The following is a 72,089-nucleotide window of genomic DNA, read 5'->3' as shown; positions in this document are numbered from 1 at the left end:
GGAATGGAACATCTTTTATGTTTCATCGTCTTTCTTTCTTTCCTTCTTCCGTTCTCTGCAGATTTAAGGAGCACATAAAGGAGGAAATAGAGGAGATGAAGCAAAATGGGGCAATAAAAGGTGACAAAGATAAAGAGATTTAGCAGAGAAGAATGTCACTTCCAAGTAGCTCGTCTCTCTCTTCTGAGTTTTCTCTCTTGTGTGAAGAAATGGAAAAATTAAATACATACATAATACATAAAGAACAAGACGGCCACGTTTGACTATGAGAAAAGGAAGACGGTGGTTAACAGAATGTCACTTATAAAAAGATATCAAATCGCTCAGGTTGAAGCCCTGACAAAAGCAACAAGTGTTCACTTGTGTGTACTTACTCTGTTAGTGGGCTATTTCCTGCTTCATAGGGGAATGCACTATTTTCATTTTATTTTTATTTTTGTTTCATCGTGATTGAAGCATTTCCATAGAGAAAGTGAAAACAATGTGGAGAGCCTTATTTGTGTGTCTGTTACTTAGCCTTATTTGGCTTACTTGTGCGCCATTAAACCTTACTAGTAAACTACAGCGCCGCACTAGTAACACTACTGGTTATAAAATAACGTTGATGGCTTGTAATGATGATGTTCTGCTCAGATTCATAGCTGTCCAGTTTCTTTGTGTTTTATTTTTTATTTTTGATAGTTTTATTTGGATCCATTTTCTATTTAGTGCATTTGTAACAGTAGTTAAGATCTAAACATAGGCCAAAAATAGTGTGTCATTCTTTAAAAGGGACATAGAGCGGAACCTCGATGGAACGAACTAATTTGGGGGTCGTCACATCCAACATGGCCGCCACTTAGGCAGGTCAGTTTGCCAGACCTAGTTTTCATACTGTATATCTGTGACAGCAGCTGCACAGCTGAACAAATTTCTGAAAATGTGTCTGTGAGTGAGCAGTTTTGCACTTCTGCCTCACTGTAAAGAAATAGTAATTCCAATGTATAAAATAACCGCCTGACATGATCAGCTAGGCTGGTCTAAGACCCAGAGCCACTTTCAAGTGACGGTCAAAGTGTCCATGCCCCACATACGCACAGTATAGTGTATGAAGTGCTGCCTCCACATGTGAAAATGCTTTTATTGTCTTGCTCATAAATTGTGCTAAAATTCTTATTGCTTGGGTTATTTTGACAAGAGAATGACGACGACACATGAGAGCTGTTACAAATTGCCCAAAAATCTGTTAGCATGTCACATTTAATTTTGATGACATTTTTATTCTCGCAGATTATAAACAATTGGAGGATGCCGAGTTAGAAATACAGTATCGTGACCCTTGGCCATGCATTTCTACTACCTATTTAAGGTGTCAAATGTTTATTTTAGATTTCAAAACCATTGAAGTCTGCCTACTTTCTGGGTGTGGTGTAGACTGTGGTGGCTTTGCTGAGGTTGCCTCCATCGCTTTGCTGCATCACACGCGTATCAAGTTACTTGCACAGACTTTACAGTTAGCACGAAGAGACAAGTCCAATAGAACAGGAAACAACCATAAACACACACACCCAAACACACACTGTATAGAGTACGCTTACACGTCTATACACGTTGACATTTGCTGACACACGACAGGCACACACGTCAAAGATGTCATTAAAAATACATAAAGACGCCCGCGCTTCTAATGTTCCTGTTAAAAAAAAAAAAAATGTAAAAAAAAAAGAGACATACCACCAAATGGAAATTCAACAGGACTTCCCACAGTTTCCCTCTGTGTCATGTTTTAGATGCTTGGCAGTTATGGCTTGGCCACAAACATCTAAACTCAGGCTCTTTAGTGGCAGACATACAGGAAATGCAACCTGTGGTGATCAAGAAAGCAAGAAAATGCTTGTGGAAGCAAGTCACTAAGTTATTCAGCGAGCAAAGAATACAAGTGAACATTTTAATATTTAAACAGGTTGTCTCATAAAGAGCAAAAAATACATCTCCTGCCGCTTATGTGCAAAACCTTCCTCAAAAAATACCCCCAACCAGCTCGTACGCAGCGAAACAAAGCAGTATAATAAAGTGAAAGAAACAAAGACAGGCTTTTCTTTGTATCCCCTGTTGGGAGCCTCGAGCTGGAGCTATTGCCATTCATTTGGCCTAAACCTGTCAGAATCAGCAGTGTCAACAATCTCCATGAAAAGCTTCTAACCCTCACCTCCCTGTTTCAACTCATCCAACTGCTTTTCCGATAGATCCAGTCATCTTTTATTTTCTATTCCGCCTGTCCTTATTAGGGTGGCGGGTGAGCTGGAGCCAATCCTTGCTGACTTTAGGGCAAGAGGCAAGGTTGAACCTGGACTGGTCACCATTCAATATTTGCATGTTTTGGGGAATTCGGGGGAACCCAGATTCAAACCCAGAACCTCTTCACTGTGAGGCACGTGTTAACCACTAGTTCAGCCACTCATAAAAGTGTAAAAATAGGTTAACCACAGTTAATATTATAATAATAAAACTATTCTCGTGGGTGGGCCCTCACGTGTCATTTTTAAAAAGGGTAAAAAAAAAATAAGAAAATGTTAACCTTTGGAAAACAACAAAAAAAAAAAAAACGCTGCCCAAGTGTTTATAAAAAGCAAACCATACACCCAAGTTAACCTTTTGATGTTTTCTAAACAGCGGTTTGGCAAGATTTGCGCGTTTTGTAATAATTTAAAGAAAAGCTCATTTTTTTTCAGTCATATTCTAAATGGTTTAAGCTCAGCCTTCCACTTGAGAGCTTTCACCCCCAAAAAATAGCCTGCAAATTTGTTTGTTTTCTTCATGTTGACACACGCACACACACTTTGCCCCTGCTGCTCCATGTGCAAGATGCCACATTACGTACATGCATCACGCAGGCCCGGTATTAGCCGCGTGTTTGTGCCAATTCCAAGATGTGCGACGCAAAACACACTAAAACACATGAATTAAAGCCCACGCATTAATCTTGCGCAGATTTGGCTCTCGGTTTTATGAGCTCGTCAAAGCGTTCCGTCCACTGAGTCACCGTCTCCTGGCCCCCTTTGATAAAGAGCACGCTTCCCTCCAATCTGTTCTCAAAGAATGACCTTTGAGGAGGCAGTGGAAAGGTGCCCGTAGCAAAAGTGTGTTTACGTCCCACTATAGCCTCCCGTCGGTGTGTCAGCTCTGACAAACAAGCAGTAGATTCACAACAATACATTCCAACCTCTCGTTCTGATGCTAATATGTATCGACGCTGGTCCACCTCCCATCGGAAATTGTAGCAATTTGTCAGCATCACGAAACCTTTAGTAACAGTGCAGGCAATGTTTGATGAACAGACGGTTTATAACATTTTAAACATTTTATACAGTTGTAAAAGGAAGTTAAAAAGAAACAGTTGTGTATTCACCCTTGGATGACGCTTTATGGACGTGTAGCCGCATATTGTAGGGAAGTGAAGGGTGAGGATTGTTTAAGGCGAGTAGCGTTAAGACTACACGGCTCACAGTTGAATAGTTTTAAGGGTCGTACAAGAGTAACATTAGATTTTACTAGTAAAACATCTGAGAGCACATGAAGGACGTGCAGAGGCAGATTACAGCTTGCCCGTAAGAGGTGACCCACTTAATGTAGAGACTAAATGCAGACCTCTTTGGGGTGTACATTTCTTTTTTGAGTTGAATTGATGTTGGCTTCGTTTTGTTTTAGTCATATTGGTACTGAGCAGCCTGAACAAAAATGTGTGTACACTAACCCAAACCGGAATCCTAAGCCCCTTAAGTAACCTTAACTCCAAACCTTCAACCTAGCCTAATTGCTGTAACATGTGCTCTGACCAACCAATTAGAGGGCAGAAAAATTCTGACGTCATGGAGGGCCCACTGTGGCCCTGTGAGGACTAATTTCAAAAATGATCTGTTAAAAACAGTCACATTGCTAATACAGTTCAAGGGTAAGTATAGCCACATTTTTATTTGTTATTATTCTTATTATATTTTTGTTTTTGCAAGAATACGTTGTATGTAGTAGCACGAATCAAAACACAGTATTCTGGTTCATATTGCTTTTGTGGAGTAAGACTTAAACAGAGCAATTGATCAATGTCCATTAATCTCAAGGTGCCGCCATTTTGGGGTACATCGCCCTCTGCGGGCGACCGAAATGAACATCACAACTACCTCTGCGTTGTTTGTGTACGTCACGTGACCAAACCCAGAAAACAGGTGAGCACAGTCCCTGTGTATGCTGCAGGTTGCTGACATAACATTTTGAAAAACACATGTAGGTCAGTGCTTCTGATAGTGTTTAGGGCAGCGGAGAAGGCTTTGCCAGCCCTGACCGTCAAGCAGTGCCGTAACCATCATCCCATGCTCAATTCCCAGCCCTATGGTCATCATATTTCTTCTCTTTGAAACCACTGCAACACACAAACAAATCCAAAGACGTAGCACTTGCGAAGGTAATCCCTTAATCAGGGGTGTCAAACTTAAATTCACGGTGGGCCAAAATTAAAAATTGGGACGCCGGGGGCCAAACTAAATAGTTAATGAAAAATCACTGCGATGTGCATGTTTCCCTTCTCTGCAGAAATGTAGGGTTAAAGTTTATCATATGACAAAAAAAAACAAAAAAACTTTCATATTATAAACACGAGAAATCCAATTTGCGATAGAAGACATCAGTGGTATTTGTTGTTTTGTATTTAAATAGATGACATGAATTCTTCTGTCTCTCCGTCTTCTGTTTATCTATCTCCAACTACCTTTCTTTGTTATGTCATGTATTTTTTTCAAAGGCCAACAACAAAACAACCCAAAGAAAAAATAAGAATGTTCTTCAATAAAAAGCCACATTCCAAACTATTAACAGTCCCTGCCTCGGAGTTGAAAAAACATTAATTCAATTATGTTATATTCTGGCGGCACGGTGGGCGACTGGTTAGAGCGTCAGCCTCACAGTTCTGAAGGACCCGGGTTCAATCCCCGGCCCCGCCTGTGTGGAGTTGGCATGTTCTCCCCGAGCCTGCGTGGGTTTTCTCCGGGCACTCCGGTTTCCTCCCACATCCCAAAAACATGCATTCATTGGAGACTCTAAATTGCCCTGTGTGCCCTGCGATTGGCTGGCAACCAGTTCAGGGTGGACCCCGCCTCCTGCCCGATGACAGCTGGGATTGGCTCCAGCACGCCCGCGACCCTCGTGAGGAGAAGCGGCTCAGAAAATGGATGGATGGATGGATGGATGTTATATTCTTTGTTACAACCACGTTGCTCCGCACACGACAAACAGGTCTGTCTTTTAGTTTAGTGAACAGATAATCTGCCTCCCACCTGTCTTGGAAGTTAACTGTTTTCCAGCTTTCGTTTGGCCATTTCTGGAAGGGGGAAGTGTATATTTGCTCGAGGAGACTGGTAGCATAGTTGCTGACGACTGCAACAGAAAGGGAAGGGGCGCTCGCCGGTCTTGACTGATGGGCCAACACACTAGCAAAGCATTCTGGGATTTGTAATATCAGTGACGTATGTGGTATATACTGGCGGGCCAGCGCTAATACACATTTGATATGGTCTTGCGGCCAAATATAATTGCATCGTGGGCCAAATTTGGCCCCCGGGCCCGAGTTTGACATATGCGCCTTAGGTGATTAAACGGAACACAAATGCACACATGGACATTCGTGAAGCAATAGAAAGTGTTGATTTCCAGCTGCAGAAGAGATTGCAGCTGCTCTCCAGCTGTACATCGTCAAGTCCACACACAAACGTACACTCAGCTCTCCGAATGGCAAAATCATATGAGACGTAAGGGCCTTGCCATCGTTAATACCATGTTGCTGGGGCGACCGCCAAGGAGCTGATGTGTCACACTCTGGATTTTGGGTATAGTTATGTCATCACTCACTCAGCCTGTCTCAGTCAGACCAGCTCACATCTGCCAGGCTGGACAGATCAGCTGATGGAGTCTCCACTTCCATTCAGACCGAATCAGTTCTGGCACACATCTGAAGATCACTTAATTGGATTTTCAGAGGGAAAAGACTGAAGGACAGTCATCCCCCGCAATTGGCGAGGGATAAGGACCAAAAACCCACGAGTAATTGACGCCGCATCTAAAACGTAAAAATGTTTATGGTTGTTTCTATGAGTAACTGTAAATTAAATTAAATTAAACTAGTAAATTACCACAATTAATATCTTTTCAAACTCATCTGACATTATTATGGTTAAAAATATTTGTCTTACAGATTATTTGATGTTCAAAAATGCACCTGAAGTGCATGTGTCCATGCGCATATAGGCGGAGAATCTCTGTAACTTCTACTAACAACCCAGGCTAAACTTAGCTCCTCCCCAACATAGAAAGCGTGTCTCTCAGTCGAGGTGTATAGTATTACTTCAAAATGCTTCAACATTACCAATTACTGTACTACTTTCCTATTTCGACAGGGCTTTGCCAACATCATTTGAAAGTGTTTCTGAAAGAGCACAAGAAACACAAATAGGTGACTTTGCGAATGGTGAACCAGCAAATATGCTGGGGGATGACTGTACATTGACTAGAGGAAAAGGTAGTTAAACTGTAACCATCTTACTCCCAAAAGTCATCCTTGTCTGTATTAATATATCAGCATATGAAGGAATGTATGTTACATATGAAGGAATGTATGGTCCATGTGTCAGTCGGTGAAGTGAAGACCAGTTGTGCATGAAGGAGCTCAGTGTTTGTCCACGGCTTCCTGTAGCAATAATACCGATCCCCAGGTAACTTTAGCCAATGGGAAACGTGCATATTGTACGAGACTCATAACACACTGCATAAAAACGCACACAGGGGGCACGTGCCTCACTGATAAAGCAAAAGCACAGCGGAATGACCCATAATGTTAAAATTAAGAAACAACCATCCATCCATTTGCTGAACCGCTGACTGGGCGAGAGGCGGGGTACACCCTGAGCTGGTCGCCAGCCAATCGCAGGGCACATATAAACAAACAACCATTCACACTTACGGGCAATTTAGTTTTCAATGAACCTACCATGCATGTTTTTGGGATGTGGGAGGTAACCGGAGTGCCCGGGGAAAACCCACGCAGCCGCGGGGAGAACATGCAAACTCCACACAGGCGAGACCGGATTCGAACCCGGGTCCTCAGAACTGTGAGGCAGACATTTTAACCGGTCGGTCTCCGTGCCGCCAAGAAACAACCAATGAAATAAATAACCATTTTGTATCTAGGTTAACTTAAATTTGAGAGGAAAGTCTGCTTCTTTAATGACGTTGATTATTTTATTTCAAATCCATGGTGCTGCTGTACTGAGAATCTTCGGTTTACGATGAAACGAAAGTTCCTACGGTGACGACATAAGCCGAATAAGTCTAACGCGGTTGTAAAATCATAAGTACAGTCAATATCATCAAGTAAAAACAGTACGGCGGTAGCTGAGCCTGCCTTCTTAAGCAGTTCGTCACCTCAAAATCTCGTCTGGTGGGACGGCCCACCTTAAACAGAGCAACCACTGTCCCGAAGTAAAATCATGAAAAATGTCGATCAGATGCAGCAACATAGTGTAGATCGACCTTTTTCCCCCTCCTTTTACCTGGTCACGGCGTTTTTCTCCCAGGCTCCTGTTCCTAGGCAGAGTTCATAGGGCTGAGTCCTGACGTCACTGAAAAAGGTCAGACAAAGTGACTTTCATTGTCCAAACGTACTCCACCTACAGCACCAAAATGATTGAGTCAGAAAAGGTTATCCACATATTTCGTTCATATTTATTTCAGTGTAATCACAGCTTTATAGAAATTAAAAAACACATCCCTTGATTTTCTTTGGCACTTGTAAAAAAAAAAAATCAATCATTAAGGTGTGTCTCAATACTTCTGTCCAAATAAGGCGTGAGCGTAATGTGTTTGCCATTCCACTAATAATCTGTTTTGGTGTCCAACTAATGTTATACTGTACATAAGTGCAGCAGTGTCCAAATGCTAATTTATGTATGTCTGACTGCTTGGCTTGGCTGATTCTCTGAGTTAAATCCAATGTGCGAACTCTCAATCTTGCTGTCAGCAGTGTTTGATGCTTCCTGTGTTCCTCAAGGGCTGCTCGGCAGAGAAGGCCACCTGGAAGGAAATTGGCAGAGAGCAGTCTGAGCGGGCCAAGGTAGCAGTCAGTTGTTCCATAAATCCTCACTCAAAGAGGTGACATCGGAACAAAAATGGGATGCGGCTCAGTGGTGCCAGAGGCGTGAAAGTCACCAAAGCCATATGAGCAGATTCACTTCAGCATATCTGCGTTGTAAACCTCCAGAGCATCCTGTAAATTGATGCTACTTTCTATTCGAAGTTATTCTGCGATGATTAGTACATTTCATCGACAGTCAAATGAGATTGGGAGGAGCTTGTGGATGGAGTTGTAGATGTACGTCTCAAAAGTCAAAAAGCATGCCAGGCTTCAATAAGTCTCACGACTTTAGAAATATCGCAAGACTTACGCAAAGACTCAGTGAGCGTCTTAACAATGAACTCTACAAGGGCCTTTTTTCCGCGTGATGCCATCACAAAGGGGTACCTAGAAAGGAAAAAATATAATGAACATAAAACAGGAAATGGAACTTTTACAAAAAGACCCTGTCCTAGCTTTTAAGTACACTATGGCCAAAGTGAGCAATCAAATGTACATCGCAAAGTAAACTACGCCTGTGTTAATGTGAAGAGACTCACCTCTCAGGCACATACAGTTATCTACATATGTCACTGTCACATGTACGTCATATTGTATATGTACACGCACGTATATGGATAATTTCGGCAAAGAAGAAGTGCAGATTTAGACACATGTTTGAGAGAAATAGTAGAAAAAGTCTCAGATTGTTTGAGTAAAGTCACGAAAAATGGGAGCAAAAACTGTTGCATTTATAGTTTTGTTCTGTATATTTTGGAGGTCCCTAACACAAAAAGCACTCAGTAGCGCCCCCTGGGAAGTTGGAAAATAGTTTTAACAATATATAAACCCCAATTGACGCATTATAGGGTAACACGTTTATCATAACGGGACGCACGAGAAATTCAAGAACCCGTGCATGACCTTGAAGTCGGCCATTTTGGTTTTGAATAAGCTATTTTGGGTGGATTTCAGCGATCATACTGACAAACTCTGCCAAAATGAGTCCCAGTCAGTAGCAGATATCCTAGACTAATGAAGAATGATGAAAAATTGCCAAGTTTTCTTTCGTTTGCTTTTAATTTGATTTTTTTTTTTTTGCCTATGTTGGCCAGTATGGGTGGCGTATGGCATCAAAGTTTGACACATTTGAAAAAAATGTGGGTGCAATGGCCTGTTCATCGCTGCTTGCACTTTTAATTTTAATAACATTTTCTCATTTATCCTAAAGGGGGCGAATTAGATTCGATAAAATTAGAACATTTCAAGATGCCCAAAGACAAGTCACGGAAAGGATTATGGTCGTTTTTTTGTATCTTCCACTGTATTCTATTTTTTTACATTGGTGCTCCTCCCCGAAAGCAATTTTCGATCAATTTGACCTAAAATATTGCAGCCACATTTTTCCTGACAGGGCGTAGTGCACGATTAAACTGCATCATTGAAGACGAATCTCGGACCCATGGATGATTCGGAAAAGTCTGGGAAGCAGCAAAAATTCCCTCGTCTGCTTTTCCAGCCAGTGGGCATAAAGCAAAACAAAAACAAAAAAAGCAAAAAGGAATGCAAAAATCACACACACACACAAAAACAAATGTCACAATTGCATGATGCTTTCTGGCTGAAATTAGATTCCCCAGACCCGTGGTTTGCTTGAATGTTTGCACGCACGCTCTTAAAGTAAAAATAGAGCTTGGTGAGGAAGGCTATTTGTTGTCAGTATATATAGAAAGTGTCACAAGCAATACATTAAAAACAGACATTCTGATTTAAACAGGGCTGTTTGAATGGACGCACGCCTGTTTGCACACATGGGAGATAGTTGGGGGTTTACTATCGATATCGCAACGTAAGGACGGTGTCAAGACAACGGCGTCAAATATCCATACTGTCGATGTCCGATGAAAGCCGAGGGTATTAGGTACAGGTGTTGTCAAAACCGCCACCCGATATGTACGTCCAAATGTTGTCAGCATTTGAATTATATCTGAAAAATAATAAAACGTTTGTCTATATGGAAGACTCCAACTGAGACAAATGCATTTCGTCGCTGTCAGGCGGAAACCCAATGTTGTCACTGATTCAGAAGCTCCAAAATTGCTTTACTCAATATAAGATATGTCACGATAAAGATTCTAGCATTTCAATAATGTTTGCACAAGTGGTAAAGTTCTACCTGTAACCTTTCTTTTTGCCTGCGCTACACTGACACTGCTTTAAAGTGCTGGTTTATTTGTCTATTTATGATAGATACTATGGTCAGTTTTGTGAAGGTATCTTTTAGCTGGTAATGACACACACAAAAAAGTGGAAAAAGACGTTAAAATGCTCTTTACATTACTTTTTTTTTTACTTTTCATCAAAACATTGCACGACCAAAATTATATATCGCTGGTGTTGGGCCGAAACCTCCTTTGTGCAAATTTGTTTAATGACATATTCCTCCACAAATCGGTTCCCGCGTGTGTCTGTTGTTATTGCAAATTATTGAGTAATCAAAAGTGCGGAAAACGGTTTGCTCTTTTTGACGATGGAATGTTAATGGGTCAACAAGACAAATGCCGAAAAGTGACGGTTTTGGAGATGCGAGGATTCTGCCCGATGCCAGCGATATGCACTTTCTGAGTACGTTGTACATGCGTATTTAATGTTGAATATATAGTTGATCACAACGCTCTAGATCAGAGGTTGCACCCTTTGATAGATGATAGATGATTCTTCACTTTTTATCAAACATCCAGTGTGACAATGAATGCTAAACGGTTGCATATATTTAAAGGAGAATCAGCATACAGCTTAGTTGGTTTTGTTACATTTCAACATTTTGTCCACTTTTTTTTTAATTTTCTCCCTACCTTTTTTTTTTTTCTTTGCTGTGGGACCCTATTCTCATTCAAAACTAAAACAAAAAATAAATAAAATACACATTCGACTCGTACATAATAAGCTCAATGTAATTTGAAATTTGGCCAGGCTATGAATCATTCGAGACTCAACTATATTTGGTCCGTTCTTTCCCGCCCCCGAAAATTTCATTTCAAGCGAGTCTCAACTTTGAGCTGAGCAGGATAGAGGGAATAAAGCAGGCGGGCGCAGAACTGTCGCAGTCATGAGGGGCCAGGAGGGCAGCACAGACGGGAGATGAGAAAATTAGGCATTCTCCTCGTGTGCTGCAGGAGGGGGAGGACACTTAAAGCATCCGAACATCAAAGAGGAGAGGGATATGGGTTTAACCTTTGCACAGGAGGGGTTTGACACCTGACCTCAATAAAGAGACTATTTCTCTGGCTACACACACACACACACGCAATGCCATGCAGAGTTTAACCTAAAACTACTGTACATATATGTTGCGCGTTTCATGTTTGGAGTGGGATTTCTGGATGTGAATTGAGCAACAAAACTCACCATGAGTCATTATTTTTACACGGGTTGAATACTTTCTTTGCCAGAGCTGCGTTACGACTTTCAGCAAACAATTGGGCAAACAATTCGGTTTTGTTTGTTTGTTTGTTTGTTTCGACAAACAATTCCCCTTTGGGGAATCGTCGAGACTTTAGAAAGAAAATGGAGTCGGTTACAATGACGAGTTACCCTTTGAAATAGTTACACCACTATAAAATGTTTTCAATTATTTTGTCAGAGGAAATATGTATAACTAATTACATTTGATTACATTTTGATTCCTTATCTTCATTTTGACTGAATACAACGACACAATGTGGAGAACATGATACCTTGTTGACCTAATGACAAATGTGCACAATTTAGATCATAGCGCTTCATATGATAACGCAGATACGTAATGGCATTAAAGCGCTATATATAAGAAAAAGTTATAAAATGATAAAGGTGACTGTTCAAAAGTCAATGTTCTTTTATGTGTTTAAAGGTTTCACTGTAAATTATGAGTCTAACATAGTCTAAGTCTGATGAGTATTTCTAGTCTTTGCCATGTGAAGAGAGGCGGTGTGAGGACCCATTCACCGTTGAATTATTATTATCCCATAGATGATGAACTCTCAAGCGCCAGGCTTAAATCAATCATTTCCACATCGCCATTGTAAACATGAAACGCGTTAGGATCTTTGTGTAAGATAAGATATCTCAAGGCTCGCTGTTTGTTCTTTTGCTTATACAGACCATGCAGGCAGCGGCAAATATATGCTGATACAAGCTTCCACAGTACTGCTGGTACGGGGTTATAAAGCTGCAGGGTGACTGACTTAATCTTGCATGATGTCAAAACATCTTTAATGCATTTTATTATTAGCATATACAGTATCAAAGGATGTCCCATATGGTTTGAGAGGCAATTACAAGATTCCACTCTCTTGAGGCGCTTGAGTTTTAGTTGAGATGTAAAGGAGTGCTGGAGTACCGTGCTGAGCAGAAATCAGAGCAATTCTTTTCTTTGCATAGTCTTCTTAAATCCCACGTTGCCCAAAACACGCGTGTTAGGGGAATCGAAGACTCTCAGTTGTCCAAAGGTGCGAATGTAAGTGTGGATGGTTGTTTGTCCGTATGTACAATTGGCTGGCAACCAGTCGAGGGCGTACGCCGCCTTCTCGCTCAAGTCAGCACATCAGTCACGCTAATGAGGACAAGAATGAAAGCTGATGGATGGATGTGGTCCATCTCTGTCCAACAATCCAGGTGAAAGCATCATCATCATCTTCATGTTGAAGTACACAGCAGCTTTTGGTAATTGTGCATATAAATGTGTTTGACGCGTTAGGTTTTTGTCAAGCAATGTTCGTATTGGACAGTTTTGATGGGGGGGGGGGGGGTGGAAAACAAAAAATGGAGGGCGAGAGGTTTTGACAGCTCAATTAGCAAGCAATGTTTTTCAAGGTCAAATTCATACAAATTTGAGTTTTTGACAACACGTACAGAACATTATCATTCCTCATTCCTGTTGTTGTGAAAGTTTTCAAATGTGAAAAAAATCGAACCTTATGACACGTGCTTTTTCTTTGACTATTTGACAGAAATTTCAACAGTACCATCTTACCGACCCACTCGATGGCAGAATGGCTCTGCAACCCTTTTTCGTGTTTCGTGGATGAGTCGCTTTACTTTATTTTAGTTGTATTTGCTTTCATTATAAAGCGGTTCACTTTTCTTTGCATTTCATTGGCATTTGCGAATGTTAAAATGTTACCCAAGTTGTATGGTGGAAAATGTTTGACACGTGGTTCTGACATTACCTTATTTTTTTAGAAGAAAATTGAGCGATTGACGTTTAAAAAAAAACCAAATAAATAAAAACACATTTTAACATTCTCGCTGTCAGCATGGGTTCAGTTCTCACTCAGCGACAGTGTGAATGCTTGTCTGTTTCTATATTCTCTTTGGCGACCAGTCCAAGGTGTAGCCTGCCTTTGGCCCGACGTCAGCTGGCATAGGCTCCAACTTTTTTTTAACCTGAGCAGGAAAAGGGCTGAAGAAAATGAACGGATTGAACAATCCGCACCGCAGAACGAACGAACTGTGTTCCACTGTATACCTACCATCTTATGTGTTTTTCTTAACCGCTGTAATTGATAGCAGCATCGGGTCAAGGGAGCACGAACGATATGACAGATGATATGACAGCGCACGTTTAACCCGTTAACATCTGTTTCCCTTTAAGCGCACCTCGAGGCGGCTTAGTGGTTGAGAGAATGTGCCAATTGTAACCTCCCCGATAGCATCATATTATATCTTATATTTATGTTTAATTCAGAACATTTGTGATCACGACAGCAATCTAAAATGAAGATTTGCGGGCTCGAATGTCGCTACTACTCCCGCTGAGAGTCCGATTTTTAGCTATTTCTTCGTTCGACTGCTTCTCAGTATGGGCTGTAGGATTTTGCTTCCAGGAAATAAGAGCTCGAACGTAACCACTTGTCTCGTGTCCAACGACAATGCTCCTCAATCGTCTTATTAGGCGCACAGCGAGAGGCGCTGGTTATCTAACTGCGGGTCCGCTAACCTGTGTTACATCACCGCTCGGCGAAGCACCTGGCCGCACTTTGTGTAACGCGACGGGTTTCGCAGACCCTCTTTGTACAAAGCGTGTACGCACACATACACCTCGTTTTCAAACACCAGACATGCTTGGACAGAGAAATGCAGATGTGCACAGGTCTGCGGCAGCCCAGATAAAACTAGGACGACCGGGGTCTCAGTGGAGCACAACCTTGTATCTGTCGAGCGTGGCCGGGCTGGCTGGTTAAGTGTTTCGGTTTGTCTCATCTTTACGCCTCAGCCATTTGTCCCAAAATAGAGAATCATGTCTTTGGATGCACACTTAAAGCTCTTTGCCACCTTGCACCACCAGCAAAAGGTATAGCTCCAGTGAAAAGTTGTGTTTTCTACTTTGCTATAAAAGGGAAATATAACCTTTTACACTGTATTTTGACTCAAATGTTGTATGAAAATATGCTTCAATGTTCGAAGGATTGGGCAGCACAGTGAACTAGTGGTGAGAACTTGTGCCTCACAGTTCTGAGAGTCTGGCTTTCGATCTCGGCTCGGGCTTTCCTGTGTGGAGTTTGCATGTTCTCTCTGTGCTTTTGCGTTTTTTTTTTGTTTGTTTGTTTTTCTCTCCAAGTTTTATCTGGCTTCCTCCAACATTGCAAAAACATTGAAGTCCCTGTAAGGTGACACGCTGTAAGGTAACGACCTGGCCAAATTTGAATGATGAAAAAAAAATTGTCCATTAAATAAAGTGAGGCATAAAAATCATGAAAAAGCTCTCCTGAATGTCCCTGCGCTCAAAAGCCGTGGGCGTGTCCGCTGAGTGTGTCAAACCACGCGCTTTTGCAAATGACCTTTCTTATGCCCACACATGGCTACGTGTATGAGACGTGACAATATATCCGCCTAGAGCCTCCGGTGGTTGCAATATAGCCCTTCTAGTCGTCCTGGGGCTTTTTCACACCGCGACAACGAAGCGCTCTAAAGCAGCTAAGCCAGCGCAAAGTCCCAGTCCATGTCAGACTTTTTTTCCCCATCCCTCTTTTGCCGCCTTTCTCTTCGTTTCATGCACGTACTGAATACGATAAAAATATTCAGAGGGTTCGATGCAAGCTGTTCTAATTTCTATAAATGAAATATGTCTGACATCCACCAGACACGTGCGTGGAGATCACCTACCTGTCTGCATGCACCTCGATTCAATTCACCAAAATCGCGTCTGTCTACCTTGCGCCAAAAGTTAGACGGGATCTGAGCAGGCGTGAGGTTAGACCAACTTTCAGCCACCAAATTGTTACATGCACCAGGCAGATAACAAAGGACCCACCCTCGTTGCGTCGGTACGCCTAATCTTGGTGTAGACCGGTCTGCCAAATTGGCAAACACGCCAGTGAGCCTTGTGCTTGCACGAAAAGCAGGCTACGCCACCTTTTAACCATTCTCTTAAGCCATGTTTAGCGCCATTCGTGGTTTTATTTTTGTAGTTTCTTCCTGTTTTTTTTTCGTCCAAGCCTTTGGCTTGGCAGGACATTTAGCTGGTATTGACCAACTTTTATGGACTGATACGGATCTTCTGTGACGAGTGTCTCGCATTTGAGTCCATCTAATTGACAAGCAGTATCAAGTGAAGACCGACAGTTGACCGCTTGGATTTGATTCTTGTCTCTTGTTTTATTTCATTATTAAACAACAATTTCTTTGAGTCATCCGCCATTTTGGTGCTGCACATACTGTATTTTTGGCAATAAACCTGATTCTGACAAAACACGTACATTAGAATGCTGTTTAACTTCAGGCACAACTGGTCTATAAAGTGTCACGTTTGTGTGAAACTAAACATTAAAAATTCATGTCACGTCTATTCGTGGGGTTTTGGTCTCCTGTTCTCGTCAGCCACGTTCCCTGTGTCGACCAATCAGCTCCTTCCAGCCACTCCTGTCTTGTCCAGGTGTGCTTCATAGTCTCGTCAGTTTACTTGCATTTAGTTCCCTGGTTTCTCAGTCTGTCATGTTTCCATAGTTTAGTCGTGTTTTCTGTTGTTGCAAGTATAGTGTTTCGTCGTTACTCGGAATCTTGATTTTTCTTTTTCTTTTTTGTGGGGGCGACTTTGTTAATTTCGTATTAAAAATTTTCCATGTGTTTTGTTTACCTATATATATATATATATATATATATATATATATATATATATATATTTAAAAAATATATATATATATATATATATATATTTTTTTTTTTTTTTTTTTTTTTGCATTCATCCTTCCTTGCCTCCCCCCAAAATAGTCAAATGGTGCAGTCTAGTTCTACCACCGAAATAATCATCATTTTGTTTGAATAAAACAGAGCATTATCATCTTAGAAGATATTTGCAGACATCCTGAAATATCACAAGTCAGCAAACCATGGCAGGATGCACTAAAATGAACAGCAAGGTTCAGATGTGCTCCGCATTAATTTGCTCCACCCAGTTGGTCGTCCTCATCGTAACATAGCGAGCGTGATGTAAAAATATCTAAATGAGGCCCAGCGGGGATACAGAGATGTGCTGCATTCAGAAATAAACACCAGAAGCCTGAATAAATGCAGTGTAGTGGTGCTACTAGGACACACTGGGTGACAACTCAGCACCTGCTAGACTGCTTCCAAGGCTATTTGGGGACACGGTGCTGTAAATGAGCAGAGTGAGAACCTGTGTGAGTAATTGGACTGACTTGGATGTAAATACAAACAGGCCGTGAGGCTGCAGGGTGTGACATTATTTGATTTTATCTTCACACAATCACAGCCTGTTCACACCCCTGTAATAGGCTCACTTTGCACTCGTGCGTGACTGTGTGTGCGTGTGTGTTTGTGTTGGGGACACGATCACATTGCGGGGAGTCCCCAAATGATCTCTTGTCGTGATTCGATTGTTTATATTAAGCCTGTGAAAGTAGGGCGGACGAGGGCGGACTTACCATGAGGCAAATACAGGCAAAGGTATTGAGGGCCCGGAGCTAATCAGAGTACCCAAATGTCTCACGAAACTGATTACTAAAGTTTTGTTCAATTTAAAGCAGGTTTAAATCGAACGGTTTAAAACGGTTTTAACAGTTTTCACGCTGACAACTAATGTGTGTAGGCGACAACAACAAGAGTAGCAGTAGCACTGCTGTCAGTGTCAGCTGAGGAGGATCCAGTAGCGATGAAGTGGAGAGTCACATGAGTGATGCTTTTCCTCATTTTATCCTTGAAGACCTTGTGTTGAGGCAAAAATAAACGTTTGTCAGAGCAGTACACTCATGCACCACGACTGGGTTTGCCCCCAAATGACAAAATACACCCCTTATGTGTAAGTCAGTCTTATGTTGCATGTGCATGCGTGCGTGAATTGTAGTCTTGATCATTTGGCAAAGATTGTTTCCACTTTCCGATAACATCATTTGAAAGGAGTGGCTTCTTAAAAAACGATTGTCTTGTGTCATTTTGAGCTAAAAGACAGCTATTTAACACACCCAAAAATCCCTTTAATTCAACATGTGGCCCACGTATGAATCGTTTTGGCCTCAAGTGTGCTGTATAGATTGTTTAGACACCACAAAGTAATGAAAGCAACAACACACAAGTGGCCAACCTATGAGTCTCCTGTTAGTGTGAGCACCACTACTACATCACAGTTCAGAAACAGGCGTACACTGGGGTCGTGGGTAAAGTGTAATTTTGCACGAGCTCTCACCCTGGAGGAATCCTTCCCCTTTAGGATTATTAGAAACAATGCTGACCTCAGCTGGACCAGCGGAGTTACTGCTGTTGTCTAATGATGACGGCTCAGAATCGACGCCCCTGAGGAGATGTTAGCCCATTTGTTAGTTGTCTAAATGAACAGGTGGACGGCCATAGAAACAATAGAAATAAGGCACCGAGGAGAACTAATGAGGCAGCTGCTTTGAAAGACATTGTGTCTGCTGCAGGCCCACGTCGCTGCAAGCGCAAACAAGCAGGCAAATAAAGACAACCTTGCATAACCTCTTGTGGAGGAAAAAGAATGAAGGGTGGAAAAACAGCAGGCAGGGAAAGTAAATGAGATTGTGGGGATGGTGGGAAAGGCAGCGCCGAGAGGAGGAGTGGGGGAGGGGGGATGGCGAAACGGAGTGTGTTTCAAAAATAAGAGAAGGTCACAGAGGGCAAGGGAGCGACGAGGACCGAATTTTGAGAGCAGCGGAGCGGAGAAGCCTGATGAAAACGGAGGGGAGATGTGACCTCGCGCGCGGCCACGGCGTGAAGATCATCTCAAGGTTGTCAGATAAGACGACGGAGGGGAAGAAGGGACGCGTGGCCACGATGGAATGAATGGAGGAGAGATAAGAGGGGAGCATAACAGCCAGGGAGGAAAGAGTGACACAGGCCACTGGAAATGATTCAAGCACCCTTGCCGCTCAGAGGCGTGTGTGTGTGTGTGTGTGTGCGTGTGCGTGTGTGCGTGCGTGCGTGCGTGCGTGTGAGAGAGACTTGGACGGCAGTGATTAAGTACAACGAGGCGGCCCACCAATAAGCAAGCAGGCTGTGTTCCATTCCTTAATGAGTTCCCTATCCATCCCCTCCTTTGCTCCTGCTCTCCTCCTCGCATGCATCCTTTATTTACTGTCCTTTACATTATCTCATTTTGCTCTCCCGCCCATGTCCCATTATCATTCATCTTGCATTTTCCACTTTTTCAATATTTTCTGCCTCAATGACTACTTTTCTTTTGTTTTTGTTTTTATTTGTCGCTTTACAATCCCACCTCTTTTGCTTCCATCTCCGTGCGGCGAGTGGGAAAGCAGGAGAGGACACGGTGTCACACTTTGTTATGTGGAACACGAGCATGGCTCATTTTCACACATTTAGAAGTCTCATCTTCACACACTTTGCTCTTCTCTATTGAGGCCAGGGGAGAAGCCTTCAAGGCACGGGTCTCCAACTCAAGGCTGGGGTGCCCCATCTGGCTCACCACACCATTTTATGTGGCCCACTCAAGTCAATAAAATGGTCATGTTTCTTGCTAAATGGATTTACACAAAATCTGTACAAAAATAGATTTTATTTTTTTTCACTTTAACTGGTTTTCCAAGCGTTTTCACCAAATACCTTAAAGAGCCTATGAAGTGAATTTAGAGCTGTCTGTGTTTGAGCTCGAATACGATCCATTCCAAGATGAGCTAAACCGCGAAAGTTGTCTTAGGACCAGAGAACAGACATTGACAGCCCTGACCTCAACCCAATCAAACACATTTGTGATGAACTACAACAGAAATTGTGAGCCAGGCCACTCAAATTCACACAAAAGATGTTGTAAAAAGTCTTCCCAGAAGAGTGGAAGCTGTTATAACAGCTAAGGAAATCCATATTTCCACACCTTCCGGTTTTGGTTCCTGGAGGTGAAATGCCCTTAGTTATATTATTTGGTGGATTTCTAAACCTGGTTACATAGCATATGGGGAGGAGTAGTCATTCAGATAAAAGTAGCATTATTGCGTCCACATGGCGACAGATTTCATATATACAGTGCTTAACAAATGTATTAAACCGGCACCAGCACAAGTTTGTATTTTGTATTAATGTATTAAACCAGCACCAGCACAAGTTTTTATCCCATAGCAGCCCTAAATGAACAGCATCGGTAGCTACAAAACCATCTGTGATTGCCAAAATCAATGGAAATGGTTTACAATTTAAAAAAAAAAAAACACACACACACACACAAAACAATAAACTATCATTTCTAGTCAAATTATTTGACCTTGACTGCCTCAGATTTGGGTAAAAATGGCCAATTGAGTTTGAAATTCCTCATTGTTGTTCAAAATTGTTGTCCAATTTTGAGCACTCGCTGAAATTGAGAGAGTCCGCATGAAAGCACATCATGATGGATGGTCACTTCTTGTTTTCTATGACAGGTGGTCATTTTTATTGTTGCAAACTTTACTTACAGTATAAATGTCACCCAGAATTGCATTTTTTAGGTTAGCAGCATTCTAGTATAATACAGTTTTCTAATTAATTTAGATTTGCATGTCGATGGCCGAAACGCTGAACTTCCTCTCTGAAATCTGATCTAATGCAGAAAGCAGTTGTTGCGCTTCAAATTTTTTCCAGTGAACCTGGAGGTTGGAGATTTTGGTCAGGTGACTTTTCTGGACAACATAGGGCGGGATTATCTTGCAGGCAGTCTGAAAATAAACATCTTTCCCTGTGCTCATCAATCAGAAAGTCCTGCAGATCGGAGGTTTTGTCTTTCGGCCGTCGGGTCGCTGAAAACCTTTTATCTCCACTTTCAGATAATCAGAACTTCTAACATAATGACATTCTGCGTATTCTCCAGCATGTACTGATAAAAGTATGAAAACAGTCAATAAAAACGTGCTTTTATAACACCACGTTTATAAGCAGTATCTCCATTTGCCAGGATAGAGCGATGAGCGACGACACAATTCTCATAACGTTGTTTTGTTTGGCTGTCCTTGGCTGCGTCTAGCCACTTGATGATATTGACGACGCAACTACCGCAGAGCTGATTTACTACAAACTTGGTGACGCTGACAGTGTGGCATTTGATGAGGGAAAAAAGCCCTTGCGTTTTGACAGTGTGACCTATCACCGCTTTCAAACGTTTTCCCGCTCGTACATTTTCCTACTGCGGCTTTGCTGGATGGTGATGTTCACCAACGTGGAAAACATTACAAGTTGCCTTCAGTACTGAATCTATCATTTCCAACACATAGGAAAAAGGTGAGAACTTTCTCGGGGTCTCATTTTTCAAGTGTCGCTGTGTAACAATATCACCTGCACTTGACTTGAACTGAACTGTCGCCTTCTGTAAATCAAATTAACGCTAGTTTGATGGCGTTAATGGGATTAGAGACGGGGAGAAGTTAGTCCGGTCTGGACGTGAGCCATGGATCTGGTTCTTGCAACGTCTCACAGGGTCCCCGAAGCCAGCTGGCAGGTGCTGTTGTACTTCCATTATTTACAGCAATCTCTCACTTATTTGGTGGATTTTATTTGTTTTTATATGAGTGGAGGTTATTTGAGAGCTACGAGGCCTTTTTATTTAATTAGTCGATTTATAGTTGATGATAGGCTGGATGATTCACCTTTTTTTGTCCAAGTCAGCATTTCTTTATCCAGTATTATGCCATCAATATTGTTGACATCTCTTACAATTCTTGCAGGATCAACAATGTAGTGTAAAACAGAGGTGTCAAACCGTGTTTTCATTGCAGACCACATCGAAGTTATGTTTCTTATTTCCAACATATTGATGGATAAGGAAAAATACTGGCAAGCAGACACTTCATTGACGAGCTTTGGCAGACCACATCAAATGGTGCTGCAGACCAGGTGTGGCCCGCAGGCCTCGGGTATGACACCTATCGTGTAAAAGCTTATTGGGGTAAATTAATACATTCAAACGTCAGACTACAGGTTCAACTCAATAAATTAGAATATCTTTGAAAACCTAATTTATTCCAGTAGTTCGATTCAAAAAAGTGAAACCTATACATTATATACATGAGCAACACAGGGTGATTGTTTTTAAAATATATATTCTGTATATAATTTTGATTTGGATTTTAACTTAAAGCCAACACCCAAAATTGACCATCTGAAGAATTTATTTTTGTATTATTATTATTTATTATTATTATTTGTAATATAAAAATTAGGTGGGAATTTGCCTTCTGAAAAGTATTTTCCGATGTGTTTAATGACATAATAATGTATAATATATTAGTTCCACTTTTTAAATTAAATTACTGAAATAAATAAACCATTCTACAATCTCTTTTTTAAAAATGTCGAACTAAAACGCTCCCCAAAACCAGAAAAGGCATTTATTACAAGCATATTCCAAATCAAGACATACAAGACATTTCAATTGCTCATAAATTGTAAAATATTGATAATTTTATTTTTCAAAAATGCAGCAGAAATGTTTTATGCTTAGACACAATCTACCCATCCACCTAGTCAATATGAAAAAGAATATACCTCAATCACCCGTTTCAATGGGATTTCTCTTCTTCTCTTTTTTATGCAAAAGCTCTTTTTCCGCCATCCACAATTTGACAGTGTTGTTTTTCAGGTGTTTGGCTGACAGTTAACAAAAATCTCTCATGGATTTAGGATTCAATACGATGGCAAAGTGGCACGGTTGGGAGTATGGAGGTTCGGGTAAGGCCATGGAAAACACAACACGGGAGTTGAGGCTTTTGTGAAAGAGTTACTGAAGTGAAAATACAAGTACGAGTGGTTGGCAAACAGGCGAGGCTTCGAGATTTACAACAGCAAACAAGATTGGCCCTTTGTCAATTTTAGTGGCGGCTATGAGCGCAGCATCACTTCTGCACATGACTAGTTAATATGAATGGACTGCTATTTATTCTCCAAATGCTTTGAAACGTAACGCGGTGACACAAACTGACAAAAGAGCCCTTAAGCATTCTGTGTGTAGTCAGCTGGATAACCTCCAAAATCTTTCCAAATTAGAGCACGTTATGATTTACACAAGAAGCTGAAGCCTGACTAATAAGATGACAGTTTGATTCAAAAACAAGGAGGAGGACGTTTTAAGTGTTAAAAATGGAGCATGAGATTAGTTTATCAAGTTTTGAACAACAAACGGTCGAATGATTCTGGAATTCTCTCGTTTTATTTAATTTTTTTTTTTTTTTTAGAATAAAAGTGTAAAGAACCTAACCCTTTATCGAGCACTTTTTAAACGATTTGGAAATTCAAAACTTGAATCCCGGGAAATTATTGCAGGACATTACAAAGCTTTTTTTCATTCCCATCATATTAAAAATAATTCTATACCGGTTTAATATACAATTTTGTCATTAGGTTTTATCTGTTGATTGGCCGGGAGAAATCATATAATTACGGTTCCTTGCCCTATCAGTTCACATAACAATTATCAGTGATCTTTTTTTTTTTTTTTTTTTTTTAAATTACAGGAAGTGACTCATTTGTCAAATGGATGGATGGCTTGACTTCAATTTCCTTTTTTTCTTCTTATCAGAATGCAATTATTATGTTAAGTTGAATGCAAAAATATGATAATTATGCTGGTTAAACAAAAAAATTAATCTCACAAACTACAATTGTGTGGAAGTGGTTGCTAAGAAAATACTAATTAAAGAAAAAAACTGGTTCATATACAACACACTTCTTATGTTTTTTTGTTTTTTTTTTGTAATTATTATTCTTATTTTAGGGGTTCTTTTTGGTATTGTTTAACGCTGTGAGCAATGGAGGTAAAATCTTAATTTGCTAGGATTTTTTTCCCCCCACCCCCACAACACCTCAGAATCATAATAGCCAGGCTTCAAAATAACTAAAATAAATAAATAAATAAATACTAAATAACATCTTTCAACATTTTTAGGAATTTACGGGCAGGTGAAGGGAAAGGTGGGCAAGGGTCGTTCATGGTTAAAGGCGGCTGGCTGGGGCGCAATCATCTTCACGATATTGCATTATCTACACAATTCTATCTCGTCACCTGGTGGTCAAACAATTCGACAGGACGGTGTTCAAAAATGCCCCATAATTTCGACGTCCAAACAAGCGTACCGAGACGATGACATGAGACTGATAGAAATGATGACGTATAGCAAATAAAGCCTAAAGTAGGTGACATACAGTTACAACCAGCTTTGCTTCAGGACAGCTATACAATAATAGAGTAATATCGGAAATGAAAGCAATAATGTGGTTAAATAAGTCAATGCAAGATCAAGTCAATGCTATAAATCATCATCTTTATCATTCTATTTACAATCGTTGAACACATAGCTGGTTAGATTGATGCTCTGTTGGAACATCTCGGAGGGCTGGTACAGTATATTCCTCTCGGTAAAGTCCTAATCGTTTGCTTTTCCTTCAGCTAAGGTTATTTTCTTTTAAATATGTATTCCCTCTTGTTCTTCTGCTTTATGACGTTCTCCTTAGCTCAACTTGATCCGGGGCACATCTTTCTTTTTTTTTTTTTTTGTTGAAAAACAGAAAAAGAACGCTACATTCACATTTCACAGGTTGTTCAGTCGGACAGCCCCAGCCTCGTTCTGTCTCACTCTCTCTCTCAATCTCGCTCTCTCGGTGTGGTCAGTTCCGCATCTTGACACTCCTTTAAGTCACGTCAGAGGTACAAGTTGGCCCGCAGCTAATCGCTGTCGCTCGAGCGCCGCCTTGAACAAGGAGGCGGTGTCCTATCCAAAGTTGCGCCAGATACAAGTCGGCCCACCGCTGACCGCTATAGCTCGTCGTCCTATCGGAAGATGCGCCAGATACAAGTTGGTCCCTCACTGACTGCTGTTGCTCGAGCGTTGTCTAGAACGAACGCACGGTGTCGTATTCAAAGCTGTCGTTCCGATTGCCGTTCATAGAAGTGCATCTCCACTTCGTCATCAGCTCCCACACAGCTGTTGTCTCTGGAACAATCCTGCAGGGTAATTAGTAGAGGTATTTGTGTCCTATCGTTGTTTTGTGTGTGTGTGTGTGTGTGTGTGTGTGTGTCTGTGTAGAAGCATGTGTGTTGTAATTATGTCCCGCTGGGGGCAAGATTCTCGCTGCGGTTATACACGCGTGGTAGAGTGTGTGTGCGTGGAGATGTGCGTGTGCGGCAAGTGCGTGTTACTATACGGGCTGTGGTGCGTGTATCCCTGGTGGGGATGGCCCATCCTCATCCCCACCACAGACCCGGGCGTCATGGGGGTCATGGGCGTGGCGGGGGTAACGGTGTGCGAGCCCGGCGTCACGGGTAGCGAGCCCGGGGTGAGCGAGGTCATGAGGGGGACGTCGTCGGGCGAGCGGCGCAGGGTGAGGGTGTAGTCGGGCGGGCAGGTGAGGCGCACCGTGTCCAGCGTGCTGTAGATGTCTTGCGTGTCCAAGCCGTCCAGAGCGTCCAGCGTGTCCAGAGTGTGATGGTGGTGCGTGTTGTTCCTCTCGTCCGCTGACGCCGCGTCGGACTCCAGCTGCTTCACCTGCAACGATCAATACAAGGATTCATCACTAAAGGCTTTCGCAGAAGAACCGTCAAACCTCGGGCCAACGCTAAAGCTTGCAGAGCTACAAGTCGATTTTCAAAACGAGACCATTTGGGATATCGTGACCTCAATCTGCATAAAGTGTCGCCTTTTCTCGAAACACAAATCATCATTTCCCATTGAAATGAATGGCAATGTCATTAATCTGTTCCAGCCTTCCCCCCCATAAAAAAACAGCAAAAACTGTTGTAATGTGTATTTTAATGAGGAAGATTTGCACGCCATAATAATATACTTCATAAAAACAGACGGTAATTATTGAATTAAATAGAATTTAAAAGAATTAAACACTTCACATTGCATCAATTGAATGGATATTGTGCTGCTCCTTTTGGTGTGCACTTTACAGTGTGGCGTCATAAGACAAGACCGATTTCTTTCGTTCTTTTACTGCCATTTTCTTCCTGCAGTCACAATTATGTATAATGCAAACATCACATCGATGATGTGATCATGGGAGGGGGGGAGGAGGGGGGGGGGAAAGACTGTGTTAGATTTTAGTTTGTCACATTAGATGTACCAACGGGGAACATAATAAATAAATGATAAGAGCGGATATTTTAAATAAAGAGAGCACAAAATCAGTTCAGTGGGAATCAGCAGAGCATGTCAGCGCTAGAGGAAATCTGGCATTTAGCGCTTGGTAACACCGCGTGAGAGCCAACAAACAGAACAAACAGCAGGCCAAATAGTCCCCAGAACACTTTCAATGGATACCAAGTGAGGCACCTGGACACAAATCACACGTGTGCATGTGCCCAAACAAACGCAGACGTGCACACACATGCGCACGCGCGTGCACACACATGAACTCACACACATATTATCACTCCAATGGCAAGCTATGTTTTGCAGATGTGCTCCAATGGCAGCTGATCCCACTGGCAGGCCAATGGCCATAAAGATACTCATTCACAGACCCGTCACGTGGCTTTGTGTTAGTTCTAATGGAATTGTCTGATTAATTACATACTGGAGGTGACAATGACCTTATTGCGTGACCACAAGCTCCAGACCCCACACACACCCAAAAAAAAAATCACTCGTTGTTATTGTTCTTATAGTGTGTGGTGTACTCGAGACGACCAACATAGCACTCCGCACGCTTAACAATTTAACCACCGACTGCCTCATCCTTCAAACCGGAAGTCTGGCATAGTACCTGAACTGACCTGTGAGGAGCAACATGGTAACCCAAGACCATTTCTTCTTCTTCACTGTACAAACACTCAGCTTTCGCAAGTCTGGCAATCACGCTCTCTCTGTATGGTTGTTTTGCATTTATTCAACTTAAGCCCAACACTCCTTTTCGTCAAGTTATAAAGAAACAAGTTGGTCCACGACTGAACGCTGTTGTTTGAGCGCTGCTTAGAACGAGCAAGTGGTCTCATATCCAAAGCTGTGCAAAATACCATTTGATCTACTTCTTTGTTTACCTCCTGATTGGCGATCGTTCTGTTTTACATGACAACCATGTAGAGTATTCACTGTCCTGGACCTCCTAGGTGTTGACCACACACAGGCAGCAAGAATATTTGATCATGACTGTTGAACTGGTTTACCATTTACGATTGTGGTCAGGATCATCTGTAGAGACATCAGATTTGCCGACTTTGAAAATCAGCCCAATTATTTATTTGTACTTCACTCTGCGATTATGACTGCAAGCTTCTTTTCTGAAGAATGAAAAATGGTACCCAAACCGATGTGCACTTTTTCCGGTACTCTTTTCAGTTGGAACCAACTACAGTAGTTAAAGGATGTAGCTGGACTCAGTGCAGTCTTATGATTGGTTGACAGAGATTTGTCACTCCAAAGGAAAAACAAACAAACCAAAATGTGACTCTTCTCCAACGCAGCTTGGCCGCAAGCCATGAAGGGTGATGATGGAAACGCAAGCCAAGATCAAGGTTAAACCATTCCAACGAACACAGACATGAACTTGCCACGTGGCGTTAAAAAAAACCGCTGACTCACCTGTAGTGACATCAGTCCTTCACCCTGAAGGTGAGCGGCAACATCCGCGGCCGTGATATCTCGCCGCGGGGGAGGGAGCGGACGTGGCCGGCGATGCTCCAGCCGCCTCTTGTCTTTCTTGTAGAGTAGAGCGGCGAACGCCAAGATGTTAAGAAACAACAGCGACGCTCCCACCGCGATGGTCACCGAAAGTTCCGTCGAATAGTCCTCGTTGGGGACGTGGACTCCGTTTTCGCCGCCGCCCTGTCCTAGAGCAGACTCCGGAGGCTGTTGCGTACCTGCTTGAGACCCCGGATGGCGGGTGCTACTCGGAGGCCATCCCTTGGAGAGGCGCTTGGTGTAAGAATAAGGAGTGTCGTCCTGCGGGGAGGGGCTATGCGTAAAGGAGGACACCGACTGCAGGAGCTCGTTGACGTGATGCAGGTGAGGAACCAGCTGGAGCCAGAAGGAGATCTTCGTGGCCCGATAGTGGTCTCTGACGCGGGGTTTCAGGCCAATGTGGAGGTAGAGCTGCTCTTTGGGGGTGTACTTGGGCCAGGCGACCTCCTCGAACCGGTTCGGTTTCGTGTGGATGAACTTGGTGTCTTGGGGGACGGGCTGGTTGGGGTCCCTGGAAAGGGAGACATTCAAATTTAAGCAACAATAGAGTAAATATTTTCAGCGTCTGCATTGTGTTGCTCCAAAGTCAAAAGGTGATATTTGACTCACACTGCAAAAGAGTTCAAATACAGTATTACCTGTACATGCAACAAGTTAATCGCCATTGCAGAGTTATTTATTCCTAGCAAAACCTTGTTCTTATTTTTGTTTTTCTATAGGGGGCAAGGGAAAGTACAGACTGAAGCAATGAAAGGTCAATGACCAGAAGCTTATTGCAGCACATTGAAAAAGAGACACAATGTTGCAGAAAGAAGGTTATTATCTTTTTCAAGTAATGTCTTGACCAATCATGCTAGGATGCTTGAAAGACGTCATTGATGAGTCACTCAATGTGATGCAGGCAGGCTCTTTAGACAAGAATAACTGCTATCCTTGTGTTTAATTACTGAGCAAATTATTAGATTGACAAACGTCCGCAGCGGATCTGCTTGTTAGACTTTGAAAAAGCCTCAAAGGGTGTCATTCTGGTACTGTCGTTTCATATCACAGCCTTTTAGAAACGACAGACGACATTATCAAACAGAGCTACGCTGTTTGACACGCAAGCTTGTGCGCAATTGGAACACTTCCAAAGTAGAAGAGTTTGACACACACAAAAATAAATGAATCAAAGAATATGCCACTTCTGTGTAAGGTCTTCAGCCGACATTGACAAAGAGGTCAGAGGACCTGGACCTTTCATGGTCTTAAACTCATTTTATACCTGCTGCAAGATAATCAAGCAACGGTTGAGGCACTGGGAAGAATCCAGATTTTACTCAGACCCAATAAAGAAGAGAAAGCTGTCAAATATGAAGGTACAGAAAAGGATATCTAAGCAAGAATTAGAAAATCCCAGTCCGCATTTCTTTTATCTCGTTCAAAGTCAATAGATTTATCCCAACCAGTCTTACTCGCATTTCAGATTCAACCTTTTTCAAGGTCGGTCCTTCCACGTGAACATTGTTGTCAAACCAAGCAGCGGCTTCATAAATAGTGTGATTCTTGTTATAGCTGCCAATTTTTCCACAGCCATATTGCATTATTTCTCTTCATTACACAACCTGATAGTATATACCGTATTTGTTTGTTAAATAATAATAACCGACAGAAATTGACTGGCAACCGGTCCAGGTTGTAACGGCAAACTGTGATGTTGTTGGTGAAGCATTACCTGTTTGTTCGCAGGGCAGAGATGGATCTCGTTTGTGTTTCTTTGTTTGCAACACAGCATTGCACAGAGAATTGTTTGTGTGCCATGTGAACCCTGTTCTAATTCTGTATGTTGTGGCTTAGCAACGTGCTGCTGTGATTTAGATGAAGGCCCCCCAAGCCCCTCTGCAACGCTCTGTGGAAGTGTGCGGGGGTCTCAGTGGAACGGGCCTCCAATGGATTAATTACTGGGCACTGAAACAGGGTCCAATCCTCAACAATTGCTTTTATTTCGTGTATGGTATGAGAGCAAAGTGATAAAAGATCCTCTTATCAGCCCCTATTGTCAAGTTTTTAACGTTTTCATATGGAGTCTTTCTGTCGTTTCCTCAGCCGCTAATATACTTCCACATTGAGTTTATTTAATTGTATCGACAGAAGCATTTTTCAGCAACTGGCAGTTGATTTTCATATGACATTATAAGGGAGGCAGGAATAACGGCGTCTCTTTCTTCTTTTACCAAATGGCTTCGGCTTTCGTCGGTGAAATCTTCAAGTGGTTTGAAAAGGCGTCTCGGATTCTCCCAGTCGCGGTTCAGAGAAAAGCTTCAAGTTGCTGTCGTGACAGCGGATTTAAATCACTGAGCACTTTTCAAGAGTCGTCTGTTTCCTTTCCGGATGACATTAAGTTCAAGTTTATGAGGCCTGACGAGAGAAAGGAGATGACGATAACATATTTAGCTTGCGGGCCCGTTATGCGTGCACAATTCGGAGTTCAACCTAACCCTTCTGCAAAGCTGCCAGTGCATTGCCGTCTGAAAAACAACTTGCCCAAAACTTTGCACCCTGTGCAGCGCAACCAACTTGTGTACCCCTGGGCAATCGTCGAGGGGGGGTGGGGGTGTTTGGAGCGCCGCCGCCCCAGAGAGAACGCCACCCTGTGGGCGGCTGCTCATATCGCCCATATCAGAAACCGCCGATTGCGGCAAGTGCGGCGTCTTGCTTCGAAGTCATTCCTGACGTTCGGCGGTGTGTTTGAGTGACCTTGTCCCGACGGGGGCTTGTGTCATTTCGTTTGGAGTTTTTAGCTTTGTCGTATGTGGAATTTACAGACAGCCTTCGGGAGGGCGCCAGAATAAGGCTAATCCAACAATAATGTACGGTTACATACTGTACAATGACAATAGAGATATGGTGTTCTTTTGTACAGTAAATCTATCATATGTGCACACTTTGGCCTCGGGTGGGCCTATCTGTGTCACAGAACAAACACTTCCTATTGACGTGCCTGCAAATACAACAAAACAAAGAAAATGTGTTTTCATGAGCGGAGGTGTTAAGCTTTATGGAATCTTGGCGCTCTAATTTCTCTCATGGAAAAAATGTGCTATTGTGCTGCCCACACACATAGCGTGTTCAGGATGCCAAATATCTTCTTCTTTCTTTAATTCATTATCACCCTTGTGTAAAGGGCATATACAGGTATGCACATAAAAGCAGGCAACAATTATAGGCTGGGAATTTTAACGGTGCTCACCCCCTGTGGGGATGCATCTCATCTCTATATTTGGAACTTCCTAGGTCCTAGCTCCTAACACCTACGTGTACGTGAGGCTATTTGACAGAGGACTGATGCAGGATGAGGTAGGAATGCTTGGGGGGGGGGGAATCAGACAAGCGATGACATCATTTCACGGAGACGTCTACTGAAGATGATGTCACGTCATTGACGTGTCACAAATGAACCGTCTGCGTGGCTCAATTATGACTATCACCACAAATGTCCACTTACGCTTCATATATTAAGTTGTATTACATTAAAGTCAAATATAATCAATACTGTTACGCTTTACAACTTTGCAGCTGCAAAGACGATCGAGACATTTTTGGAGTGACTTGTAAATACAGTAAGTGTTGATATGTTGCTTATGTATTACGTTCAATGCAAAAACCGTGTAAAACCAACGGTAGGTTTTTTTAATTTCATTTGACAAAATCACAGCCTAATTACGACACAAACCTTAATATGTGGTTGGGGTTAGGCGTGGAGTAACCATGAGCCAGTGTCGTTATGCCTTTTACTATTAAATACTGCCCCAAATACAACAGACGCTCAACAAAATATGTATATTCAAACTAAAATAATCAAGGAATGAGCTAATTAGCTATTTAATTTGAAGTTCTGCTCTGTTCACGAGCCAGCTGGTGCACGCCCATTTTCAAACGTCAACATCGAGGAGTTATGGGACTTTCGCGGAGGATACATAAGATGTCCTACGATTTAAAGCTAGCTCTCCGAGGCTCCTCGATGCTCGAACTTGAGACACTCCTTAATATGGTGGCGTGACAATAACTTCCAAGCCGTGTTCAGTATTTTGAGGAGCGAGGAGCAAGGAACGTATTACGGACAAACAAGCATTCACACTCACACCTTTGGACAATTTAGACTCTTCCATGAATGCATTTCTTTGGAAAGTGGGATGAATCCCGAATACCCGGAGAAATCTAACACAAGTATGCAAACGCCACCCAGGAAAGCCACAATCTGGATTTGAACCCGTACTGAGGCGTACTGTATGTGCTACCCATTAGTCCACCATGGATCGCTGCAAACAGACTTTTCTCATAATAATACAACGTGAGACTCACAATGTAGTCGATATTACACGTTGTAATCATCTATTGACTCTACTGACCATGTTAATGTGAAAAGCACGTTGATTATTGATGAGCGGCACACCCAAAATCTATATCCTTAATTTCGTTTCCCCCACTTGGAGTTACTCAGATATTCCTATTTCAATTTTTTTTTTTTTTTTTGCAACTCCCAGTATAATGTAATAATTAGTGCCATATCCCGTGGTGTTTTTATGGGTGCTATGATGAAACGTAGTAAATACGCCCATGCATGGAAGTAACAGTAGTCTGGCCTAAGGGGGGCAAGCAAAGTTCCGCACTGCAGCCTTTAAAAAAAACAAAAAAACAAATTACAAATGGATGTGTGTGTCTTAGAGGGCTGATATACATAGATGTGAAGAATGCTGAAGCAGAGCTTTTGTCTTTTGGCTTCTTGCTGTAGTCGGTGAGAAGACAAAACAACTCCTCCGAGGGCAAATCAACGTGTCCCCCGTCGGTGTGCTTTTTGTAACCACTCACCCCGTCTTGGCAAAGTTGGTCCAGTAGGTCATCACCACGGCGCTGAGCATCACGTCGTTCTTGGAGAAGTTACAGTTGAACAGATCGGTGGGACCCACCATGGGCACGCCGAACACGTACGGCACCTACGCGCGCGCGCACGCAAGGGGAGCGAGGTTTAGTGCCACAGGTTACATGGGTTCTCTTGACAGGAAAGCTACGCTTAAATGACACGTGGCAAAATGTGATGTCACAGTCTCAGCGGTGGCAGACGCGTCTTCGTGCTTCGGGGAGCTGCAAGTCATTTCTCGAAACTCATCTTCGGCTTGACAGGTCGCCTCGCATCAGTGAAATAGATATTTTTATCGTTTCATGTCATTATATAGAAGAATACATTAGTAACAATGATGGTGTTGTTGTCGTAATAATAATAATAATGATGATAATAATGTCAAACAAAGCCTCCAAAGTCAACCAGGCCAAACCGATGCACAATTTGCATTTCAACCTCGGTGAGCATCTAAAAAATAACTCCACTCCCACACGTGTTTTGCTTTTTCTTTGGCTTTTATGTGTTGCCACCACAGAAGCCAAGAGGAAAGGTGTGATGATACACATAAAACCAGAACTCAGACGGTTCTTTTTGGCTGCTCAGTAAAATATTGGCAATTACATACATTGTTTTAATTTGAACTTTTAAATACACTTATTATACACTACACGACTCATTGTCTCAATCAGTTAGGTGAGATAAGCGCTTTCCTGTTCGATCGTCGTTACACGTAAGTCAGGTGTCATCAAAGGATCAGTAGTTCTACCTTTATTTTAGTTTTATTTTCGACTGTTGAACTTCTCCGCTACGCACTTGTATGACAATCCAGAACGTTAAAGTGTTGCTTCGAAGATTGCATGTTTAGGTAATATAGGTTGGAATGAATTGAATAACTTTGGTTCAAATGGGAACATTTATTTTGGAACTAAACCACAAAATAAACAGAGTTAAACTACTGCCTCGTAGTGAGGAGCCCACATGACTGTAAGTTGCCAATTATGTTTTAAAAAGATTTTAGCTATTATTAAGAAACAAACATGACTGAATCCAATAATTCTAAAGATTCGCCATCTTACATAAATGGTTGTTTTTATCATTCATATCATTACAAATTTGTTTAATTTGCATGCATCGTCGAAAGGAAATTGCAGGTAAAAATAGAAAAATGTCAGAAAAGAGAAGATTAAAAGCTCTGCTAAGTGAAAAGTCTTCATGCAGGTTAGGTATAATAAATAGCAATTGCAAAGTCCCCTATAGTTCTATGAATCTTTTAGAATCTCTTTAACCGTTAATCTTTTACACTTCCTCAGTCTGCAGTCGACAATAAAAAATCCAATCTCGACATTGTGGGTTGAGCGTGGAGGGCAGTGTGCTACTGCTCACTCGAGATTTGCGGTTTGCCAGTTTTAGTATCACTGTAATATATAACATTTTCCACAAGTGTGATTATTGCCGGAGGCGACCGCGAGCGCGGCACCTCTCCTCTGTTGGTGGATTTATGTTGATCAACCACAAGAAGCAGTCAGGCACATCAGACCCGTTAGCTGCAGCTATGCTAACATTAGCATGTCCGCCGCGTGGCGCGCGGCCCGTTTAATCGAGTCGTAAAAGCGCGGCGAAACAAAGCGCTGCGTTTTTATGAAGCTGACGAAGAGAAAGCTACTGTATGTGCGCGAGGTCAGCCTTATCGGCGCGCTTTCAGGGATGCAGCGTTCGACGTGCTGCCGCAGTCCATCTCCATTAGCTGCTAACTATTAACACCCAGCAGGAAACATTTACATTGACTTGACCTCCACAAAAGTCGTCTAGCAGGATGGTTAAAACATATATTCTGTTAAAAATAAATGTGGTGCATGTGAAATTATGGACTATCGAAAATGTATGTGTTGCTTAAGTTTTGACCACAATCTCTTCTGCGATGTTAGTTGAACTTCAATTTTGTGGACTTGCAAAGCAAAACGTGTGCAAGAGGTTCCTCGCTCAAAGTGCCGCTGGCATTACGCTTGTGCGATCATTCACAGATCAATCATTATCAAAATACATACAGTACATATCATAAATCGAAGGTCGTAAACATGGCATAGCGGTTAGCTTGACTATCGCACATTTAAAAAGATCGGTCTTCAAATCTCCACTACACCCATCGCCCTAATCAAAACAAGTTCTATACAAAATGAATGGATGAATGTTAGAATGAATGCAGAAATGAACCATCATTTTTTTCAACACTTTAATGACGAATGAGGAGTGGTAATAAATGTTGCTGATGTACCTCACGCATGTCAATTTTGAACTGCCAAACAAGTATAAAACGTTAAAATATCATACACATATAATCCCATATGGAGCATAGGAATAGCGTATGGAAGCTAACCAATGTAGCCCGTGAAGCTAACGTAGCCGTCGACAACTTGATTCAGTGTGCCACGTCAGAAACAGATGAACCACACCAGTCACAGAATATCCAAGTCAAAGTCCCTTTGTTCACAAAGAGCTACTCAGTCCTAATAGTGTCCACGAGACTTATGTGCATCATCTTCTTTTGAATAAATGATTCTTTGCAATGCCAGCTTCTTCAGAATATCTTTGTAGCCCATCCCCAACCTCAAATAAAATTCAATTGTATTGTGCCTGTCCATTTTGTAGCTTGAGCCCTGCTTTTCACTTGTCCCGTACCATTTCTAGAGACGGTGCAGTCGATTCGCAAATCCAACTGTCCAATATGGAGCCACCGCTATTTTGTGGCCACAAATTAGTATTTCGTGCACACGTAATACCTACAAGATTTCGTGGCCACAATGAAAACATGTTCCCCCATGTTGTGCCTGCAGGGCTTCGTAAAAAAACAGTTCATGTGAACAGACGGCTTAACGCTATTAGCTTACCTCATCGCCGTGTGCAGAGTCTGCCCAGGGAGGCGTGGCTTCGCTCTGGCAGTGGTGGTAAAAGGAGTAGAAGTAGGTGGGTGAGCCGTACTGAGCGTGGAGGTCCGCAGTGGCGATGGCCGGAGCCACCCACTGGTGGTCCGTGAACAACGCCACCAGAGTCTTCCGTCGGGTCTCCGCGTTGTCGCGGTCGGCCCAGTCCGTGTACATGAACCTGTGGATTGGAAACACGAAAGGCGTGCCTTCAATTGAATCAATTGAGTACATCATCGATCAACTATTAACCAATAACTACATGACAACATGGATTTTTGTCTCAGCTCGTTGTCAGCTAATAAATACGGTGGCTTCAAGTCACGCAAATGCTCGATTGAGTGAAAACGAGTTGCCATTACACGTTGCAGGAAATAGAAGGAACCCAAGGCCGTTTTTGAGTCATTTTCCCACAGTTGCTTGGCAACGTGATTGCAACAAACTACCGTTCAAAATAGTGCATTAACGCTCACGTGAAATAGACGTGAGAGGCTTATTGTATAACAAAGCTGTTTCCCTTTGCCTTGCTGCTAAGCGAAGAGAACAGGCAGATGCTTATAAAACATCACAATGGAGGACATTCAATGGACACAGACTGAACAAGTTGAATCCTGAATCATAATAAGAATTATTATATTTTTAAGAATTATTATAACCTGTATAATCACTAAATGAAATACAACCCCAATTCCAATTAAGTTGGGACGTTGTGTTAATCATAAATAAAAACAGAATACAACGATCTGGGCGGCATGGTGGCCGACTGGTTAGAGCGTCAGCCTCACAGTTCTGAGGACCCGGGTTCAATCCCCGGCCCCGCCCGTGTGGAGTTTACATGTTCTCCCCGTGCCTGCGTGGGTTTTCTCCGGGCACTCCGGTTTCCTCCCACATTCCCAAAACATGCATGAATTGGAGACTCTAAATTGCCCGTAGGCATGACTGTGAGTGCGAATGGTTGTTTGTTTCTATGTGCCCTGCGATTGGCTGTCAACCAGTTCAGGGTGTACCCGCCTCCTGCCCCATGATAGCTGGGATAGTTTCCAGCACGCCCGCGACCCGAGTGAGGAGAAGCGGCTCAGAAAATGGTTGGATACAATGATCTGCAAATCATGTTCAACCTATATTTAATTGAATACACTACAAAGATAAGATGTTTGATGTTCAAACGGATAAACCTTATTGTTTTTTGCAAATAATCATTAACTTGCAAATAATCATTAAGATTCCTCAACTTAAAGTTGAGGAATGCTCATCCAACACCTGTTTGGAACATCCCGCAGGTGAACAGGCTAATTGGGAACAGGTGGGTGCCATGATTGGGTAGAAAAGGAGCTTCCCTGAATTGCTCAGTCATTCACAAACAAAGATGGGGTGAGGTTCACCTCTTTGTGAGCAAGTGCGTGAGAAAATAGTCATTTAAGGACAGTGTGCCTCAACGTACAATTGCAAGGAATTTACAGATGTCATCATCTACGGTCTATAATATCATCAAAAAATCACTGCATGTAAGCGGCAAGCCCGAAAACCAACATTGAATGCCCGTGACCTTCGATCCCTCAGGCGGCACTGCATCAAAAACCGACATCAATGTGTAAAGGATATCACCACATGGGCTCAGGAACACTTCAGAAAACCAATGTCAGTAAATACAGTTCGGCGCTACATCCGTAACTGCAACTTGAAATGCAAAGCAAAAGCCATTTATCAACAACACCCAGAAACTCCGCCAGCTTCTCTGGGCCCGAGGTCATCTAAGATGGACTGATGCAAAGTGGAAAAGTGTTCTGTGGTCCGACGAGTCCACATTTCAAATTGTTTTGGGAAATTGTGGTCGTCGTGTCCTCCGGGCCAAAGAGGAAAAGAACCATCCGGACTGTTATGGACGCATAGTTCAAAAGCCAGCATCTGTGATGGTATGGGGCTGTGTTAGTGCCAATGGCATGGGTAACTTACACATCTGTGAAGGCACCATTAATGTTGAAAGGTACATACAGGTTTTGGAGAAACATATGCTGCCATCCAAGCAATGTCTTTTTCATGGACGCCCCTGCTTATTTCAGCAAGACAATGCCAAACCACATTCTGCATGTGTTACAACAGCATGGCTTCGTAGTAAAAGAGTGCGGACTGGCCTGCCTGCAGTCCAGACCTGTCTCCCAGTGAAAATGTGCAGCGCATTATGAAGCGTAAAATACGACAACGGAGACCCAGGAATGTTGAACAGCTGAAGCTGTACATCAAGCAAGAATGGGAAAGAATTCCACCTACAAAGCTTCAACAATTAGTGTCCTCAGTTCCCAAACATTTATTTAATGTTGTTAAAACAAATGGTGATGTAACACAGTGGTAAACATGACCCTGTCCCAGCTTTTTTGGAACGTGTTGCAGCCATAAAATTCTAAGTTAATGATTATTTGCTAAAAACAATAAAGTTTATCAGTTTGAACATTAATTGTCTTTGTGGTGTATTCCATTAAATATAGGTTGAACATGATTTGCAAATCATTGTATTCTGTTTTTATTTATGTTTAACACAATGTCCCAACTTCATTGGGATTGAGGTTGTAATAATGATGGTGTAGTGGTTCAATTGCCACAATCCATTCAGGCAATGGGGGTTCAGTTCCCACTTGGTGACTGTATAAATGGAAGCGGGAATGAATCAATGAATCAAGTTAGAGGTAAGGCAAATACTATTGCATCAGGAAGTGTTTTACTGTACTCTATGTACATGTTAAATGCATCCTGGAATTGGATATCCAAGCCATGTAAATTAATACATTTGAGGTAGATGCCTTTTATTCGACTGTGCCTTAAGACAGCGCTAGCCAAAGAGGGGCAATGCGGCATTCAGGCATTCAGATAATTGGATGCATGGCAACCAATGGAAGAGTTTCTGTGACGGCAGCAATTGCTTTCCACGCAAAGCGGTGTGTGCAGTGAGTCAGTCGCTTGATTTGTTTGGCACCGTTTTGAAACACGGTGCCCTTTTCTGATGCGACCCAATTTTTATCCGGGCTTGGGACTGGGCGGCCGATTATTTTAGGCACTGGCCGGGAATCTAACGCGCACCATCCGATTGTACCAATAAACCACCACAATTCAACATCATTTGATTTTATCTCATTTAAATCTCGAACATGTGTTTATGATTATTCATTACTAGTCACTAGTCGTTCAAAAAGTTACATTACAATACTACTGTCCCTGAATTGAATTGCATTACTGCTACTACTGCAATGCTTGACATAGCATTGCAGTAGCAAAGCTAAGATGTAATTTATCCATCCATCCATTTTCTGAGCCGCTTCACCTCACGAGGGGCGCGGGCGTGCTGGAGCCTATCCCAGCTGTCATCGGGCAGGAGGCGGGGGGTACACCCTGAACTGGTTGCCAGCCAATTGTAAGATGTAATTTACTTCAGCTAAATGTATATTGACACGACAGGACAATGTAATGCATTACCTTACCGCTTTACATCAAAATTCAATATTTGCAGTCATTGCATTGCAGTGCACTACTTCCGATACTGTTCAGGAATGTAAACGGGGATAGAATCCCAAGCGACTGGATTTTATTTTTCCAATTTTCACACTGACTTCCCTTGAAATTAGCGCATTAGAAGCGTAACGGTAGAAACATTTATTTTCCAGCGCCTTTCAAAGACAACTTGCCATGTTTTACATGCAGAGCTGTCGCGGCTTCCCGCATCCTGATAATTGGATGCGTGGCAAGTGAGTCTTGGGTGTCAAACTTTGCATTGTTTTTCTGTCATCCCCCTCCCCGCCCCCCAGATTATGTTCAATTGTTCAAAATTGTAAAACGGTTGCACTACCTCTTGAAAACAATGTAAACGTTCACCTTATACTCTCTCTCAGCGTGTCGCGGCCTTCCGGGTATCCATAGAGACTGTCCACAAAGTCCGACACGGCAAAGTCAAAGTCCTCGGCCGTGACGCCGTCCTCTGAGTCAACGATGCCCTCCACGAACTTCACCCCCTCGCCCTGATTCACCCCCAGCATGACGTCATAGTTGAGGAACTCCCCCTGCTCCATCAGGATCTGCGGGTCGTCCTGGTATCACGTCCCCGTCGATCACCGGGGCGAAAGCCGTGTGGTACTTGGCCGGCATGACGTGCTGCTCCACCAGCTCTCGGTAGCTCCGGCCCTGGAGGCAGGCCACCAGCTGGCCGCTGTCGTCGACGCCGCAGCCCACCCGCTCCCCCAGCTGTCGGGCGTACTTGCTGGGCTGGTAGTTGACGGCCCAACTGGCTAAAGCGCTGCCGCTCTGGATGATGGCCCTGTGGAACAAATCTGAGGCAGACGTGAACATAAATTACAATCAAGTTTTGAGTAGAACATGTGCGTTTGTTATTGTAGTGTTGGAGTTTAAAGTCGGAGGGGGGGGTGTTGGACCAATCCCCTCTCGTGAAACCCTAACACCCTTTATGGTTCTTCGAAATTTGTATTTGAGTACCCCTGTATTAAAAAATAATTGGCTTCGGTGGGGAAACACAAATAGTGACTCCAGCTTTTTGTTCCTTACTCACCCTCAGAGTAGTGAGACAAAGTGAGTAGACTGACGCAGGAAGCTCCAGCTCCAGACCCGAACACGGTCACCCTGTTTGGATCTCCTCCAAACGCCGCAACGTTCTCCTTGACCCAGCGCAGAGCTTGGATCTGGTCCAGCAGGCCGTAGTTTCCTTTGGCGGCCTGGTCCCCTGTACTCAGAAATCCTGCAAGGGCACACGTTGTGTCAACACACTGGAGTACACAACGTGTATATTGGTATTAAATAATATATACTGCATATATACACATCCTGAAGGTGTGTAGCTGGCCGCAATGTAACCCTACTTTAGAATCCTAACCACTTTCTGAAAACCTGATTCGAAACAATTTTAATTTGAAACATTAACCCTGGCTGGAAACAAAAACCTTCTTTTGAAACATACCCTAGTTCGAAACCCTGATTATAAACCCCTAATTTGAAACTCTAGCCCTGGTTTGAAGCCTTAATCCTGGTTTGAAAGTGTAATTTGAACCCCTAAACAAGGCTTCAAACCCAAATTAGAAACCCCTAACTGGGCCCGAAAATTATAAACCCTTACGCTGTCTTTACAAAACACATTTTAAACCCTAAATAGAAGCTACAAATCTGTCCTTTGACCTTAATTTGAAAACCCTAACCCTGTCTTGAAACCTTAAACGTAGCCTAAACCCTGTCTTGAGACCCTAATTATAAACCTTAACTTGAAAGCCTAATTTGAAGCCCTAACTTGGAAACAAAATCAACCAAATCAGAAACCCGAACCGGAGTTTGAAACCCGAACCCTGGTTTGTAACCTTACTTTCAATGCTTGCCCTTTGCTTGAAACCCTGACTCTGTCTTGAAACTGTAATTTTCAACCCTAACCTTTGCTTTAAACCCAACCTCAGGCTCACTTCACCCATTGGACACGATGAAAACACGAAGCCTTGTTTAAGAGCGCACTGTATATCTCATCAGTGCAGAAGCTCATTCAGTGTAATGTGAGCGGAACGAAAGCAAAAATGTAAAACTCATTCATTTTATAACCCACCAGTAATCCTCTCGAACAAGAAGCATATTAATGACCAATTAAAGCCCGCTTCCAATTTTAGGTCGCTTTGAATATTCTGTATGCGTTCACGGTAAGATCTAGGTCAGCATTGGAATTTAGTAAGACTGTTCAAAGACGGGCTCAAGTTCCAGCTGAATACGATTAGGAAAAAGAAAAATCAACTGCGGGCTCTGCATCCGCCGGCTCACCTCACACATCCAACAAGTACGGCGAAGAACGGGTGAAGACACCGCCACCCGTGATGATGGATGATGATGATGATGATGATGATGATGATGAATGCGATCTTAATGGAGGTGGTGTAAACACAGAAGATGGAGATGATTAAAATACAAACATATGACTATTTGGGTAGCCCTGAATAGTCATTAAAATCCAAGCCATTTAACAAACTTAATGAGCACATTTTGGTGTTTTTGCGTCCATGAACTAGTAGCAGATTTGTGTCATTTGTTAAAATGCCTCAAGGGCTTCTCGTGGGCTCAAATCACCAGGCGGTGTGAGGGCCTGCTTGGAATGGCTTTAATTATTATTCTTTCGCCAAATGAATCAACTTTTGGGGCACTCGACAAACCAGAAAAATGATGCCCAGCATGAACCTCCTAAACTCACTCAAGAGCGGCCCCTGGAAAAGAAAGATTTGCCCCGGACGCCACTTTCGCCGATGGTACTGAATTTGGCTGGACATGTCTATCATAACAGCAGGCACAAAAGAAATGTCTCAAGTGCTCATGCGCATGAGTCGATAATCAATTTCAGGTCTCTGACTTTGACAAAATCCGACCAGGGAATTGGCTCAAAACGACGCCCAATCGGAAGCAGATTTACGAGACCGGTGATTCGCAACCCCACATTAGTGTGTGCCCCACAAAATGATCCAATTTCACTTCAGTGGTCCAGAAATTATTAATTTATTAACCACAAAGAATTTATCTTTGTCATCTATGTCTGCCAGTGATGAATTGCGGCGGACACTAAAATTGAATGGTCTTTCACTCGTTGGCAGAAGGTGCAATTCATACAACAGAAGAGCTTTGTGTTCAACTAAAGAGGCCCCGATTTCACACTAATTGGTGAATCAATTCAGATTAGAGTAACATTATTTCACATTTTTGTTTGTTCGTTCTTTGTTATGTGCCTTGACTCGACGATAAAGGCTGGGAAACCCTGCACTGGAAAGATGGGTGGCTTTATAGCGAATTTTAATGATCATTTCATTAATTTGCAATGAAACCTGTGACCATCGTTGCTTGCCGCTTTTATTTTATTTATATTTTTTGTTCTATTTTAATTCCATAAGAATCATGCACATGCATCCGGCTCGTACATCTTAGCAAAGATGTTCGCTTCCCGCACTGGAGGAAATTGTCTTGATGATTTGCATGTGGAACTGCACTCAAAGCTAGAATATAAAATATGCGTTTAATTATTGAAGGAAAAAGAGCACATGAATGCAACTCGCATAGTTTTTTTTTAAATTACACTTTTAATACCACTTCATGAGAAAATGATTATGTATCACTAATGATAAAACATGCAGTGTCAGCACGTTAACTGTGCCCACATTGTACAAGTAGTGGGTGGAAATTATGTAACAATTATTAATGTGAGTAAAGGTGTGATATAGCCTCACTTTTGAAAAAGAAAGTACAATCCACTCACACAAAGGTATCCACTGTAAATACATGCTCATACCCTCAGTGCTCCACATAAAAATGATGCCAGCAGAGTATTTAATTTTTTCTATCCCTTTGGGTTTTGCTGTTTTTATCAAGAATGCCAGGATTACATGATTTTCAATTGATAGAGGCTTTGTGCACTGCACGTTTAAACTAAAAATAATGTTAAATAAAAATTAAAAAAAACACTGGGGATCAAGTTTTACCCACTTAGAAAGCAACGAGTTTAGTGGAAGATAAGAGCTATAGAAATATCCATTTTAGAAAAAACACGCACAACAGGAAAAACAAAATGAATATTTTTCTGAAAGGTAACTACAGGTAGTGGTTTAATTATTAAAACAATCAAATTATGGATTTTGTAGTACTTAAAAACATCCATCCAATTTCTATGCTCCTTATCGTGTGCTGTGAATTAAGAGTGTTATCGTATTACATCCATCCATCCATTTTCTGAGCTGCTTCTCCTCACTCGGGTCGCGGGCACGCTGGAGCCTATCCCAGCTGTCATCGGGCAGGAGGCGGGGTACGCCCTGAACTGGTTGCCAGCCAATCGCAGGGCACATACAAACAGACAACCATTCGCACTCACAGTCACGCCTACGGGCAATTTAGAGTCTCCAATGAATGCATGTTTTTGGGATGTGGGAGGAAACCGGAGTGCCCGGAGAAAACCCACGCAGGCTCGGGGAGAACATGCAAACTCCACACAGGCGGGGCCGGGGATTGAACCCGGGTCCTCAGACCTGTGAGGCTGACGCTCTAACCAGTCGGCCACCGTGCCGCCATCGGATTACTTGTTTCTTTATTATATTATATTATATTATATTATATTATATTATATTATATTATATTATATTATATTATATTATATTATATTATATTATATTATATTCATGGGTGAACTGTAGCCTAAGTCAGTTGATAAGGAAAAGTTGAGATAAACCCTGCACTGGTAGCAAATGTTTTTGAGATTTAATAATTTCACATGCACTAATTCATCACATTCATTTAAAGACTTTTTTTTTAGAAATTAAAACGAGTTTTTAAAATCATGTTATCAATTGTGTGTATAATGTTTGCAGGTATACATGCCAACCTTCTCCACCAAATCACACACATACACACACGCACACAAAAACAAGCTACCCTCAATTGACAGTAATTCTCATTCAGCAAGTGTGCAATGTTATTAGCAGAGCGAAAATATCATCATTGGCGAATACACAGCTGTTGCTCCTCTCTAAAGGGTAGCGAGGCTAAATAAATAAATAAAAATGGTAAAGTTCAACATGCATTGTTTGCATACAAACAAATGTGTTATAAGGCTACAACACACTCATTTGTAATACAGTAAAAAAAAAATGAACACACATCATCTACTGTATTTCCTCAAATAGTGGCCTCAGTTGTAATAGATGCCAGACCCCAAGTCATTCATACATGACTAAATACAGTAGATGCCACACTTCAGATAGACGCCACTGTTTTTCTGAATATGTGGTCCCTCTAAGTCCCTTTACTGTGACGATAGCGCCATGCGTCGCAGTGGTCGTCGTTAACACGACACGCGCTGCCTGCTGAGCAAATGTGGCATCTGTAAAGCTGAAGTTTGCAATGGAGTTTGATTTGAAGTGATTGTGGGGAAATAATGATTGTAATACATACACCCATACGTTTACAAGCGCACTCATTAGGGTCGCGTGTGAGCTTAAGCGGATCCCGACTGACTTTGGCAAGAGGCGGGGTACACGTTGGACTGATCGCTAGCCCAGCGATTCCCAACCAGTGTGCCGTGAGAGCTCTTCTGCTGTGAAGTTATCAAATTTCACTTAATTGGTCAAAATATTATTTATTTACAACAAATAAATGTATTTTTGTTCATCTATCAATGCCAGCGGCATATAAAGACAGATTAAATGGCATAAAGTGTCTAATTGACTTGTGTGTCCACTTTTTGTGACATTTTTGTTTGTCGGTGTGCCGTGAGATTTTTCAAATGTACAATATGTGCCTTGGCTCAATAAAGGTTGGGAATCACTGCGCTAGCCAATCGCAGGGCACACAGAGACAAACAACCTTTCGCACCCACATTCACACCTACGGACAATTTAGAGTCTTCACTGAACAGAGCGTAACATGCAAACTCCACACAGGAAGACTGGAGGTGAGATTCAAATCCTTAACTTCAGAACTGTGAGCCAGACATGCTAACCACTTGTCCACCTTGCTGCTGTATTGTAATACAATGAACCCCCACATACAGTATTCATCGTTCACCATTTGGGTATTTTTAATATTGCCCTAGCTAAACTCACCTATTTGCTGTTTTTGTCTTAGGCCAAAGCCATGTCTAATGTAAAAATATGGCCTTGGCGCCATCTGGTGGTATCTTGTTGCCATTTTGAACTGAAGGGAGGTGCTTCATTTAGTCAAGCCATAGCTTTGTATAATAGAAAAAGTCGGAGCCTAACCCTGGTACACCCTGGACGTGTCGCCAGCCAGTCAAGCATCATCGTTTAATGTTTTTTTGTTGTTGTTGTTATTTTAAAAATGCATTTGTACAAATAAAATCTTCAGCCATAATAAGTGTGCTACGACATAGCCTTGGTACAGGTGAGTAAATTAGCACCCCCCCCCCCCCCCCCACCACCACCACCACCACCACCATGAGGAAATACTGTATTTATCATCATATGTCATGTTGTACCGTCATGATATTTTACATTGACAAATTGACACAAACTCACTTCTACATTCACACTCACACCATTTCACACATCATTTTTTTAGTACAGCAGGTGTGTCAAACTCATTTTTGTCACGGGCCACAGTGTAGTCGTGGTTTTTCCCTCAGAGGGACGCTGACTGTGAAACCATATAAATGTTTAGTCACCTCATAATATTATGACATAAACACAACAAATTGATGGATACCTAGTTTTGAAATCAGAATTCAAGGATAATAGTTTGTTCAGCTATTGTTCAAGTTAGTGTAAACAGTAAATGCTTGCAATATCGCAACAATACAATTGATTATATGTGAGAATTTGAGCAATAATCATGGAAGTTGACACAGATGCTTTGCTTTCGCGGGCCACATAAAATGACTCGGCAGGCCAGATTCGGCCCCCGGGCCTTGAGTTTGACACCGGTGGAGTACAGTATCACTTTACCGAGCACGCCGAGCCGGTAGTTGAGCGTGATGACGATGACGTTGCCGTAGCTCGCCAGCACGCTGCCGTCCATCATGTTGCCGGTGCCTTCCGTGTACGAGCCGCCGTGGACGTAGACCATCACGGGCCTCTGCCCGCCCTCCTCGTGGATGTCTGAGAGCAGACGAGAGACGATGAAGTACGTGTCTGCGTAATAGCGAGTGACAGCCCGATTGGCCACACGCCCATTTGTATGCGTCTAATCAATCCGCGGGCAGGTGGAGGCCCCCAACCCGCTTACCTTAATCCATCTGCAAGAGTGGGTTTAAATGGAGGCGTGTGAGAGTGTTCATGTCGGTTATGGAAAAAAACAAGTGCATGTGCGCGTGTGTGCGCGTGCGCGTGTGTGTGTGCGTGTGCCGCTCACATCCGCATGTATGAACCACTATGTATGCATGAGTGAGTCTTTGTCCGTCTCACTTCCCTCCTCAAGTAGAGGCGCAAACCCCACAGCAACTGGCGCAGGTGTCTGCATTTTAAGCTGCAGCCCGTCCACGCACAGATGGAAGAAGAATTACAGCGGAAGCGCTCACGTCGGACACAATCGGATGCGACCATTTTTAAGATTTGAAATTACTTCACACATACATAGTTTTCGCCACAAGAAATACGAGAAATTAAAATAATCCATTCCAAGGTCAAACTCTTGCCTTCATAAAATCTTCACTAACCGTACAGGCGACTATGTAACATTCTTAACGGTCGTACCGGTGTAAAATAGCGGAGCATTTAAGGGAGTGCAAAAGGACGATTGCTGAAGTCAACGTTTTATTATCAGCTGTCATACAAGTGTGAAATGACGCTAACTGCTGTACACTATTACTTAAAGACCCTGTGAAGTGGATTCCAAAATGTGTTTCTCAATACATTTAAGCGCATTCAGCGGACACACCCATGCAGTCGATTACTAATCTACGTCGGTAAGGTGGTAACTGAGCGTGACTTCATATTCTTACGCCGCTGTGCAAACTAATTCATTGGGCACTGTTTGTATGTCAGGACCATCATCAGAATCAGAATAAAATAATCACATGTTGATTGATGCCCCCCAAAAACTTTTAGACTACTTTCAAAATATATCCCTAGATGATCCTATAACCGATTATTTCAAATTGTTCCAACTCTTTGGACACTGAACACTTGAAGATAAATGACCTACAGATGATGTGATTTAGAAAAAAAAGAAATGCACCCGAAGTGCTCGTGTACATGCATTTCAAAGAGTCCCGCTAACAACCCAGGCTAAACGTAGCTCCTCCCCAACGAGCAATACTTGTCCTCTCGGTCGACATGTATCATACGTAATGCTTGTACCGTGAGTTTTTGCTTAACGTTAGCATGCATCCTCACCTTCCTCGGTGGGCACGTAGATGTTGAGGTAAAGACAGTCCTCGCTCTGGTGGGTCAGGTAGGTGGCCGCGATGTCCAGGTTGGCCGTGAGCCAGGAAGGCATCATGTCTCCCAGCATGCTCCTCTCGTCCAGCGACTGCGGGCAAACGGGCGCGAACTGGGTCACGTTCCGTATTCCGGGCCAGGGTAAGGGCGGCTCGGGCGCTTGGAAACGTCGGTCCCCGGTCGGGGGCCTGGCGTAGGGCACCCCCAGGTACTGGATGACGGGGCCCAGGAGGTCCGACGGCAGCGGGGTCAGGACGCCGCGGATGCGCCCCTGCGCCGTGGACACGACGGGCGCCGTCTGCTGCGCCGCCGAGCGGGCCGCGCAGAGGCTGAGGTGGAGGAGGCAGACGGCGGGCAGCGAAGACACGAGCCCGAGGAGAGAGGAGACGTGCCGAGGAGCTCCTCTTCTCCTCTTCGGCTCGGGCATGGCGACGGGGGGGGGGGGGGGGGGGGAATCGGGCCGTGTGCGTTTTCTGCGGATTTAGGAGCCTTCAGTGGTAGCCGGAACTCTCGTGAAGCTCGGCCCATAAACACATCGCGGGCACACACACACACACCAAGCTGACCCTTGAAAATAACTTTTCCTTCTTATGTGTGTGTGTGTCATTCAGTGCCTCTGAGTGTTCGGTGAGTCACTTGGCATCATTCCCTTTGCGTCCGTGTGTGTAAGCGATTGTGTGTCCCGTACTGGCGATTCGAGTGTGTGTTCATGTGTGTGTGAATGTCTTGTTATGTAAACAGTAGCATCACTGTTCCTCTGTCACTCTCTCCTTCCGCTCAGCCCCCATGACAAGCCCAAACTGCCTCCTAGAAGAGAGTAGGAGGAAGAGGAGGAGGCATCGACGGGGAAAGGAAAGGACATAATGACATCATTAGTCTTCGTCAATGGAGTCGAGGTGAAATCAAGCCAAAATGTCAAACACATATGTTTTTACAGATCTTGGGGGAATGAAGAGACCACTGTAGAATGATCAGTTCCTCCGATTTTGCTATTTGGAGATATATGAGTAACATGAACATTTTCTTTTGTTCTGTAAACTACTAATAACATGAATCTCAAATTCGAATACAGTACAGTGGTGTCTAAAGATAGTTTCATTTGTACTTGGACTAGAGTTCCGACTCAACCAATTGTATCTCACCTCATCTTTACCTATTGAACTAAATGGAAATGTCAGTAATCAGTTCCAGCCTCCTCCCTGAAAAAACTACATTTTGCAATGTGTTTTTTAATGAAAAAGTTACCACATTTTCTCCTTCAGTGCAAATTCTGTGCTCATTCCGGTGTGCGTGCCTTGGTCACCTAAGACAGACATATATGGATATACTGTACTGGAGATTTAACTCCTCTCTTGGCTTCTCAGTACGGCAGTAATATGACTCATTCTTCACAGAGGATAAAGAATATATATATATGCCTGTGAGTATTGTTACATTATCTGTCTACATTTGTTTCTGTACCATTTATATTCAGATAGCTGTTGCTTAAAGGGTAGCAACACTGCAGCATAGATGCTAATCGTTAGCAAGTGTGCCTGTGGCGTTTCCCATTGGATGTTAGCATTAAGGTAGCAGAGGCTTTGGGGTTGTTTTACATTCTCTAATTCCCTCTAATTCAGGTTTAGTTTGGCATCAACCTTCAGCTGAAAGTGGCAAAAAAAAAACATTGTTTTTATTTTTGGAGAAATATTTACCAATTATATCTGCCAAGGTAAGTCAAAGCAAACTTGTAATTAGAAATTGTATTCATATATATGTGTGTGTGTGTGTGTGTGTGTGCGTGTGCATGCGCGTGCCTATGCGTGTGCACGTGCACACACAACAGACTTACATATGCGAAAGGAATTGCCACCGCTCATGGTGACTGCTCAGCTTTAACTGGTGTGTCAGCGTGTCGGCGCTGATGTGTGTGAGCGTGAGCTGCAGACATATGTCACTCCCCTGCTACGCTGCTGCACGCATCCCGAGACCCTGTGGAGGGGGGAGGAGGAGGTGGGTTAGTGCTGAGATGGTGGAGAGTCACGTCACACGCTTAATTAAACCATGAACACACATGAGTTCCGAACCCCAGTGATGGTAGGAAGCCTGCGCACGCACACACACACACACAATTCTCTCTATCTCTGTCCCACACATGCACACAGTGTTTATATCCCCAGCAAAGTACAGTTCTAATTACAGATACACTGACTTAATTTGATCATACATATACACGCACGTACGCAGTAGAAGGTTGACCAAAGGTTGGCATTTCCAAACATTTCCCCATTGGAAATAATGGACATTTAATTACTCTCTTCCAGGGTTGGGCTGGCACCAGAATAAAATTTGTATCAACTGGATAGGCAATGTTGTAAGTCCTCGGAGGTTCAGACCATTTCACCATTTCATTGCTCATCATATTCTGAAATTCTTTTTATTTCCAAAGTCAGGTCCATCTGCCCGTGCACACCGCTCATCTTTTTATCTTTTATTTGCACTGTACGGTTTTTTTTTTTCTAATTTTAGTAAGCTGTCCCTTTTTTCTGTACTTTGTTTTTGAAATGTTCTTTTTTTCCTTGTTTTGAAATGCACTTAAATGTACTTTTAATCATGTAAAGCACATTGAGTTACCTTGTGAATGAAATGTGCGATATAAATAAAGCTGCCTTGCCTTGTCTAAAATGTAAAGCCACAGGCTGGCAAAAATGAGCCCAAAATAAACTTCTTTGGAGAGCTTCTTTGAAAAGGAGAAAAGGCCCAGTGATAGAAATAAGAGCCTGCCACTTCCAGGAAAAAAAGTTGCATTTAGGAGACACTACGAGCAGTACAACTTCAAATATGGTTTTATCCCTGCAAGTGATTCTTACACATCAAACTCGCTTGCTCGCTTGCTTGCTTGCTCTACATATTCTGTATGTCAACCGAATGAGGAAATGAAGCCTTTAAAGCTGCCACCCAAAAAAATTATCTTTGTGACGAGGGATTTGCTGTAATGATGGCGACTAAAACAAAATTACAGAGCAGACTTGACGTAAGTAACACGCCTCTCAGGTGTATTTGTCTCCCATTACCCCAAGATGGGACCAGCTGGTTGAAGAGAAACAAGCGCAGGACTCACACTCGTTACAACTACATTCAGCATCATGCTGAGTCGTATTTGCAATCGTTTGGTTTTAAATTGTTTCGCTTTCCGTCAAAATATTGCTTTGCGAGGAACCACTGCGTGCCACCAAAAAAAAGGTTGAGGACTGCTTATTTTTTGTGACAGTCTTAAGGATCAAGGATATTTTACAGCATAAGAAGACATGAATGAATGAAATTCTCCTCTGGGCCAAGAGATTCCAGGGAAAATCGTTTTCTCACTTTTTCTTTCAGTATTCACTTCAATTCAGTTTGACTTATTATCAGCCCTAATCACAAACGTCTCAAAGGGTTTCGCAGTAAGCAATACCAAAATCTCAGAAACATCACGACAACAAAGTATATGCATACAGATATCGAATCGTATCATCGAACACAACCTCCATCTGCCATAACAACATAAACACAGCATTACAAGACTACAGTTCACAGAAAAAAATCTTTCAATGGTTACGACGACAATAAAAAAAAGGACACTCTTAAACACTAAACAGAGTGTTTAAGAGTCACATTATCTCATTATACAAGCATTAATTGCCACGCAAGTGTAAAAATAAGTTAACTGCGGTCCTATTATTACACAGGCAACTTGTAATTATAATGACAAACCAGGAGGCAAAAGTAAAAGTGGCGTAAAATGTTGAGCATCCTACCCCTGGTAACAAGTGTACGGCAGCTACCCAGTCGACGGTGAGCACGCTAGCAGCTAGCATTAGCATCTCCGATGTCTTCGCTGTACGCTCACTCGTCCACGTGGGTACCGACAATCAGTCCTGGCTCAGCGTTGCGTCATCTCTCGCGGGGCATGCCGCTGAAATACTCTGCTGACACTCACGTTCACACCTACGGACAATTCAGTCTTTAGTCAAACCTAACATGCATGTTTTTGGTATGTGGGAGCAAGCTAGCATAGGCTACACACAGGAAGGCCGCACACAAGCTCAAATTTTTACTCACTTTTCTTCCTCACATATTATTATGTTACAGCCTTAAACCAACATGAATTCATTTTCCCTTTGGAAATTCCACACAAAACGTGCAACAATGACAAAAGGGGGGGGAAATGATCTAATTGAAATATTTGCAAATTTATTAAAAAATAAAACACTCACTGTGTATATGTTTGTTGAAGCCCCTTTGGCAGCAATTATATTCTTGATTATGATACTACAAGCTATTTTTGGGGACATTATTATTTTTTTAAATTATTTTTCAGAAAGGACGTTTTGGACTTGGCATTGTGTGGATAATTTACAAAGAATTTTGTGGAAAAAGTTGATTTGTGATCTATTTTGGTTGACGTTATGACTATACTTTCTGGATGCAGTGTAAATATATTCTCGATACTGTTAAAGCAATTGATGTATTCTCTTCCATTCGACAATTTACACATCTTAATTTCAATATTTTCTCTCTCTCTCTCTCTCTCTCTCTCGCCCACACACACGCGCGCAAACACATTTTAGTCTCCATCTCTGTTTATAACGCCCGCCGAGCACAAGTGCAGGTTTTCCTCTCTTCCAATGGCGAAAAACACAACTCTTCCATTTTACTACACACGCATCCACGCAGCTGCTATCGCTGGGCGCAGACCTCGGGGCAGAATTATAACACACGCAGACGCCCAGACGGCGCAACATCAATTCAGTCTAGTCACACACGCGCGCGCGCGCACACACATGACAGCATGGAGGTGATCGGCCTCGCTCCTCCCACCAGCACACTACCACCACCGCGGGGGGGGGGGGGGGGGCGCGCGCGCGCGCTGTCCAAGGTGCTAGTTAACATTCCAGTGGTGATCGCACGCACGCACGCTGCTCAATAACGCTCCATTTATCGGGACAAACCCCTGCAGCCTGCAGCCTGCCCCCCATCCCCCCCCCCCCCCGCCCCCCACCGCGCTACCTCCCCCGCATTCCCGGCACAACTACAATAATACATAATAACGTTGTCATTTGGAATAAATAGAAAGCACAAACCTGCGTGCGGCTGCCGGTGAAGTGTGCGCGCACGTCTCGCGTGACGGTGCAGCACCGCGCGCGTGTCAAGCGCGACGTGGCCGGGGATGGGAAGGCTTGGAGATGCTGAGGCTGCCGATGCCGCTCGCTGCCTCCGTCGTCTCCTACGAGTGCAAACCAGCCACACATAAACAAATAAGGGGAAACAACACAAAAGAACCCTCCAAAAATAATAATAATCATAAAATAAAAAACAAACAAACAAACAAAAACAAACAAAAGCACCACAATCCTTGCAGCCTGTAATCCAAACGGAATAGTGACCGTTAAGAAAGGAATTAAAGTGGTTCTCCGATGGGATGTGAGAGGCCCAGGACGAACGATCAATCTCCCTCCTCTCTCTCTCTCTCTCTCTCTCTCTCTCTCTCTCTCTCTCTCCCTCTCGCTCGACTCCCGCCTCCCAGTGCATCCCTCTCTCTCCCTCTCTCTGGTGCTCCCCCTCAATGCGATTGGACAGTGATGCCGCGTGCAGCCACCGATCCAACGACGCTCACCGATGAGGGGGGAGAATGCGCATGCCGTTACATGAGCTCTGCATATGCTTAAACGCGCGCGCACTTGTTGTGGGGCATGCGTGGATGGCAAGTAAGCGGAGTTGCGAGGAAAGGAAACTCGAGTTTCGCCTGAGCTCACTTTGACGAATAGTGCCGCGGTGCACAGTGACCTCTTCAGGAACACAACAGGAGAGTCCGTCCGCTTTCTATTCAGCCTTTTTTTTTCCCCCTCAGGCCAAGTGTGTGTGTGTGTCATAAACGCCCCCCCCCCCCCTCCCCGTTGTGTTTCCTGCAGGTGTGTTAAGTTTCAAGGGCAGATTTTATGAAGCCACAGAAGTCGCCACACTGCAGCGAAAAAAAACCCACCACCGCCAACAACAACGAAATAAAACAAAACAAAACGGACTCTCTAAAGCACAGGTGTCAAACTGGTGGCCCGGGCGCCACATTCGGCCCGCCACATAATTTTATGTGGGTCGCAAAACCAAATCATGTGCATCCACTCCATGTTTCTTACGTAAATACTAAAATTGCAAATTGTCTTCACCGTTAAAATGATTGAGATATGGCAAGCATTTAGTTTGTGACCAATCCTCCATCTAAAAATAATTTAAATAATACTGTAGTCGGCGGCACGGTGACCGACTGGTTAGAGCGTCAGCCTCACAGTTCTGAGGACCCGGGTTCAATCCCCGGCCCCGCCTGTGTGTAGTTTGCATGTTCTCCCCGTGCCTGCGTGGGTTTTTTTTCCGGGCACTCCGGTTTCCTCCCACATCCCAAAAACATGCATTAATTGGAGACTCTAAATTGCCCGTAGGTGTGACTGTGAGTGCGAATGGTTGTTTGTATGTGCCCTGCGATTGGCTGGCAACCAGTTCAGGGTGGACCCCGCCTCCTGCCCGATGACAGCTGGGATAGGCTCCAGCACGCCCGCGACCCTAGTGAGGAGAAGCGGCTCAGAAAATGGATGGATGGAATACTGTAGTCGAACAAACAGTTTTTACTGGCTACGGGTTTCAAAAGTAGTTATCCATCAATTTGTGTATATGTAATAATATGAGGCGATCATACATTCATATGGGTTCACAGTCATAACGGCCCTCCAAGAGAAATCATAACTACGATGTGGCCCGTGACAAAAATGAGTTTGACATTTTGAACATTTGCATATAGTCATGTCCCGTCCTGTCAACGTACCTTACGCGGTGTATACTACATATTGGTACTTCACATGTAAAAAAAAAAAATAAACACTTTCAAATAGACATATTATGCATTTGATCACAAACTCAAACAATTCCCTGGTTAAGAATTATAGCACACTTTACACCCTACGTCTCGTCTTGCTGAAATCAGCCCTGTCTCATGCAAATGAGCCAGCCCACACCCAACTCCATCTGGTGCCGGGCCAACGGCGAGTCCGTTGTTGTCCTTCCGAAGTCGACCGCTCAGGTTACACGTCAGCCTGGCGGGACCTGAATGTCGGAACTAATCCGAGGCGATCCTAATATGATTCAGGAAATCAATACAACGATATTTTCTTCGGTTTGGTAACATACAATCTTTTACTCCTACTAATAGTCCAGGCTTAGTCTCAGTTTTCCATATTTGTTAACAGATCTACCTGTCTTGAGAGATAACATTCAAAAATGTAGTTTATTGCTGATGTTCATCTTATTGTTATGGAAAACGAAAAACGTAAATGTTAGGTTTATCCAAGGTTGTAAATTGTCGATAGGTGTGAATGTGAGCGTGAATTTCGATTTGTGTGCCTTGCAATTGACTGGCAACCAGTCCAGGGTGAACAGTGAATAGTCTCCAGCTCACCCGCCAAACTAATGAGGACAAGCGCTTTAGAAAAATGGATGGATGGATATTCATCTGCTTGAATTGTCATGTCCAAATGATGGCAATAAGAAAAAAGACGAGCCAGCTTTCTTTTCGTGTCCCCTTTTCCTCATTTGATGCACATATTGAAGGCAGAAAAAAAAATAAGTCTTCCTCCCGGGGTCTCTCAATTTCCTGCAAAGCCTCCTGACATGAGATCTTATTTAAGTCATGAGCAGGCTAATTAAATTGCAGTCAACCTGCAACAGGGCTGTCTGAGAGCTTCTCCTCCTTCTGCCCATTTGCCTGCCCGCGCTTCACTGGCGCGGCGACACTTTTGGAGTATTTTCATCCCTCTTATCGTATGATATGGCTGAGCGGTCACATCCGTTCACTTTTATTTGCGGATCACTTTGTCACAAAATGATTTGTCAACAGGGTAAAAACAGAGAGCATAGCAGACGATGTTCAGTGCCAATCCAAAAAAAAAAACACACACACAAAAAAAGTGCAAAGACTTTAAACTGGCACAGTTGTGCTTGGGAGGGTTTTCATGTGCATATGAAAAAGCAATATGTAAATGTCATTTCTCAAATAATTGTTGTTACTGGCATTATAAAATAATTCAAGGGGGTCCTTGGTTTATGAAGAAGAAAGAAAAAATGGAAAAAAAAACCTTGAAAAAGTCACAAATCTTTTTAGAATCAATTATCTTTTCGATATTTCATCAAGTACTTGAGGAATCAGACGCCCCCCCCAAATATTTCTTTTTTCTTTCATTTTTTTTATTTTTTGACTACTAACATGCATTTTATTCTCATTTATTTGTGCTGGCCTTCTATCTTTAAACTGCATGTGTTGGTACTCTGTATCGAATTTGAGACGACAACATCGACCTTTGCTAAACAGTTAGCATTTAAGATTAGCATGAGCACACCGCTGATTACCATTTTAGGTTAAAAAAAGAAACGCTAACTTCCTTTCAGCTCACTCATACATGTTATATGTACATGACACATCTAATATGTCTTAAAAATCACTGAGTGATGCTCGTCTGGCGTTTTTGGCAATGCTTTTCCGCTGGCCCAACAACGCGTCCGTCTGCAACAAAAGTCCGTGCGGTAAACACGGACAGTGGCCGAATGGTTCCGTGCGGCGCAAATATGCTTTTCTTAACACTTTTTTGCGTTGACCAATTTTTGTGGTCGACTTAGCCGAGTTCACTGATTTTTTTTCTTTCACAGCCCTAACCCTTCCAACCATCCATTTTCTAAAGCACTTACCCTGTTCACGGTCACAGGAAGCTGGAATGCGTCGCGGCTGACTTCTGGCGAAAGGCAGACTACACGCGGGACTGGTCGCCAGTCAACAGACAGGGCACATATGGAGACGCGCAACATTTCACATTCACGTTTATACCACCACTGATGCGGAATTGACCCCACACTGTCTCCACGGCGACTTCCGTGTAGACAGCCATCAGTGATTTTGCGTTTAACGAAACAATCGTTATTTTTCTATTTAACTTTTAGCCCTAGAAAATAAAAAGTCATTTGATTGCTTGACAAGTGATATCGCCGGCATAGTAAAGCAGTCTGCAGATGAGTAGTGCTCCAAGAATGATCGACACTTGAGACCATCCATGGCATGGCAAGGGAAAGCTGACAAATCGTGCAGAGCGTCAGACTGTGCAGAAATGGCGGGACTCAGACGGCGCCTTACAATTAATGGAGTCGTGGATGATTTTTAAAAAGACGCTTTTTGTAGTGGCCGAACGAAAGAATGTGTGCTCGCTGCAAGGTTAAAATGCTTTGCAAGTTGATTAAACGGGTATGTGAGCAAATATTTACTGTCATTCAATTACTGTTTTCATAGAGTCTCTCCAGCTGTCTCGTCACCTGGTCAACTCTCACTGTCGCTGTCGTGCGGATCCAGCGGGGATGTTAGTCGCGAGCCGGAGGGAAAATGGAGGGTCATTATCATGGCGGCTCGGTAAGTAGAAGAGGTACGTGTGAAGGTGAAGTGGCGACCGTCATGGAGACTGAGGAAGCGTGAGGCCACAATGACAGCAGGAGCTAGAAAGGAAGAGTGGTGCGTTTATCATCCAAGTTAGGCGCAATTGGTTCATTAAAACAAAGTAACGGAAGCCATTTCTTGTCTTGATGGGGTTGTGACTCTTTTTTAAAAGCGTAAACGTGAAGAACATGTTTTTACTGGTCATTTAGATGTGGTGGAGTGTTTTGGATTTTGTTTTTTCCAAAGGGACATCTACTGGCCTGACATGCACATTGCAGCATTTTCACAGGTCTGTTTAATGATTGCTGTAACATTGTCTGTACGCAAAACTAAACAAAAATGTAAAAAAAAAAAAAAAAAAAAATGTAAAAAGTATTTTTTTAAATTGAATTATTGTTACCATTTCTGAAGGTCCGCCGCACACCGAGCAACGTGGCCAAGCGCGTGGGCCATGGCGAAAAGAATTAGTTGGCGACGCTTCGCCGAACACTCAACGATTGAGCGCTGCGCGTCTAGCGACACGTTGCAACAGAAAAACTCCGACCCTGTACATACTGACTACTGTACTGTATTTAAATTTATTTTTTATTTTTAATTGAACCACAAAAGCATAGTGCAATTGTCAAGGAAGAAGGAGATGGTCACAAAGAAGAGGAAACAGGTGATAACAGGCCCATTGACCGACTGCACCGATGTGATTTGGGCGCCTGACGGTACGTTGCTTTATAGCCACAAGTAAATATGAAATTAAAAATACCAGCTATCACAATTATCTCTGAGCTTGGCGTGAAGGATTTGCGCAATTAGAAACCTGCCTTGTTACAGATGCATCGGCTTGGCAAGATTATGAAATGAGTGCATAACAATAGATGCTGTGCATGTGGTGTTGGGAATTGATAGATTTTGCATTAATGGTAAGTGGTCCCGGTACCTCAACGATACAGAAACATTAAATGAGCTGTAATTGTTATTGAATGGTCTGGAATGAAAACAAAACAAAGAGGACGCAAATATGCTTCCGGCTGGAGAGTTGTGGTTTATGCGTCTGTTTAGATTGGCCGGGAAGATTTTTCCGTATCACTTCTAATTAGTCACGGTGGATATACTAACTGCTATCAGTAAGCGTAACATTGAATTTTCAGTTTTGTTGTCCAGATACAGGAAAAACTCCAAAGTGGAACGAAACCCGTTTCCTGATGCTGGTTGATGTTCATGTTTTTCACACTCATATTTGTCCTATAAAATGGGAGGATGAAAAAAAAAAAAAGAAAAAACATTCCAGGCTCAAACTGTCCCCATCACAAAATATTTATAAACTGTGCAGATAATGTTTCAACGAACACCCAAAACATAAACACACTTCTGGAGTTAATCTGATTTCCTGACTTCTTGTGTGATATTTTTCGAGAAATGTTGAAGTTGAATCCCAAATTATTCAATTTGCACGGCTTGTGCTCTTTTCAAAGATGCTACAAAATGCATTTTTACTTTTTTCACCCACACATGCAAATTTTACAAACATTAATTTACACCCTGTTAAAACCAATCATCGGTTCTGTCTGAATATGTTCAACACACAGAAAGTCTGTACACATGAATGGCATGGAAAGTGCCATTCATCCGTTTTTTTTTGTACCGCCTATCTTCACTTGGTTTGTGTGTGGTTTTTTTTTTAAATACGAATTCTTTATTGCAATATAAGACAAAGACAATAACATTCAAACGAACAACAATACAACAAGTCGAATAAAAGTGGCGAGAGAGGCAATTATTGGTGCTGCCGGTGCCCGTAATAGCTGCACGGCATATCTTGCAGATGGCCTTTCTTCCTTGATAAATCCAAAATGGAGCCGAATGCTGGACTTACTGCAGTTCTGCAGTACATGCACAAATGTCATGGTGGCTCAAAACCAATGGAGGGAAGTAATGAAGCACAAACACTTAGTTACTGTACTTAAGTAAATTTTTCAGGTATCTGTACTTTACGTGAGTATTTATTTTTCTGATGACGTGTCCTTATAACGCCTGCTGACAAACAAGTGAGTAGTTTTACTTTATTTTAGTTTTATACTATAGTGGATTATTTCTCTTTATACATATATGACAATTTGGAATGTTAAAAATGTTGCTTACTACGTATACATAAGTATACTTACTTACGTATACCAAATAAAGGTTTTATGTTGATAGTTTTAGTCTGGAACAAATGAATTCACTTTACATTATTTCCGATGGGACGGGATTTTGTTGTTGTTGTTGTTGTTGTTTTTTTTACGACTTCGGGTGATCTCATCAATTGTATCCACCTATCCCGAACAATGAGGTCCAACATTTTGAAACAGCTCCCTGCTTAATGTATTGCATCTCTACAGCGGTGCAAATGTCTTGATACAGCTCTTCGGTGCATTCTGGATCACAAATCCATTATTTCCATGAACAACGCCTTGTCCTGTTCACTCATATCACTGTGAAATTGAGTACTAGAGTTGCTTGACAACCCCACCTACACGCACTCGCAATTCTGTAGTGATTGTGTGCGTGTGCGCATTTGCACACAAGCGAGGCTCAAAGCTCATTTCTCCTGCAGTCCAGTTTGGGTGTAGTTGCTGCAGCTATGCAGGTTGCAGGAGCCTATGAAGCTGTGGTGCAGACAGCCTCCACACATAGAGGTCGGTGCTTTGGGAGCACGCACACACACACACACACACACACACACACACAGACACACACACAGTCTCGTAAACAGCAGCGGTGCTTATTGGTATTTCTTACAACATCAGTGGGGGAGGAGAGGACACCGAGATTGGAAAGTAAAGGACAGGCGAACACGACGGCGAAGGAGCAATAGAATGGAGGGATGGACGCGATAGGAACAAGGGAGGGGAGTATTCCAAAATGAGCGGAGATAAGTATGGAAGGCGTGAGATAGTTGTAAAAGATGAGAGGAATGAGTCATACGGGAGTAGGGGGAAGGGGGGGGGGGATTAATAGAGGGGAGTGAAGGGCGTGAAGAAAAGTAATTAGGAGAGGTGAGCAAGGGGCAGTGATAGGAAACAAGTCGTTATGCACACACAATAGTTTGATGCCATTTTGGACCTAGTTTGCGTGCGTCTGCTGTGATCACACGTGACGCTAAATGGATGTTAGGCCGGTGAAGAAGAGGATATCCATCGTCAGTTCCTGGAGGTTGCGAGAACGTTGAGGAACGTTGAGGCGCCGGAGCCTCCATGGAGCATGTAATCAGAGCTTCTTTGAGGGCTTGTTCAGGCACAGGTTACGGCAAATAGAGATTACCACACAACGAGAGTGTCCAATGGATTTTCCTCCACAGCAAAGCTGAAACAAGCAAAGCATTCCACATCAGACTGATTTGAGATGAATACCAACTCTCATGCTTTAATCGGCAATGTTTTTTCAATTTGTTTCATTTAACGTCCCTGTAAAGTGAAAAGAAATCATTAAAGTGATGTGTAAATCTTCTACATTTGACACACCACAAAAAAAAAGAGTTTTGTTAACAACCCCTTCAAATTTGAATGATTGAAAATTTCACCATATCATAAATTTTGAGGCTTCAAAATCATGCAAAAAAATCAGTTCTCGCTGCTCTCGAACGCAGTGGGCGTGTCCGCAGAATGTGCTGAAACCACGCCCTACTCAACTTTCCAATACGCTACTACAAATGGATGCTACTTCGTCTGGCATCTTTCTTATGCGTACACGTTTGAGTGGCAAAATGCAGTATATCCTACCGGGTCGTCATGGGGCTTTACCACGGCACAACAACGAGGCGCTCTAAAGCGGCCACGCCATCCCGGAGCTCATATCCACTTGCTGGCTGTCAAGTTAGAATTGTTTTTTTGTTTGTTTTTTTAACCCCCCTTGACCTTGACTCACTTTCTCCAACTGCAACAAACATTTTCATTCTTTTTCCACACTCCTTCTGAGCGGCTACATGTTCAAACACCAATTTGTTTGTTGTTGTTTTTTTTTTTTTTTTTTGGTTAAGTTCCCCGACATTGCGAAACCTCCAAGAAATGGACGTTTTCACCCGCTGCGACATGCATTAGTAATAGCCGCCATGCAAAATACATCAGTGCAGGTTGTGGCTCACAATAACAAATGTGTGGCACGGCTCTCGTGAGTTGCGTTCAATATGAGATTCGTGCCTCTGAGTTGATACTTTGTAACCTATAGAGCATCGGTATTTGCCATACTCATTCCGGTCCCTTTTGCGTGCGCACGCGCACACACAGACACGCACAGGAGAGAATGACAGGAGTGTCATTGATGTGTTTACCTTTCCGTTTTTCCTGCGGGGAATGTTTGACTTTGACAAGACAAGAAAATGTCTGGTAGCTCAGTTTATAGTATGGGTCTTCTACTGTTTCTGTGAGCTTGACAGACAGACAGACAGACAGACAGACAGACAGATAGACAGATAGACAGATAGATAGATAGATAGATAGATAGATAGATAGATAGATAGATAGATAGATAGATAGATAGATAGATAGATGGATGGATGGATGGACGGACGGATGGACGGACGGATGGATCATCATTTCCTCTGCTTCTGCTGCTCTTCTCATCCAAGCACTCCGAGTGTGCATGCATAACGAAGTGCGGACTGTATATCAGGTCCGTTAGGTCGTTTGCGATTTAATCCATTCGGCGAGTAATTGAATGGCGGCGGCAGCCTCTCAGCTGGCTGGGAGTCAGTCTTGCTTTAGTTGCTAAAGTTCACCTCACGTAGGGGGTTCTTTTTCCCATTATGTTCGTGATTGCGACTTTGCAGTGGCGGCTGGTGACAAATTATGCTTCGAAAAGATGAGGTGAAGTCATGGGGCCATCCACATCCACATGTAACTTAATGCATTTCTTGAAGTAGGCCTACTGTACTTTACTTCAATTTTGACAAAAGGTGTGTAAGTAACTTAGGTCACTTTGTCCTGTTTTTGAAATGTGTTCGTTATATGACAATGACACCCACACAAATGTTGGGAACTGCTGTTGTATTAGACATGCACGCAGACCACAAACTGAAACGCAAATTATAGCAATACATGCCTTAAACCTTGCACACTGTGAAAATAGTGAAAAATTCAAGAGAGGATGGAACATATTGGCTTTTTAAATTAACACGTCATCGTGCATGAATTTGAAAAGGGTTTTCGTTGTTTGTCTCTAAAGTTGTCCTAAAAATAACTGTCTGCGCATCTGTGCATGTGTTTAGGCAGGAACTATCTCACCCTCACGTGTCTTCCCAAGAACATGCAACATGCAAAGAGCCACTTAATCTACATGCATTTTTCTACTTTCAGTGTGCATACAAGAGGATGGGCGGGCGGGCGTGCTTGAGATGGTGATTATCACTTGGCATCTTGACATGTGACCCTCGTCCATTAAGTGGCAGACGTCCTTTGAAGGAAAAGCAGCAACAGATGATGGTGCTCTGTGGCTACAAATTCACAAAGTCAGGATTCTAAAAAAAAAATAAAAAAATGATTGACTGTCGATGGTTTTTAGTTGTTTTGCTGTTGTCTACGTATTTAAGATCAATTCATTTGATATCAATTTTAAGTTATACAAGGGAACGTACAGCATGCCACAATAGAGCGTTACACCAACAGCAAGCAACTCTTCGGTATTGATTTTCTTGCTTTGTTTTTCAAGCCTGAGCAGCACCACTGAAGTCCTCCCACTTCGAAAATGACAGTGTTTCAAAGACTAAAGTAATGTGACTCCTCCTATTTTCCCCCTCCCTGAGCCGTATCGTGGCGGAGGGGCTTGTGTGTCCCAATGAGCCTATAGCAGCTAAGTTGTCTGCGGCCTGAAGCCTCTGGCAGGGTCACCCATGGCAAACAGGTCCTCGGTGATTGACCAGAAAATGGCTCAAAAATCCCCGATGATGTATATGAAAAATGGAAGACGTGTTCCGTCGCCCGGATACGGGTCACCGGGGCCCCCCTCTGGAGCCAGGCTGCATTCTGTAGCAAACATTTTTTTATTTTCAAAATAACTGTTGCGGAACGCATGTACGATCTTGTAGTGTTATATCAATGCGAGGTTTTCTGCATGAATAATTATGTGAACTATATAATCGGGCCTTGAACATTTTAGTGCAGATGTGCACAAAACCTCTGTAGGCTCGCAACGTCCTGACCCTTTAAAACGAACACTATGGGTGGGGGATGGGAACAAATAGTCAACAATAGTGCTTGCATTGTGACTGATTTGACAAACCGGAATGGATTGAGTGCCTTCCGCAAGCAGCAGCTCATACACAGTCACAACACAAAGCGAGCTGACAAGTGAAACAGACAGGATGAAGCGCGCGCAGGGATTTTTCCAGCTTGGGGTGGAGGGGTTGTGTGGGGGGGGGGGGGGGGATGAGATATTGTGCTGGAACTTGGAGAGCCATTGTGGCTAAGCTGTGCCTGCAGTTGATTTACCAGCTGCCATATCCATTCAGGGGGAAAAAACAGCAGAGGCTGTTTTGTCACTCTGTGCTTGCTACCTTTGGCCATAAATCCACCTGACACAGATTACGAAGAAGACGTGCGACACGTCCACACACGACTAAATTCCTGTGTGATATGGATGCACACACACACACACACACACTATATATTGGGCATATGGAAATAGAGAAGCACACGTTTGTGGGCAACAAGCGATTGTCGTCATGCTGAAAAAATAGCAGGAAGTCATCTTCAGGGCCAATGGGAACATTCATTGGACAAAGTATTTTTTTTGGGGGGCGGGGGGGGGGGGGGGGTCTATGAATAAACACTGAATCTAACTTTGATATACTTTTTTAAAAGGACATACAAAACTGGGTCACGGGACACCTTCTATTGGCAAATTACTTCCTACTAAAAAGACTGCTTTAAAATTTTTGGACTGTGGCTTGTGGACAGAGAAGGCTGACTTAACCTTCTAGAAGATCTTAAAATAGACCTAAACTTTGGCTAACAACGATATCAGATTCCATGTGTATTTTTGGGTGTTGATGGCTGGGTTCAATTAACACTGCCATGATGCATATTCCAACTGAAAAATCTGAATTGTGTCACTTCAACCAAGCACTGTAAATACAGTACAGCCAAATTTGCCTCCCAACACTCACTGGAACACAAGCTAGACTTTGTCCGAACCCTCAATGACAGCAGAGACTATCGCAAACACAGAGAACAGATGACGGAAAAGGAGCAGACACACATCGCAGAGGTTCTAGCTACCCTTGTCAAATCCGCTACGAAAAGTAGGACCTCTGCACCCAACCCGGAAGACAAAAATAGGTTGTGACTCGTCTGCCAGAGAAACCCGGAAACGTAACATCCCGGTGCACTTTAAACCCAGCAACACCTTCGAACGAAAAAACAGGTTCACCCCAAGGACAAAATACCTAGAAGGCAACTCAGCAATGTTGTTTATGCAGTGCGGTATAGTGACGAGTGCAGTGACCTCGTTGACATTTGAGGGCAGTCTCTTCGAGTCCACAGTCTACACATCATTTGCATCTCAAAGAGAAGGAACATTCCGTTGAGGATCCATCCATTTTCTGAGCCGCTTCTCCTCACGCGGGGCGCGGGCGTGCTGGAGCCTATCCCAGCTGTCATCGGGCAGGAGGCGGGGTACACCCTGAACTGGTTGCCAGCCAATCGCAGGGCACATACAAACAAACAAACAAACAACCATTCGCACTCACAGTCATGCCTACGGGCGACTTAGAGTCTCCAATTCAAGCATGTTTTTGGCAAGTGGGAGGAAACCGGAGTGCCCGGAGAAAACCCACGCAGGCACGGGGAGAACACGCAAACTCCACACAGGCGGGGCCGGGGATTGAACCCGGGTCCTCAGAACTGTGAGGCTGACGATCTAACCAGTCGTCCACCGTGCCGCCTCCGTTGAGGATAACGATGTCAAAATCTTGGACAAAGAGGGAAGATGGTTTGAGAGGCAACCGCAACTCATACGTAACCACTACCCAGGTGGGGTGTCCATCAGGTATCTTCAAAGGGTGGCTCGCCTCACTTTATTTTCATTTCATCATACAGGGTTGTTTTACGGCATGGTGGTCTCGTGGTTAGCATGACAGCCTCAACGTTGTGAAGTTTGGAGTTCAAATCTCGTGGCGTTTGCATAGAGCTGATGCTCTAAATTGGCTCGTTCTAAATTGTCCATAGGTATAAATATCAGTGCAAATGGTTGTTTCTCTATATGTCCGCTGCAATTAACTGACCAACAGTCTAGTGTGTACAAGTGTCCCAAAGTCTAGCTAACGCACGACCCTAAAGGCCTTTTCACACTGCACTTTGCAGGGCGGAGCCCGCTGTCAACGAACCCATTCATTGTGTATGTGCTGCGAGGGCGCGACAACGGAACGCTGTGGTGCGCCGCACAAGCTGGTGCCTCGGGTTTCAAAATATTCAAATAGGGAGCGGCGTCTCGCTGTGATGTCCGAAGGCGCATTCAATAGGAGAAGGGTTGGCAAAGTGATTTCAGAGTGCTAACCCTCATGTTACCTTCATTTCTCAGGAGCAACAATAATGTTCCAGGATTATGCTTTAATATTTAATTGTTCGTATCTCCATTACTCCCGTTTTCAATCAATATACTTATTAAGCAGCTACAATTACTACTCCTATAGTAATAATTTATAAAGTCTCAATTTTGAAATGTAACATAGCAGGGGGATTAAATTGGTGTTCAATAACTCAAACAACCTAAACCGTGCCAATACAATATTGTGTTTGTAGTTTACAACTGCGCCGCGCCGTATAGAGAGCTGTTTCTAATATTTGGGGGGAAAAGCTCCATTCATGAGCCAACATAGGAGCAGAACTTCTAAGACCAAACCAAATTTAAACTTCGCTGATGATGTCATTCAAAAGTCAGTGTTATTATCTTCATAAAGGAAGCATTTTGGTATTGGAGGTCATGAAATTGTGTAGGTGTACCTAATGTTGTGGCCAGTGAGTGAGTATGTTGTAAACCAACCACCTTAAATCAAATGCTCTCCAGCTATTGAATGTATTGACTGTTCAGTCAATTCAACAGTGAATCAATTCCCAAATAAGGAGGCCAATACTATGTGTGCGTGCGCCGTAATATTGACTGTGCATTTCCTCTTGCAAAAATAATGATTAACTGGCAGCATATAATTGTATGGGCTTTCTATTAAAAGATTTGATAGACTTCAACGATTCCCAAAATAATGAAGGCGCATTTTCGTATTTTGCCGAGAAAGACATGGCTGCTATCCAACTGGTTCAATCTTGACCACCCTGAACCCGCTTCCAGGTCTGTTGGATTATTTTCACACTGCGAGACCATATGGGACTATCGTGTGTTCTATTTGACAAATAAACTGCGAAAACAGTGGTCAGTGAGTACACCTATGCTAAAATAGCAGGTCTTTAGTCATGATGGGGTGGACTTACAGTACTACGAACAGTTCCAAAGAGCAGATAATTTGCACCCAAAATATGAACGCTAAGCCAAAACACAGACTTAAACCCAAGTGAGAACCTGTGGGGTGAATATAAGGGGTCTGTGAAAGATGCTTATCAGAAAAATTTAACAGGGGTGTGCTCCCTTTAGCCAGCCACTGGACATGGCGAATTGTAATCCTAAATACTGTATATACTCGATTACGACGGACCCGACATACAGTGGAACCTATTCATATGTTGTGTGTGTGTGTGTAGTATGTAGTGTTTCTGTACAAAGTGACACTACAAATGAGGATTGTTATTTTTAACAATGTCATCAGTACAAAAAACTATTTGAAAACTGTTGAAAACCGTAACAACAACGAGCATCTTTTTGGAACGTGGGAGGGAGTCAGCGAGAGGCGAGATTCAATCGCCGATTGTCAGAAGTGTGAAGCAGAAGCGCTCACCGAAACAACTCTCCTAAAATGGAAACGAGTTTCTTATGTTGTATTCCAGATAAGCAGCCTGAAAACCACGTTGATTTGGACCTCCGTCCGAACAAATAAAGGCGACACCATAGTAGAAGCCTTGAAAGACTGACCAACAAATGAGTCAGCCGCGAGGATTGGAGTTGAAATTCAAATGCCTTTAAGTGTTTTGTGCCAGGAAAAGCAACTGCCACGTCTCAGTAAGAGGCCCAAACCATTAAACCATGTGAGCAACTTGAAGCCATGTGGCAAGCAGGAATGTTTAATTAGCGCATCGCAGGTTTCAATATTTGATTACGACGTTACAGGTGGGACAGAGCAAAACACTGTTGAGTGTTCCTGTTGATGCCTAACAAAGATTGAAGCTGTGATTCAGGGCCAAGAACACTTGAGTGTTTTGGGCAAATAATGGCACAAAACCGCTATCCTTTCAATGAACTTGTGCAAGAGCCCTGAGCTGAATCTGAAGTGGCAAGCGTACATACTCGCACAGCCACAAACATCTTGTTGTGTGCCCATGACCTTACAAGTTGGGTCACTGCGGCCTATTCTTCAACGTGAGGCAGCACAGCGATTACACGAGAGTGCAACATCTGCGCCTCAATCGTACAAACACCTGAGAGCTCCATTTTGGGGGGCTTAGATATATGTAAGGCACACCTCTGCTAAAAGAATTTATAGGAGATGCTCAGCGGTTTGACGAAGAAAAAAAAACATTTGAAAAATCTGCTAGACCAAGGTTGAAGGCACAAGAGATTTTGGAGTTTATAGTTAACAGTGGAGACGGTCTGAAGCGAGTAAAACGAAATCCTGAATAAACTATCATCATAAATGTATGTCTGACTTTTTATATTGCTGTTAAAAATAGATTGTTTTAGTTGGGACTGCTTTTATTGAGATGGATGATTTTCAGGAGTGATTTTTTTAAAAGACATTTTTAAGAATGGTGCTTCACTGCAGGGCAGCGCGGTAGTTAGAACGTCTGTCTCGCAGTTCTGAGGTTCGCAGTTGGAATCGCATTGTGGGTTTGGTCAATGTGGTGTGAATGTGAGTGAACTTTTTTTTTTTTTTGGCTCAATGTGCCCTACGATTAACTGGTGACCAGTCTGGGGTGTACCTTCCAAAGTCAGCAGAACACTGAGCGCATCATATTCAAATCAGCACTGTGCATGATATGTGGCAATTCATGGTTTTGCAGCCAGAACTTGCTGTCATGTTTTGTTTTGTTAAATTGAAGCGTATTATAATTAATTGTAATAAAAAAAACATTTTTTTTTTAAAGTTGTTCAAATGTAAACGTTTTAGGAGGGTCTTTCAAGCTTAATCAATATTTTAAGTAGTCTACAATTTAAGTGTGAATGCTGGAATAGGATGGGTTGAATATGATATAGCGCATCTAAAATGTAAGCCCTTCTTTTATTGTTCAAAGATGTTCTTTTCCCACAAAGTTGAAAAAAGGGCATTTTTCTTTATGAAATGCGAGAAACTCTCTCTGAGTGTTCTGCGCTCCTGTTTTCCATCAGCAGAATCATGCTTCTATTATGCACTATTCTGCGAAAACACCCACATCCGCCCCTGCTTGTCTTCCGTCAAAGGGTTAAACAGAGCTGCGCGGAGTTTTGTTGGATGCACAGATTAGCGTTAGCTTCTGAGAAACTGCGCATTCTTGATTGCTCGGTGAAGTTGTCGACATTGGTGGCGGTGGCGGTGGCGGTGGGGGATACTGGTGTTTGCTATAATGTCCATGCGCCACCCACACTCAGTGGAGTGTAAGAAGTGCGGCCTTCGTGACGTGAAAAAGCTTTTATTGTCTTTACGAGTGCTTGCTCATAATTCTTGATCTTTATTTTGTCACAGGCGTGTTATCAAGATACCTGCGAGCTATTTCAAATTGTGGAAAAAACAAACAAACATAATGTCGCCCGCCTTTAAGAGTGATAAGGAACTACAGTGCGTTATTTTGCGTGTCAGTCTGCCTGAGTAGAGTGTGTCCCGTCTGGAGGCCTTGAGCGTCACCAAATGATTGGCCACGGCGTGGGGGAGGGGCATCGCTTGCAACCTTGATTTTCTTTGTGGACAGCATGATGACTTCCATCCTTGTATTCTTGCGAAACACACACACGACCTCAACTGCCATTATCATGCAATGGACTGGAACTAACATACACATTCCTGCAGCTGTCTCGCTCACACTCACACGCGGTGGGAGGGAAAAGGGAACACAACACACAATGACGCCACACGGACCCTACGGTCTCTGACCCACAAAATTTCTTTTTGCCTCATAAATGCCCAGTCAAAGTACATATAGTGTATTTACCATTGCCTCGCACCATCACAAATTGCTTACAGAGTGGAAAATAATTGAATGTTATATTTTTTATTATTGGAATATTGCACTTAAGAGTCGGAGTATCATAAAACCACATCTTGCTACACGTGGATACTATTTCTTACAATGGCGCCGTAAATGTCAAACAGGAGCTGAATCGATACACATTAAAAGCGCTAAGGTTGAACACAATCCGTTCCGGGATGCCGTTCAACCTGCAATTTTTTTTTTTATTTGGAAGCAATTTTTACCATTGGAGAAAAAAAAATGGGTATCATGTCAAACAGTCACCATCGGTCACCGTTTTTTTTTTTAAACTGAAACAACAACAATAATAATCTTAAATATTTCCAAAGTGTAAAAAGATGTTAACTACTGCATAATCAAATTGAAATGAAGCAAAATGACTTCCCCTTTGTTGATGCATGGCATTGGCACACAGGGTTTTTCGGGATGTGCAGAGGGCGGCTTGCTATAGGAGAGTCACTCATCGTCCTTTTTGACAATCGTAGCTGCAATACAAGTGAAAAAAAAAAATGTCAAATCGAACTACTCTATCTAGGAAAATTCAAAAAATGGTGTACTCACCCTTTACTGTCTCTTCACATTCACACCAAACATTTCCTTCTTTTTCTTTTATTACAGTGTCCCTACTTTTCTAAAAAAAAAAAAAAAATAGAAAAATAAAACAGGGCGAAAATGAAGCACCTCCCCTCAATTCAACATAGTTCATGGCACCGAAGTGTCACCAAAACAATACTTTTATAATACACGTGGCTTTGGCTTGCGCACGTCAAAATAAATCAGCCAATATGTGAATTTCTGAATGCTGAACCGCAAATGTGCAAGAGTCCAGTGTGTTGAACAGGTTTAACATTAACGATTGTAAGCCTCGAACTGTATTCCGAGCAGATTGGGAGGAATGCAGGGGGAAAAAAACAAATCACTCTTACGACACCCCGCACCACACGATAATCGCTCAGGTTAATGTTTTGGAGACAGCTGACAATCGGGAGAGAGGGAAAGTGCTCCAATTAGGCCAGGTACGTGTGGAGCACGTTGTAGTTGTTCTGGTGTGCTTATGATCCTTTGTGCTTTTATGTCTTTTTCATCACTGCTGTAGAATACTCTCACGCGTTTAAATACTTTGGGCTGGGAATGATCCTCTCCTGTGAAGGACACCGAAACACACAAAAACACAAACACGGAACGGTCCGGTGAACCGACAGTGCGAGTCCTGCATTTCTTCCCGACTATTAGATGGACAATTACATCTCGGCCTTTTCTTTTTTTCAGCCAAATCCTTCTCGGTAAAATCTTCTCTCAGCTCGGGACTCGATATTCTTTTCCTGCGCCCGGTTCTTATCTGCGAGGGGAGCTCATTTCCTCCGTAAATCCTCGTGTTCCTTCTCTCTCCGGTGCCTTTGTTGTCTTCATTAGCCCATCTCAGATTGTGGCGAACGAAGCTCCAGCGTGTGCGTTTGTGAGGATGTGTGGATGGCTGGGCAGTTGATGGGAAAGCAAAATGGAACGCGCAAGGGGGACTGAGAAGAAATTAGTGCGCGTGACCTCCTTTAAGTGGCCGTTGCAAAGCACTCAGGCGTCCATCGACCGCCGGCCATTGATCTACCAATGCCAATGACTCACTAGCTGCTCGGTATGCAAGTTGCAGCCCACATATGTACGCATGCGAACGGCGTTAAAGCGGGATGCAGTCTACGCTGTCTCGCTGAAAATACAAAGTACAGCAGCGCAGAAATTGACCTTCAAGACCTTCTTTGAATATACACATTCACTTGTTCCTCATGATAAAAATAGCCACATTCCCAAAGACCAGCTGATTTCAGCATCACAAAAAAATAGGGTATAAGTCTTGATTCTTGGGGTATTTTGTCCAATTATTAAGACCATTTTAAATTGTGAAGATTTGCTCAGTGTCTCCTGCAACATGTGCATATTCTCCATTAGATTAAATGGAAATGGGTGAGCCTGAGGTATTTGCATTTTCTGGCTCTATAAGCACCATCAACATTGTTTTCATCCGCTTTTAGTGAAAGCTATCCTGTGGCGAGGCGATGCAGTTTGTTCCGTTAACTCTCCGGGGATGAATTCGTTCACTGACCTCCATGGATGGAAACAGTATTTTTTTTTTTTTTTTAAAGCAATGTTTCTGTAACGCCTGCTATTTTTAGAAGCCCACGGAATGAATCAAGCAATCAAAGAAGCAACAAGGCATGCGGCCACTCCGTGGCACGTCAGACACTGCTGCTCAAACCCGAAAGATTTCACCGTTCATCTTCTTTTTGCGGCACACGGCGACAATAAGGTTGGTCGTGACAGCTGTTAAATCTTGCCGCCAAGTTCTACTTCTGGGCTTCGACTGCAGCAGAGGCTTTCATCAGGAGAGCTGCAGCTGGGCGCTCAAGGCCACACAACCTCTCAACGTCACGTTGAGTTTTAGTTGGCATTTATGATGCCACCCCATTTACACCTGCCGGGGCCTGATTGTCGCACTGAACAATGGGAATCTAAAACCTCTTGGCTCCGCACGAGGAAGCCCACTTGTTCCTGCCTGGTGGAAGCTGGCATCCTTTTAATTATGATGTGTCGGCGTGGTAGTCTGAAGAATGCGAATAGGGAGAGGGCTGTCAAGACAAGTGCCTCTTAGGCCAGTTACAATGAGTTGAAGAGGTAATCTAAATATATGCTGGATTTCCTCTGTTTTAAAGGCTGAGTGATATTGTGCTGTTCTTCCACAATTTCAAAAGAATTAGACCCAACTAGTTGTTTTCTTTTCCATTATATGTCCTTTTCAAACGTTTACTTTTTTTATTATTATTAATCAGCCAGTTTTGTCACCTTGGTGAAAAAATGCATTTGTGAAATAACACGCTTGAAATAAGACTGGCCAATTTACCTAATTCTAGTACCCTTAACTTGCACGACACCGGTATACACTCAAGGCCCACTTCATTAATTATACATGCACCATCCAAGTGCCTTTACAAAGACTAACTCAATTTTGAAAGATGTTTAAAATTCAGTTTTGCTTTGTTTTCACAAAAAAAATACAAGTAAAAGAAAAGAACATGTATACTTTAAAAAAAAAAAAAAGAAAAAAAAAAAAAACTTTTATTTGTTTTCAACAAAAACTGGCCCATTTGACCCGTAACACAACAGGTAAAGATAAAACGATGCTAGCCTCAATATCCTGCATTTATTTATTTTACCATACGGTGGCAGTATTAAGAAGTGGCGTTCCAATTTAGTGGCTGCTGAAATTACACTCACAGGATTCATGGAAAGATACCATTCTAAAGTCTCATTAAGAAAACAAACCACAATACATCTCTGTAGAAAAATAAAATGTTTAAAAGGCTTTTCAGACAACTCCAGCAAATGTGGTTTGAGTTGAGC

General features: G+C 42.9%; 1 protein-coding gene and 1 long non-coding RNA gene across 2 annotated transcripts; both read right to left on the bottom strand.

Moving 5' to 3' along the window:
* Positions 1-21,975: 21,975 nt before the first annotated feature.
* LOC133410826 (neuroligin-4, X-linked-like) lies at positions 21,976-47,368 on the bottom strand. Its single transcript, XM_061692389.1, is given in 9 exon segments — positions 21,976-25,104; positions 27,145-27,754; positions 32,092-32,216; positions 35,008-35,221; positions 38,902-39,113; positions 39,115-39,353; positions 39,590-39,775; positions 45,498-45,650; positions 46,887-47,368. Coding segments are annotated over 9 exon segments (2,619 nt in total). The 5' UTR covers positions 47,359-47,368; the 3' UTR covers positions 21,976-24,696.
* A 2-nt stretch (positions 47,369-47,370) lies between these two features.
* On the bottom strand, positions 47,371-52,482 carry LOC133410827 (uncharacterized). Its single transcript, XR_009769583.1, has 3 exons — positions 52,034-52,482; positions 48,763-48,902; positions 47,371-47,738 (listed from the first exon to the last, which is right to left on the bottom strand). It is a non-coding gene; the product is annotated as an uncharacterized LOC133410827 (long non-coding RNA).
* Between the last annotated feature and the right edge of the window lie 19,607 nt (positions 52,483-72,089).

This window comes from Phycodurus eques, chromosome 12 (assembly GCF_024500275.1).
Source record: "Phycodurus eques isolate BA_2022a chromosome 12, UOR_Pequ_1.1, whole genome shotgun sequence".
Taxonomy (NCBI): domain Eukaryota; kingdom Metazoa; phylum Chordata; class Actinopteri; order Syngnathiformes; family Syngnathidae; genus Phycodurus; species Phycodurus eques.
This window is presented reverse-complemented; position numbering and strand designations above follow the sequence as displayed.